Source organism: Miscanthus floridulus, chromosome 15 (genome assembly GCF_019320115.1).
Source record: "Miscanthus floridulus cultivar M001 chromosome 15, ASM1932011v1, whole genome shotgun sequence".
NCBI classification, from domain to species: domain Eukaryota; kingdom Viridiplantae; phylum Streptophyta; class Magnoliopsida; order Poales; family Poaceae; genus Miscanthus; species Miscanthus floridulus.
In genome coordinates this window covers 80190264-80253074 of record NC_089594.1, presented here as the reverse complement: position 1 = coordinate 80253074, position 62811 = coordinate 80190264, and the positions used below count along the sequence as shown (strand labels likewise).

The 62811-nt window shown below is 47.0% G+C and overlaps 4 protein-coding genes across 6 annotated transcripts; 1 reads left to right on the top strand and 3 right to left on the bottom strand.

Annotated features, from left to right (window-relative positions):
* Positions 1-8708: 8708 nt before the first annotated feature.
* On the bottom strand, positions 8709-14275 carry LOC136509196 (mediator of RNA polymerase II transcription subunit 19a-like). 3 transcript variants are annotated; one of them, XM_066504023.1, is made up of 7 exons: positions 13930-14275; positions 12387-12454; positions 10600-10886; positions 10283-10513; positions 10132-10188; positions 9906-10037; positions 8709-9280 (listed from the first exon to the last, which is right to left on the bottom strand). In XM_066504023.1, the coding sequence occupies exons 2-6, from the start codon at positions 12415-12417 to the stop codon at positions 9993-9995; spliced, it is 651 nt and encodes a 216-aa protein (XP_066360120.1). In that variant the 5' UTR covers positions 12418-12454; positions 13930-14275; the 3' UTR covers positions 8709-9280; positions 9906-9992. The 3 variants fall into 3 exon arrangements, with proteins under 3 accessions (XP_066360120.1, XP_066360119.1, XP_066360121.1); XM_066504022.1 differs by having other exon boundaries at positions 10132-10191; positions 13930-14257; XM_066504024.1 differs by lacking the exons at positions 12387-12454; positions 13930-14275 and adding an exon at positions 11830-12346 and having other exon boundaries at positions 10132-10191.
* Positions 14276-14559: 284 nt separating this feature from the next.
* On the bottom strand, positions 14560-18152 carry LOC136509195 (hydroxyproline O-galactosyltransferase GALT2-like). Its single transcript, XM_066504021.1, has 7 exons — positions 17219-18152; positions 16225-16457; positions 15826-16116; positions 15617-15745; positions 15348-15521; positions 15159-15266; positions 14560-15051 (listed from the first exon to the last, which is right to left on the bottom strand). The coding sequence occupies exons 1-7, from the start codon at positions 18033-18035 to the stop codon at positions 14845-14847; spliced, it is 1959 nt and encodes a 652-aa protein (XP_066360118.1). The 5' UTR covers positions 18036-18152; the 3' UTR covers positions 14560-14844.
* Positions 18153-28180: 10028 nt separating this feature from the next.
* On the top strand, positions 28181-34455 carry LOC136509568 (auxin response factor 25-like). The gene is made up of 14 exons (XM_066504329.1): positions 28181-29136; positions 29500-29612; positions 29981-30079; positions 30152-30208; positions 30320-30475; positions 30590-30674; positions 31007-31097; positions 31199-31363; positions 31439-31561; positions 31632-31707; positions 31891-32038; positions 32128-33272; positions 33532-33722; positions 33821-34455. Exons 1-14 carry the CDS (start codon positions 29088-29090, stop codon positions 34017-34019), a joined length of 2697 nt encoding a protein of 898 aa, XP_066360426.1. The 5' UTR covers positions 28181-29087; the 3' UTR covers positions 34020-34455.
* Positions 34456-35663: 1208 nt separating this feature from the next.
* Positions 35664-38952, bottom strand: LOC136509115 (uncharacterized). Its single transcript, XM_066503922.1, has 5 exons — positions 38640-38952; positions 37666-37825; positions 36661-37552; positions 36422-36503; positions 35664-36252 (listed from the first exon to the last, which is right to left on the bottom strand). The coding sequence occupies exons 1-5, from the start codon at positions 38667-38669 to the stop codon at positions 36046-36048; spliced, it is 1371 nt and encodes a 456-aa protein (XP_066360019.1). The 5' UTR covers positions 38670-38952; the 3' UTR covers positions 35664-36045.
* Positions 38953-62811: the final 23859 nt, after the last annotated feature.

Below are 62811 nucleotides of genomic sequence, written 5' to 3'. Positions count from 1 at the left end.
CTTTCTCATCAGGCTTGTCTTGGTCAAGTGAGAGTTTGTGCTTGTTACTCTTGGTGATCGCCATCACCTAGACGGCTTGGTGGTGATTGGGAGCTTGGTGATCATCCGACGGAGCTTGTGGATGACCCAAGTCATGTTGTGAGCGGTTGTGGGTGATTCACAGCGACGGAGTGTTAAAGAATCAGTCTGTAGAGAGCACTTGATCCTTGTGCGAATCAAGGGGGAGCTACACCCTTGCGCAGGTGCTCTAACGAGGACTAGTGGAGAGTGGCAACTCTTTGATACCTCAGAAAAACTTCACTGTGTTCCTTTCCCTCTCTTTACTTTGAGCATTTACATTTGAGCAATTTATTTCATGTCTTTACATTCCTAGAATTGCCATGCTAGAGTAGGATTAGAACCTAGTGAAGGATCAAGATACCCAAGAGGGGGGTGAATTGGGCTCATTCTAAATTTTTTTGCAATAATTAAATCCAACAGTTAGCCCAATTAACCCCTTGTGCCTAGAAAGTATTTCTAAAGTTCTACCACACAAAAAGCCTTGCAACCTAAGTTTCAATCCTACTCTAGCATGGTAATTCTATGAATGTAAAGACAAGTATTGAATTGCTCAAAGTAAAGAGAGAAGGAGGAACACAACGATGTTTTGCCGAGGTATCGGAGAGTCACCACTCTCCACTAGTCCTCGTTGGAGCACCCTGCTGTAGCTCCCCCTTGATCCGCGCAAGGATCAAGTGCTCTCTATGGGTTGATTCTTTGACACTCCATCGCGATGAATCACCCACAACCGCTCACAACTTGAGTTGGGTCATCCACAAGCTCCACCGGATGATCACCAAGCTCCCAATCACCACCAAGTCATCTAGGTGATGGTGATCACCAAGAGTAACAAGCACGAACTCTCACTTGACCACAACAAGCCTAATGAGAAGGGTGGATGCACACTTTGCTACTCTTGATCTCACTAATGAGGGCTCTCTTTGGGATTCTCAAATCTCAATCACCTCAATAGGACCTTGCTCTTCTTGACACTCTCAAAGGTGCTTCTCAGCTATTGAAATGAGCAAAAGTATTTATAACATGGGCTAAAAATGAACCGTTATGTGCCTCAGCGGGGTGACCGGACGCTCCGGTCATGTTGACCGAACATGCCGGTCAGTTCACCCTGAATTCCAGTGATCAAATGGTGACCAGACGCTGGACAGCGTGCGGTCATCACTGACCGGACGTGTCCGGTCATGATTTTCCCTCTCTGGAACCTTACTGGAATCGACCGGACGCTGGCCCTCAGCGTCCGGTCACTTCACCTCTCAGCGTCCGGTCACTTCCAGATGACTTCACCTTGATCAAATGAACTGACCGAACTCTACGCCAACGTTCGGTCACACTGAAGCCAACGTCCGTACAGTATTTGACCCTCCATTCACTTCCAACTTTCGAACGTACGTGAATGAAGTTTGCTCCAATGGATCTAAGGGCTTTTTAGGAGCTACCTAGTGCTAGGTTTAGCAAGTGTGCACCATACCTAACCCACTAGACTCACCTAGGTCAAGCTACTCATCCATGCCCCCCTTAATAGTATGGCCAAAGGAAAAACAAAGTCCTAAACTACTCTAAGTGTCTCTTCAACACCAAACGACACTTAGAACTAGTCCATCCTTAACCTTGTCGTCCATCCTTTGAAAACTAAAATGATTTCCATCATAGGGGCATGACCACCATGATAGCCCAATCGATCTCCATTACCATGACCTAACTTAATTGCCTCTGCAAAACACACGTTAGTCATAGTAATCACGTATTGTCATTAATCACCGAAACCCAACTAGGAGCCTAGATGCTTTCACCTAGGGTGCAAAACTTTTGTGCGGTAAAACAATAGAAATATTCTAGGCACAAGGGGTGAAGTGGGCTAAGTGTAGGATTTAATTATTGCATAAAATTTAGAATTAGCCCAATTCACCCCCCCCCCCTTCTTGGATATCTTGATCCTTTCAAAATGGCAAGTGAGAACATGTACCAAACTAGGGTACAGAGGTCCTGGACTAAACATAACATGCCTTAGGTAATTAAAGCGAACAACAAGCACGTAAAATGACATGTGAAAACATGTACCAAACAAGAGTATAGAGGTCCTTCGACTAAACCTAACATGCCTTAGGTAATTAAACCAAACAACAAACACATGGATGTGACTCGTGAATAAGATAGGTTCCTCCTAGTTGTGTGGCCACATAGCAAATTGTGTTGCACCTTGTCCATAGTATCCTTCCATTGTTGTTGGTGGTGGTGGTGACGGGGGTGGTGGCGAAGGCCCATTGTTCTTGTGATTAGGGCAGGTGCATATGGATCATTGTAGAGTGGCTCCTGTGAATCTGCACCATTGTTGTTATCGTCGTCTTTGTCGTCCTTGTAACCACTACTAACTTCCCTTTCTAGATTGAAGATATGGTCCTACAGGTAGTAGATGTACAGTTGATGCGGATAAATTAGTCGAGGATCGACCCACCTAGTGAACCCACTGTTTTCTTTGGACTCGGAAGACTGTAATAAGTATGTCCTATAAGTTGTAGTGCAATCGAGAAACATATTTAACAAACCAATAGTAATAGCAATTACCCATGCTCAATGTGTCGTTGCCGCTGACTCTCGGACAGAAACGCTCAATGTCTTGTACGGAGCATTTGAGGGTGTTTCCCTGTAATGAAGAAAACAACGGCAAGTTAGTAAGACACAAAATATGTGTGTTGGTATGCAACTGAAGTGAGAAAACTAAGGCAACTGACTTACCACTCTGTCCAAGATTGGTGCTACCTGCACCTGCGTTCCTACACGAGTAGCTTGGTCGTACGTCGTGTCTTCGTCGGAGGAGGACTCGATGTCAGCGTAGTCATCTTGTGTCCATTGTACTCTCAGCCTACAACATGTTGCGGCTTGGTACCAAGCTTGGTAGCGCCTGTACTAACGGTTCGTGTACGGCTCATCATTCTCATCCATGTTGGCTTCCAGGAGCTCCCACTGTTCAATGTATGACTGGTGGTGCTGAGCCCAGTTGAAAATCTTCCTATTCTTTTGATGATCGATCCTACAACTCACGTACGTCATCGTTAGTGAAGTTTTTATAGGAAGTAATGTAAATTTTGGCAGAGTATCCCCTGTTTTTTTAAGCAAACCAAACACAAATATGACATCAATATATGCAATCCATACATGTACAGATATACAAATATATTCCACATTCATCTCAAACCATATCCATGACCATATGAAAAGTGCACGCACATCATCGTTACTTCAGCTTATATAGGAATTAATGCAAATGGACTACAACAGGACAATTGAAATAGCAGGACACTTACTTATGTAAGTCAACTGAAGTCGAGAACGGTTGTACTAACCCGCCTGGTCCTAGTCAATGAGGCAGTGGATCCACATCCATGACACAATGTCCCCCGTTGTGGTGGGGAAGAGAACGCAAGCAAATAGGTGTAGGATCCACACCCTACAAATGTACTGAACTATCTTGTCGTCTGCCTCCTTAGGGCACTATGCAAACTCTTGTCGGAGCTAGGAGATTAGAACGCTAGAAGTGCGACCTCCTTGCTCACTGCCAGGAACCTCACGTCCAAGGAAGGCCTCTACTCGTGCTCTCCAATCTTCTGACCTACACGGCCCAGTCACTGCATTGCCATGAATCCTCAGACCTAGCATCTTCTGACTGTCCTAGAGCGTAACTGTCATCTCTCCGAAAGACAAGTGAAAGTTGTGAGTCTCCGGCCACCACCTACAATTTAGGCAAAGCAAGATTACATGCCAAAAAGGCAAGCACATGAACAAATCAGTACGAATAGAGGCAATGTTTGAGGATAATACATGTCAACTAGCGTAGTTAAGGCTGCTGAGTTGAACATGGGCAACCCCCGGTGAACTTGAAAAGAGATGACATCTAGGCCAGCTCTTTTTAGGAAAGGAGTGTACCTGTCATCGTACTGCATGTTTAGGAACCCATTGTGGGTTCTAGGACGAAGCATGGGAAGGTCCTGCATGGAATAAAACATGGTCCCCCGTTATATCACGAACACATATATGCATCTCATTATAATAATTTGAACAAGAAGTATAGATTATTACCTGCCCCCCTCCCGCTATGAGACGTCCTCGGTGGTGCTCGTCGTAGGCCGGGTCCAGCAAGTGGAATTGCGCCATCCTACACAAAAAAGAAAGTCAATGAAATGAAAATTCAATATACAATGAAACATAAACTAAGAAATATACAAGTAATTGACACAATTAGAAGCATAAATTGAGACATTCATAATTAATGGAAGCAATACGATAAATATGAAATAATAAAAACAACCAATAGTCGCACCTCACTAATCTACTAATGGCAAGTGCGTGAATTGTGGCCTAGTCTACCACACTTGCCACACTCGTACTGCTCGGGGTCAGTAAGAAATGGGGTTCCTCTCCCTTTTAGGTATCTGATCCATAACCATCTTGTGCCTCGTCCTCTTCCTAGATCCACGCTTGTTCCAATGGTAAGCTAGATCCGCAATGTACTTTGGCCCGTCGTATGGTGGCTACTCTCTAGGGTCTCAGAAAGGCACATAGCGGGGCTCCGTGTGTGCACGGGCGTGTCGACACTATACTCGTGAGGTATCTTGCTCTCGATATCATAGTTGCGATTCCTAGCTGCTGCCACCAAATGAGAATATAGAAAGTGGTATTGCCTTGGTTTACCATAAGTGCATGAGAAATCTTGGAGGACTACCACATGCATCCTCGACTCTCAGACCTCACCATTGGACATTGTACTGCCCCTATGCATGACCTAATAAGTCCCTGTGGCATGGTCAAAACATGTAACCTCATATGTGCCAGCCCTTTCATTTGCCTTCTCTAGGTGTTCCTTTGGTTTTGGAGCCCATATCTCTCCATCACTCTGCAACTTCATTGCATGGGCGTGCCTATCATTGAACCAGGCAACAAGCTTATAAAAGGTTAATTGCACGATAGCATTTACGGGCATACCACGTATCCCCACAACAACTTATTGAATGACTCGGCCATGTTGCTACACTGAAACTCGTACCTCCATCCACCGACGTCGTGAGCTCTTGTCCATTTCTCCAAATCTCTCATCAAACCTGCTCCAACTTTTTTCTGAAAGTACTTGTCCTCAAGCTATCGAGCAGCCTCCTAGAACATATCAAAGTTATCCTTCACACCATCCTTCCAGAGTAGATTCTTAGCAAGGTGCCGAGTACACCAACGATGGTGCAAAGGTGCATACCCCTCTATCTGCTCTCTCGCATGGCCTTAAGTATACCCTGGTGCCTATCAGATATGACGCCAATCTCCTTGCTAGGCCCAACCACATGTATCCGGACTAGCCTCAAGAACCATCCCCAACTATCATTGTTCTCCTTCTCAACCAAAGCAAATGCCAAATGAACCAACTTGTTTGCGTCATAGGATATGGCTATAAGAAGTGTGCCTTGGTACTTGCCAATCAAGAACGTACCATCAATGGAGAAGATGGGACAACAGTGCCTAAAGGCCTCGACACACTGAGGGAAGCACCAGAAAGCACGGAAGAATATCTGCCTCCCATCCTTCCATGCGTTTGGTTTTGGGATGTACTCATAATGCTTGTCTGGATTCACCGCTTTGATTGCATTAAAAAGTACTGACAGCTGCTCATACCCATCCTCCAAGTCCCCATATATCATCTTCCACGCACGCTGCTTAGCCCTCCAAGCTTTAACATACGTTATCATAAAACCTCCATACAATGCCTCAACGGTCCTTATAATTGTCCTAACCTTCATGTTGGGTTCTCCCTGCAATATTCCCATCAACCGCTTGGCAATGAGGGTAGATGTCAACTACCGATGCTTCAATGTGAGCACATGTTCAGCACAAGTGTATGGCCCAACAACTTTTGTGATCTTCCACTTTCTGGTGACCTTTTGCTTCCTTGCACAAACCCTCCATTGGCAGCGTTCCTTGTCACAAACAATTGTATAACACCGCTCCACATATGAATACAGGACCTTATAAGGTCTTTTGTGTATCACTGCAAACTGTTGTAACCACCTCTTCAATGCAGGGAGGTCCTTGAAAACCCTCCCCTTCTCAATTACCATGCTAGGGCCGGCCTCAGGAGCTTCTAGCAACTCATCATCCTGTCCTTCTACAAATGCCTGGTCGAAATGAGCAAGATCGCTGAACTCGTGAACTCTTGGATCACGGTGGCCGAGGAAGATACGCTTCAGCATCTCAACGTCACTCTCCGTCAGCTCTCCAACAGGACGATCATCATCAGAATCAACAGCCCTTGCGATCTCATATGGATCTGAATCATTCATAATTTCAACACTATTGGAGGCACAGAATTCATCTCCATTGTGCACTTGCGTAGCAACAGGAGGCACATCCACATTGTCGAGAATGTCTCCTGCAACATAAGCAGAAATACGAGGAACGAATGAGAAAAATGGATGAAAGGAAGAGGGTAAGCTCCAAAGGATGCGGATAAGACACTTACTCAAATGATTCTGTGTCAAAGGGATCCCCTGAGGAGGATCTGCTACAACATCATGAGTCCAACAATCATCTCCAACTGCCTCAGAAATATGGACCTCATTGAGGGCAGATTGGGCATCGGGAACCGTAGGCGCAACCTCCGCATCCATATCAGGTTTTGAGATGGGAGGGTCAAAGTGTGCCTACTGACTCATTGGCAGGGAAAACCCATGAGGGATGCGATCAAGTACCACCCGACGCACAACCACGTCCAAACTTTAGAATTGGTTCTTCATAGCCGATCTCACATAGTTTTTCCACTGATCCGCACACCCAATTCGGATCATCTTCCTTAGGATGTTGGGAGGGGAACCTAGGTGAAGTACACCCTCAACTGTGATGCCACCATCATCATCATCATCATCTCCATGGCAATGTAGCTCCTCCCGAGCCCTTGCAACCAACTCACTAAATGAAGGCTTCTCATTGAATAACACAGGCTCGCTTTGCATCTCAACAAACTCAACATATCCACAACGATCTCTTTCCACGGTGCCTTCATGATATATGCTCACTAGGTTGTCCATCTAGTTCATACACATAACGAAGCACATTTCCTTTAGTCCAATATGAATGAAACATACTAAGTACAAGGTCTCTAGTACGTAATAACTAACTAAATAGATACTATCAATTCACTACTAACTACTAAGTACTACTAATTATGTCAAGTAACTAACTAACTAACTATGTAACTAACTATATAACTATTTAACTAACTATGTAAAGCATCCATCAATCTACATATCTATCTAAATATCTTTCTACCTATCTAAATCACTACCATATTAACTAACTAACTATTGTCAAATAAGAAGAAAATTAACAAACTAATGTACCTTGCTTGATTGTAGGGGAGGCGCAGCCGGTGCACGGGATACGAGCCGGTCGACAGGAGGCAGAGGCGGCCGTGGGGAAGCTGTCGTGCGTCCCTGGTGCGCCAACGCGTCCTCCCGGCCGGCCACCACAGCGGCAAGGCGGGCGGGGGCGTGCGGCCATGGGAGGCAGGCACCAGGCCCCCGGCCACCTGGGCACGGCCCCCGCTGCCCCTTTGCCGACCGGCGTAGCAGGGGGGCAGCCGGCAAGGGAGGGCGGTGTGGCATGGGGCGGGCCAGCGCGGTCGCGGGCTAGGGTCGCCGGCGGGGAGGGCCGGCCGGGGTGGCGGGCGGCGCTGGGGACGCGGATGGCCGAGGGGAGACAGCGCGGTGGTGCGCGGGAGGCGCGGTGGCGGCGACGGAGTGAGGGAGAGAGAGGGAGTCAGGCCGAGTGGGTGAGGGAGAGGGAATGAATTGACAGAGATCGGGAGGGCCCAATAGTCAGCCGGCTAGGCGCGCCAAGATATGTGGCGCCAAGCTAGCTGTCAGGTCACCTCCACGTCTGCGTTGATGCCGACGTGGCCCCAAGACCTAGGTGTCAAAGACATTGGCGCCGAGATGTGTAAGCTCGGCGCCAAATGACTCTGGCGTCGAGGTGGGGGTCTAAATTTTGAAAGCATACCTCCAGGGGCATATTTATGAAAAACTTTCAAAAAAAAAGGGCCAAAGAATAAAAAAAATTCGGGCACCATGCTGAACTGGAAAAAAAAACTCATTGAGCTAGCTCGGTGGCTCGGTACAAAAGTACTATGATTGAATTTGTTTTTCTTTTAAAATAAAAATGACTTGATTTGGAATGACTTTTGACTTCGGCTCGGCTCGTTAAGCTTAGCATGAAGTTGGGTCTTAAATAACTCAGGAGACTGATAAATAAGATTATGCAAATTTTCAAAAAAAAAAAACTCGAAAAAACTGCAGTCGGCTCGATATCCAGCCTTACATGCTGGTGATGCCAAGCGGCTACCATGCCGGCGATGAGTTTGCTCCCAAACCAGATCAGGAGCCGGACACGCACGACAGGCCACTCGACGAGTCGGAGGCTCGGAGCTGGAAGAAATATCCCTTCCAGAGAGTCGGAGATGGAAGAGAGAATCCCATCCAGTCATCCAGAGAGAGAGAGAGAGAGAGAGAGAGAGAGAGCGCGCGAGCGAGCAAGGAAGCTTTTTTGCAACTTTCTGGCTATCTGGTGCAAGTTGACTTAGCAGCAAGTAGCTAAAATGATTAAACGTGTGGCACAAATCACGCAAAAGGTCGCATCACGAACCAATAACCATACTTTGTAATAACATTCATCATGGTTAAACAAGCAGTGTGCTAATTTGACCCCAATTCATTCCATGTCGATCAACTCCGGATATTGGCACAAGAAAGCAGTTACCATGGAAAATAAACTTGGAACTGACTACCAACATTTAATTTAGCTACTGGTTAAACAGCAAATCATCCTACTCTATGAATCAAGGTCGGTACGACGGGAACACGAAATTATTTCCAATTCCCTGCCCTCAACTACATCTCTAGACTACAAACTGTATAACCATCCACAGCTACTCATGCACGCTACATCAGGACTCAGGACTCAGGACTCAGGAGTTCAAAGCCGCCGCCTAGTATCAATAAGTGTGCTAGCTCTTCAATCGAAACAGTCTCATTGCATATCCTTTCAATCGCTCCTACAACCAATTCTTCAGGGAGGAACAGAAAGTTGGCACAGTTCGAAGGATTAGTCCTATGTTAACAAATTCAATTTTCCTCAAAATGGAGACTGCAAAAATACTGTCATGTTCTTATCAAGACCTCCAACTCATGGCACCCTGCACCATCCAAACAAACATAAAAATTAGCATATCGTTCAGAACACACTAGTTTATTGATTGTTTTGTAAAAGTGTCGATTATTAAGACTTGACTTTGACATGTTTCTCTGTGGTACATAAACAAGCACAGAGCACACAGGTATTTTCAGAAATATACTGTTATGCTCCATATCAATTGTTATGCGTTATGGTCTACATAAAGTCACACCATGCTATAAGACGGCTAACAAGTTCATCAACATTGCATCACTACAGACAACCATCAAAGGAACATATAACTATTATTACTACCATTTTAGGACGAGTACAAAGGAAAAATTGAACAGTTAAGTGTCCACATAGAATCTGAGTAGCTGTCGATGCCATTGCATATTCAGATATTCTAGAGATGGAGCTAAAAATCAGATGAGACTAATGTTAGGTCATAGCCTCATAGGGATGCCTCTTAAAATGGCTTAAGACATGTTGACAATGCACCTCTAACTGAAACATTTGCATCGATAAACAGAAACCGCCCAAATTAAGACACGTTATGCAAGCCAGATCACTGAACAACAGAATCTAAAAAAAAACGTTACATGAAAAACAAATTGAATCCAATAGGGAAGTAAAGAAGCACGTACCATTATTCTGCACAGGTTTTGATGGCAGAAACCATCAGTCTCCTTTTAACAGCAAATTACAAGCATTCAAGAAAGAACTAGGAAGTGTTAACTAAGTCCATTCCCCGTCTCATCAGTTTTGGAGCTCTTATGCTGCCATAAGTTGATCAGCCACGTTAACAACAAAGCGACAAATTCTCTCTATGAGAGTTATTGTATCAGCAAGGAAATAATAGCAGTGTGCTACCTTACTCTTCTTGTGCTTATGCACATCCGCTGAATCTTCTGTTTCCTCATGCTTCCTCTTCTGATACAAATGGTGGGCATTGCCCATCAAAAGGTATATGGTTTGAAATGAAGCTATTCAGAGTTTTTGAACATACAGAAAATGGACCAACCTTTTCATGATGTTTCTTTGAATCAGAATCATGATGACCACTTTTATCTTTTTTCTTATCCTTGTCTTTGTCTTTATCTTTGTCCTTACTCCGATCCTTATGCCGATGTTTGTGCCTCTTATGTTCCTTGTCTTTGTCCCTGTCTTTGTCTTTGTGCTTTTTATGCTTCTTCTCTTTGTCCTTGGACTCACTTTTTGGTTTACCCGAAATAGTCGGTATGCCCTTTTCAGTCTGTTGATATGGTATATGTTGTAAACAGTACAATGAGCAAATCTAATAATGCCATAAAAGAAGTGAGATGCTAGAAAGGATCTTACAGAGGGCAAATCCACAGGAGCTGTTTCTCGAAGTTGGAATGCTTGCCCCAGTGTTTCCATATCAAAGGGCTGAATATAAGCAGGTTTATCCCTCATATATGCATTCTGAACAAGTTGATCTAACTCCATTCCTTCTCCTTTGCGAATTTCAGTGTCTCCCACAACATTGTGAAGATAATGTGTATCTGATATTGCCAGTGGCAAAGGTTTCTTGCAAAAGAAATCATGGTGTGACAGCAGTTTGTAGTGGCTGATCAAATCAACAGCACCAGTGAGCTCCCTTGGCCCTGAAATACATAGAGAGATGATATATCAAACAACCACATAGCCGGCGAATAAGGTTCCAGAAAAGATAGATGCACTGATATATCTATGAAGCAAAATTTAATCTAGCTTACAATAGACATTAGATGCAGTATTGTCACAAAATACTAAATGTCCAACTAACACGTTGTGAACTATGAATAAGTCAAAGCAGGTGAATTTTTGCCCATTGTTAAAACAACAACAGCAGCAGCAAAGCCTTTTAGTCCCAAGCAAGTTGGGGTAGGCTAGAGTTGAAACCCAACATGAGCCTCTAGTCACGGTTCAGGCACGTCAATAGCTGTTTTCCAAGCACTCCTATCCAAACAAAGATCTCTAGGTATATCCCAACCCTTTAAATCTCTTTTTATTGCCTCCCCCCATGTCAGCTTCGGTCTTCCTCTACCTCTCCTCACATTGATATCTCGACTTAGAACTCCACGATGTGCCTCTGAAGGTCTCCTTTGGACATGGCCAAACCACCTCAACCGATGTTGGACAAGCTTTTCTTCAATTGGTGCTACCCCTAGACGGTCACGTATATCATCATTCCGAACTCGATCCATCCTTGTATGACCACAAATCCAACGCAACATACGCATTTCCGCGACACTCAGTTGTTGGACATGCCATCTTTTTGTTTGCCCATTGTTAAAAGAACTGCAGTAAACAGCTGGCTACAGGACATACTGGCCTAAGCTGGCAAAAGAATCAGCACCAAAAGTTTGTATTTAAAATTCTAAGCATATAATTATTACTAATTTCTTGCAAGCTAATGAGGATAACTCGTAATCAAGCAAGCTGTGATATTAATACCAGTCTGTTGCTTTGTGCCCACATGAATTAGAATTTAGCATTTCAGATTTGCATACTGAATAATTGTCATAAGGGGAAGTGGGAAACATAGGGATCACAAATAATGATTACCTGCTTCCATAAAACAAATTCATTTTTGTTCCTTTCCAGCACTAACCATTCTGGTTGATAATACCAGCCACACAATCAAAATTTCAGATAGTGCTACTTGGCTGGCATAATACTGGTAATGGTAACTTGGAGGCAACCTATGCTAGGTGAGGACTTATCACTTAGCATGTTGTTTATGCACCTGGAGATCAGGAATCAGGACCCCAACAAAAGCTAACCACCCATATTAACAATTTCATTTCTGAAAATTGCTTGTCCACCAAATGCATATTTAGGGTGAAATGAACCGTGCGTCCCTAAACTTTCCACATATTCCCATCTGGGTCCATGAACTCTCAAAGTAATCATCTAGGTCCTTTAACTTTTCAAGTGATTCATTCAAAGTGTAAATTCAAGTCCATGATTGGACCTAGAGTGAACATAAAATGGACCACTTGAAAAGTTGAAGGATCAGATGATCAATTTGAGAGTTCATGGGCTTAGATGAGAATGCAGAAATTGTTTAAGGACCCACGGTGCATTTCATTCTTTTAGGTGAGTTTTAACCCAAACCCTACCGTTTCCAAACTTCTTGTCATCAGAATCCATCAGATTGGAGCTTGAACTATGCAAAGAGCATCTTCACCTGAAATTCAATTAGGAAAGAATGTAACAACAAATGTGTACAGGTAAAGTGAACTGGTTCTGTAATGAACAAACATGATATACATTACTACATATCTACATACCACACAGACATGTTAAATCCCATGACCATGCAAACATCAATAGACAATGCATAACCACATATGGTGTCACCATCAAAAGTAATGAACAGGTTTCCCCTCTCTTATTTGAAATACTATGGAATTACATGTCAATTGTCATGTGTAAAGCACTGTGATTTTAGCAAACCAAACATTATTTTGAAAAAAAAAAACTCTAATCGGTTCCAAAGAGTAGTGAGGTAAGGACGATTCAGATGTTATAAATGGAGCATACCAAGTGAAGAATTCAGCCCATATTAGCATTTTCTATTTCTCTTTTGTGTTACATAGCATCTATATATATGTCAGCAGACAGAATCCTTGCGCGATATATAACAGCTAGCAGATCAAAGCTATGACCTAATCGGTGCAAAAGTTTGTCTTAGGCCCATCAGCAATAATAACTAATGTCATAACATGACCAGATATCAGCTTGATACTTGCTCAGTTAACAGAATACTGAGAATAGGATACCATTCTGCTCAGGTTTTTATTTTTCCTTTTGGAGGATAGGAGGATTACCCGAGGCATGTAAAGTACAGCAGTTACAATGAAAAAGGATTGAGAAAAAAATTCAAGCAGACAAATGCTAGCAACAGGTTTCCGTGTACACAAAGACATTACTATCCCAATCAGTCTAGAGGCACTTCAAAGAAAAATAGGCCAAGCACTAGACAAAAGACCGCCCAATCAGATAATCAATCAACCTCATGTACAGTTACTAGTGGTAAAGGTCCAAAAATAATCCACAATTGGCAAAACAAAGCACTAGAGAGAGCAGGCCAGCAGGCCACCATACTAATTCAATACAAGATGCTTCTGACAATATACATAGGATACCCTACATAAAGGATCTCTGGCCAGGCAGCAACGGGCCTATTCGAGACACCAAAACTGCACACACAGCAATCATAACTATTACTACAAAAACCCAGCATTGTAACCAATGGTGATAGCCAGGAAGCATGGCTACAGGCTCTCAGTTGCAGCACATGAACTCAATTGGTCCAGAAACAGCCCCTGAAACACCAGTGTATCCAGGACAGGTGCCCCCTGAAACACCCGTGTATCCAGGATGCAGTTAGGGCATGGGGATTGAGCCGGGCCACTGATTCTAGAAAACACCCATGCGGCCAGCCAGGGTGCTCTGCAGGCAGATAAATTGAGCCTGCGCGCTGGATACTGCAAGTCTAATCGAACTAAAGGGGCGGGTGGAGCACGCTAAGTTAGGCAGCAGCGCCACGAAGCGGGCGCGAATCCGCGCCTGAGTGACCGGTGGTTAGGGTTCAATTCAATTCCTCCTGCCGCAGCAGCGAGGAGGCACCGGACACAGGGGCAAGCTTGGGGAACTCACCGACATAGCACGGAACGATCTCGAGGCGGGGACCGGTCTCCGCGCCACCCCGCGCCAGTCCAGTGCCAATAGAGCGCGAGGGCCGGGGCGGGGGTGGGGGGCGGGGTCGGGGGCGACGCCTCCCCGGCGAGGGCGGCGAAGACGTTCGGGTGGGAGGCGGGCCTGGGTCCCTGCGGTGTGCGCCGTCCGTCGCTGGCGGCGAGAACGCCGGCGGTGAGGGCGGCGGCGGTTGGGTAGCGAGCGGGCGAGAGAGGGAAAGGAACGATCCGGATCCCTCGACGACCCCCGAAGTTTCGCTTTTTGCTCGCCTTCAGGCTTGTAACGGAAGGAGGTCTTGGCAAAACCACCGGACACCACACGGGTTTTCTTGCCGTGGAGACCCCACCCCGGTCCAGCAGCTGTGCGCGGTGCGCCGACTCCAACAAGGAGTTCCGTGATGTCAAATACGTCATCGACTCGTACAAGCAGGAGTATACTAGTAGAACACACAGATCTGCAAACATGACACATGGGGAGATGGATTTCCATTCCATTCAGAGTTTCAGACTGCCCACCAAATCAGTGGGTACAGATTTGCAGTTCTACAAATGGCCGGCGCCTGTACAAGCAGCCTATGTGAATTCCCACCCACTCCTCCTCTCCTCTCCTCTCCTCATGTCTGCATTCACCTCAGTGCAGTTGATCACACCCTTATCTGGTATATACCTTCAATGTATAAAGAACCAAAGAACACTGTGATGTCGAGATCGAGATGATGGTTTCTGGCGTTAGTTATCAAGCAGATGGTTGTGTGACACTGAAGCCAGGCGAACGGAACAGAGATCATGAACCTTGATCCAACCTCTCCCCTGTTCTACAGCATCCTGTGATGGGGGATATCACACCTAGGCCACCATTTCCCCCTGGAGCCTCATGTTATCTGTAGTTACAGCAGCTCGCACGCCGTGCTGACAGTTTCTCCCAGAGGCACAGCATCTGCCTGGGGGACTGGTAGTGCGCCGTGAAGTAGTTATCCACGCAGCCGAACTGGCAGAACCTCCAGCTGTGGACGTACTGCACGGGGGCGCTGGTGTTGTAGTCCTCCACCCACATGCCCATGCTCACATCCTCCATCTTGAACAGCTGCAAGCAGCATGGAAGATGGCCCGTCAGGAGGCGTTGGCGGAAGGCGCGGTGGGCAAAAGGTATACAGATGTATCGCGGTTAAGACTTAAGACAGTGAACCTCACCCGTAGGGAGTGATTTGTATGCCGGGATGCTATGTCTCTCGCGATGTCGGCCGAGATAACGTAGCCAGGTCCATTGGCATACGGGGGATACGCAGCTTCAGGCCATTCCTGCAGGCGCACGCTTCGAGTGAGAAAACATATGCATGTTAAAATTGCAGATCCATGGCGCTTGCGTCGGCGCTAAGGTACCTCGTAGGTGACGGCCCATTTGCCCCTTCTTTGAGGCCTGTGCAAGAGATTCAGGTTGCCCAGATACAGAGGTAAGGTTCTGTTGTAGGTAGTGATTTGTTGCAATACTATATCCAGACGCACAAAGGTGTCGTCGTCGCACTTCATGATGTAATCTGCAGTGACGTTTTGCACCTATACATAAGCAAATGGCTCTCACCAGTCAGCATTTGTCAATGTCGGATGATACATTGGAAATAGACATTTAACACGAATGTAGCATAACTAACCCCGTATTGACATATCGCAACTGTTTTCAGAACCACCAGCTCATACCGGTCGATAAATGGCAGAATTACTATGTCCCCAAAATATTCTGCTTCCTTCTTTAGTGCTGCGTTTATCTCCTTTCTGTGGCTCTACAGAAGGAAGCACGTCACAAACTCATAATGATACTGTTATGATTGAACCATTGTGAAATCATGAGAACAAATCATACCAGCGCGACAAAGAACCGGGCAACTGCATTCCCCAATTGGATAGCCGGAAACTGCATCCAAGTTTTCCTAATAGCCATGCGCTCAGCAAAATGGTTTGTAGCAGAGAGGATGCCGATGAAAAGATGAATTGGTTCCTCTGGGACAGGGCGAGCCTTCCACCTTTCAGACATTTCCAAGACTTGTAGGAGAGAAAAACTAGGATGGGCCTTTGGAAGCGCTGTTGCATATACAGAGTGAACATCTATGCCCCCTGTTATGGCTAAACCTGTTGCATCTTCGAGAGTGAATCCCTGACAAATATTGGCAATAAAAAAATAAGTACCCAGTGATTTCTTTGCCAGAACTTCGAAATATCTCTACAATGGAATGTATTCTTTGGCAAGGGAACTAAAATTTACCATCCTATGAGGAAATGAGGCAACATGGCGGCCTCCCACATTAATATGATATCCTTCAATGCCAGCTTGGATAGTGAGAACAAACATCTTCCCCTCTGAAAATGGAAATGGCCATGTCATTTCAGGTTTCTTTGCTCGCCCGATAAATCTGTTGAACCATGAGCTTGTCTTTGTTTCCTTCGACTCAACTATGTCCTGCCGCTCCCATTTCTCACATTTTTTGAATCCATCGACTGCAAAGTTAACAATCTGCAAGAATAAGTACGAAGGACTAAAGGTGGCAGCCATAAGGTAGCAACAGACACGAGCAGCAATGCAAGCAACACATTACAATACGACGCATATAGATTTAGCACCGATTTAGCACCTTTGTCAGTAATCCGTTTTTTGACCTTTCATCAGTGCTCATCCACCCAATACCTTATACTTCAACCAACCGCCGCAAACAATAATAGACGCACAAGAACAAATAAAATTACATAAGAGCGTCTCCAAGAGCCTTTCTAAATCCCACTCTCTAAATCATCTTTTGAAGAGTCATTTGCATAAAAATCGTTTTCTATATCTTTTCACTCTCCTAACAGTTTTTCTATATCTCGTGCGCACTCTAGAGAGCCATTCTCGTCTTCTATTTTTTGCTAGCGAAAAAACCCGGAACAGAAGAAGGCTATATTTGGATAACCATTTAGAGAAACTGTTGGAGGGTAGTTTTTCATCAAAATCTCTATTCCTAACATTTAGGAAGGATACAGAATCTCTTGGAGATGCTCTAAACCGGTGAAGAATTAACAAGGTTCTGGACAAAATTATTCAAAACATCAACGGATGCGTCATGAAAGCATATTGTTCCATACTGACTAGTGACTACTATGTGTTTCTTACCATTTCCCAAGAACAGGGAGCTTGCATTGTCCAATTAATAAGCATGCCAAGTTTGCTACTTGCATTTTAATTCAAATTTCGAAACAAACAATTGTTGAAGCGCGCCTCTTACCCAGGTCATCGTCTCTGGAAGGGGTGCCGTCGCAGCGCTGCGCCCTGCCCCACTGCATTCGGAAGCAGGTGTTCATCTCTAGCACGGGGCGACCGCTCCAGTCGCCACGGAGCCGCGGGTTGAGGTGGAGTATCCTCGGCGGCTCCTCGCCGTCGGCGGCGCGCAGGCCGCGCAGCTCCACCGCGAACTGCGCCACCAGCACCGTCCCGTTGCCCGCGCCGCTCCGCTCCAGCGCCTCGACGTACTCGGGCCGCGCCGCGCGCGCCGTCCCCACCACCGTCAACGCCGACCCGGCGGCCAGCCCGCACGGCAGGAACGCCGCGGTCTCCCCGGCGCCGAGCGCGAGCGAGCCGGGGCACTTGGCCGCAGCGCCCTCCCCGGCGACGTCGCGGGAGGCGATGGAGTCGCCGACGTCGCCGGCGAACGCGGAGGCCTCCTCCCACGCGGCGGCCCCGAGCGCCCACGCCTCGGCCGCCACGCGCTCCAGCTCCATGAAGTTCCCCAGCCGCCGGCCCCACCGCTCCGGCCGCGCCTCGACGGCCTCCCGCCGCCGGAGGATCTCGCCGGTGATGCGGCCGTACCCGGACACGCCCCCGCCGCCCCTCGCGCGAGCAGACGGCTCGCCCGCGCCGGCGGTGGCCAGGCGGCGGCCGACGGCAGCAGGCGCGGGCCCCGCGCCGCCGAGGCCAGCGAGCTTGATGGACACGAACAGTAGGTAGGCGAACGCCGCCACGGCGAGGAGCGGCGCACCCAGGCCCCGGCGCGCGCGCAGCCGGCTCACGCCGAGGAATCCCTCGGAGCTGCGCGCGCGCTTCATGGCTGCCGGCCGCCGGTGGCCGGGTTCGGGGACCCGCGACCGCGAGCGGGCCCGGATCCGAAATGGCAGTGGCCGGCCGGCGCTTGCCGGGTCTGGGAGTGGGTGAAATCCGGAGCGAGACGGGAAGGGAAAGTGATGGGTTGGGTTGGTGGTTTAGCGATAACGATCGCCAGCTGGGCGTTGCTGCTGACGTGGCGGTTACTGGAAACCGTGTCTCACATTCGCAGAGAAAAAAAAAGATTATAAGAGAAACGAATATGACCTTTATCTCTTGAACCGTCACATTTCTCAATTTCAAATCATAATATGTTTTGGCATCTTTAAATTGATTTTAAATTGATATTATGCATCTAGATATATCATGTATATTTATCTAGGTACGTAGCAAAAGTTATGATTTTAGAAAAGTCAAAACGTCTTATAATTTGAAACAAAGTGAGTAGCATTTGCTGCGTCCAATTTAAAATAGCCACAAAATATTTAGGATGATAATTTTCAGACGGCTAATTATTACAAATAGTGACAAGCCTACATGTATTTAACATACCTATTTTTCATCAATAGAGATCTAAACACAACAGCTCATCTTTTATAAGCTGTTTGGTTTCCCGTATTTGGTTGCCACGCCAAGCTGTGGCGCCGCTGAAGTTTGTCACAGAGAAATACTGCGTCTAAGGTTTGGCAAGAAAATGAACTGTACGTGATGTGGCTGCCGCAGCTTTGTAAAAAACCAAACAACACCTTCGATTTCCATGACCATCACCAGTTATGTACGTGGCATGTCGTGGCTTACAACCAAACATGCTTACACAAGCTAGAACGATGGTTCAAGGTTCGCGTCTTGTTTCTCACCTCACTATGGTTGTCTTTGTCACACAGGCCAAATATGCTTACGCAACCAAATGTGTTAGCCTCTCTTTTTTTGGTGCCTTTGTGTAGTTTTTCTTCACCACTAGTATTGTTTTGTTCTCCCTTTCTTATCACGACACACTACCCCGTCCACGTTTTTTTTTTTTTTACAACAAGCCCAATCCACGTTGGTTCGCGCCCCCTCCCCCTGCCGAAGATCGCTCGTCCTGCCCGCGCTAGCATTGAAAGCTTGTCTCACTTGCGCTCGTGTCCGCCGGAAGACCGCAAACTAGAGATTTGGCCACGCGCCTCTTCAAAAGCCGCATGACAACAGCCGGCTCAATGACCATTTAACCACTTGTAAACCAAAGACACAATCATTTTACGTGAGACTTATCATTGATACATCGCATGAATTAGCGTTGCACCATGAAGTTCGTATATTTTCATTTTTTTTAGAATTACGTGCAAGGATGAAGGGAACGTTCGATTGCATATTGAAAGCTTGAAAGGTTAATAAAGTTGTTTGGGGAACAAATCCAATTACTTCTATCGTCCTTCACCGGACCCTTACCTCAATTTTAGCCCAAGGAAACAAAGAGTCCAAATCCAATGTGTTTTAGTATTTTGGTTCGGACTACCGAACAGTTCAAACTTGTGATGGTTACCACGGCTTCGTACGGACTCCGATTTAAACGTTCTAGCACTTCATCGATAGCTTATCAAGTCTACTTTCCAATGGATCCGTAGTTGTATACTCATATCAATATCTCATCAGATTTGTGCGCAGTCATCGTTTAACGTCTTCATGTCGCCGAGGCACGTTCACGATTCACGGAGGATTCGTTTTATAAATAAATTTGGTTTTGCTGGTTTCTTTTCTTTCTTTCTTGCACAAGTTGCTGGTTTCTAAGGCTAGTCTCAATGGGGTTTAATCAGAGTTTCATGGGCAATAAATATGCTGATGTGGCACCGTATTGATGAAGATAGAGATGATGAAAATTCCATAGGAGCAGAGAGAGTTTCGTGGAGATAAAATTCTTAAGCACCGTTTTAAAAATATGGATGTATTACAAACTGGGCTACGAAAACCTTTATGGAGACCGGCCTAATTGTGTGTTGTTGGAGAGTTCAAAAGGGTTAGGACAAGGAACATCCCAATATACAATGATTCGTTTTAGTAAGGCCCCGTTTAGATCCGATTTTTTTGGGGTTTTTGGTACTGTAGCACTTTCGTTTGTATTTGGTAATTAGTATCTAATTATGGACTAATTAGGTTCGAAAGTTTCGTCTCGCGATTTCTCACCCAACTGTGCAATTAGTTTTTTTTCGTCTATATTTAGTACTTTATACATGTGCTGTAAGATTCGATGTGACGGGCCTAAGTGGCGCCGCCCTTCTTCTCTAGTCAAACGGAAGCTTAAACTAGGATGAGTACGGTGGGCCCCGGACGACCGCTGCCAGAAGATGGACGTGATGTCGTCGTCGCTGCCGATACGGCGCCATACCAAATAGCAGGTGGCCACGTGGCCCGGCCGTCAACACAGCCTACAGACGTACTACTACAGTAACGTGGGTGCTAGTAAGGCTGGATAACGAGCCAGCTCGGCTCGTTTGGGCTCGGCTCGTTTTGGCTCGTTAAGATAACGAGCTAGCTCGGCTCGGCTCGTTATCCTAACGAGCCAGAAAGCCAGCTCGGCTCGGCTCGTTAAAAGCTCGAGCTGGCTCGTTAAGCTCGCGAGCCAGGTATAAAAATACACAAAATATAATATTTGCATTTATTTAAAGTTTGAGAATAATAATAATACAAAAGAAATGAATCTAACAACCTTAAATCAAATAAAAAAATTAATATGCGCTAATATATATACAAGTATAATAAAATACTATAGTATTCATGCATCTAACTACCTTAAATGATACTTTTTTTCCTGGAAGCTTGGCTCGTTTAGCTCGCGAGCGGCTCGCGAGCTGGCTCGAGTTGGCTCGTTATAGCTAACGAGCTAAAATCTTGGCTCGGCTCGGCTCGTTATCTTAACGAGCCGAGCCGAGCCGAGTCGAGCTAGCCACGAGCCGAGCGAGCTAACGAGCTTCGAGTTTTTCGTCCAGCCTTAAAGGTGCTAGCGAACGTATTAGTAGTAGACGTATCGGGGCCGGCCCAGCCCAACATGAGGTCCTCTCAGTCCAGTCCAGTCGAGTCCACCAGGCAGAAGAAGCGAGAGGCGAGGAGACCCCACGTACCCCGCCCGCGCTCCTCCCCTGGCCGACAGACACGTCACCCGCGTCTTCCCGTCCTGCGCTCCTGTGTCAGGTCCAGTCACAGGCCGGCCGGGCCCCACCGGCAGCCGGCACGCGTGCGTGCCGACTGCTCAGCCACTCGGTACTGGTCTACTCGCTCAGTCGCACAGCAAGTGCACTTCTATGGTTCAATTTTTTTTCCAAAATAAACATACCTTTATACATGGAACAAACTAACTTTATTTATCTTTTTCTACTTTCTCTCTTGCCCAAAGTATAATGACTACAACTTTGTAGAGATATATATGTAATTTTTAACTAAGGTCTTGTTTAGATCACCTCCAAATTCTACCTAATATGCGAATCCGCTGCCCAACGAAAGCGCAAAGCATCCATGTACACTCTGCAGTTTCGAAAGATTCCTCCGCATGACGATGGTCCTGGCTGACCTCTCGAGCATCCATCTGTATTAACTTGAATCCATCCAGGAGGTGGAGGTTGCCATAGAATAGAGTGGATCACCGGAGCTTTGCGTGGTTTCCCTTTAAGCCCCAACGCCCGAAGTCTAAGCAGGTCAGTCTGCGAAAGTGTGCTTCGAGCCCAGTTGAGCTTTCCAAGTTCTCACGTGCGGATGGGAGGCGCGAATGCTATTTGCCAACTGGTGACCCTGCCCGAGCAGTTCAGAAAGTTCCTCTTCCGTCTTCTCACGAGCAGACAAAACTTGGGTCAACTTCTGGATAAACTTCACTTTGCTTTTCAATTCTCTCGTTGGAAGGACTCCAACTATATGACATGCAACTGCCACTGGACTAACATCGGAACCGAAGACCCAGGCAAGAATCTTCTCTGTAAGAGACCTTAAGAGGTTCTCTGTTCGCACATCCGTTTTCTTGCTCCTCGGCTAAGGTTGAATCAGATATAGAAGAAGCGGAAGCAGGAAGCTGAAGGATATCCCTAGCGTATAAGGGCTAGCGATATTCGTACGAAACATATATGACTACGAATTGATAGTTGCAGACGGCTGTAGATAAGGTTGTTGCTTCGGCTCCTCGGCTAAGAAAAATAATAGTTGTATTGGCAAGGCATGAAAGGGATTTTCTAATGCTATCCGAAGATGAATCGGAATACGGAACCGGAAGCCGTAGCCCAGAACCTTAAGCTTGAGCGGAAGGGGAGGAAACCGCCTATTCGAACTGGCGGGTGGATGGATACCCTAGTTCTTATTGCTTTGTCGGAGCAGGGGCGGAGAGGGATTCATTAGTTTGACAACACAAGGGTGTCATGTGGAGAAAGAGAATTGAACTATTCTCCGGGTACGGGTACCGCTTAAGCCCAAGCAAGTGAAGAAATCCTGTAAGATGGACTTGATTTACTTTCTTTTCACTCTCTCTCCATCACATCAATTTTTAGCCGCTTGCATGGAGCATTAAATGTAGGTAAAAAAAATAACTAATTGCACAGTTTAGTTGGAAATCACGAGATGAATCTTTTGAGCTTAGTTGATCCACCATTAGACAATATTTACCAAATAAGACGAAAGTGCTACTATTCATTAGTTTGAAATTTTTTGCAATCTAAACATGGCGATCTTTTCACCTGAATTTCTCTTATTTTTTGCAGTACTCGTACTGGGCAGTACACCGCCGCACGGCCTGCACCGCACGGCGGCCGGCGGCCACGGCCAGCGGCCCAGATGCCCCAGACGAGCCGTCCCGTCGCTCGCGGCCCCTCCGGCGCTGCGCTGCGTGCACGTCGGACTCACGTCCGAGCCTCCGAGGCCGCTGCAGCCCGCACTGCATGGTGCATGCTCCTGCTGGCGCACAGGAGCACAGCGCACTCGTAGTAGTAGTACACCGGCAGGCAGGCGTCAGGTCCCGTCGTGTCGGCACGGCACCGCCGACTAGACTAGTCCAGCAGCAGTGCACTGCAGCCCCGTCCCGTCCCGTCGCCGCCCCGGCTTTCCACACCACGCGAGTAGGCGACGCCCAACGGTGACCTGGTGGTGGGGCCGCCGAGGCAGTGGGCTGGCTGGGCCTTGGTGCTGCTGCTGAGCGGCCTCGCGGGGAACGGGCAGTAGCACCTGGTGGTCCCAGGCAGGCAGGTGGGTCCGGGAGGAACGCGTGCATGGGAGTTGGATTGGATAGAGCGCGGGCGCGCGGCCGCCGAGCACGGTAACTTCTCTACGGAAGCGGGCGTGCGTGTGTCCGGTCGGTGGCTGGGCTGGCCTCTGCCTGCCGGTAAAAGTAAAACCGTCAACGCAACGGCCCTGCCCCCGTGCACTGGAGTAGCTGGTGGCGCACTGCACTGTAGTGGGCTCCGGGCTCCCCTCGCCGTAGGCCCCCTGGGCCTAGGCCGTATCAGGCGGCCATCCACTCCCCCGCGACACGCCGGCCCGCTCCCGAGTTGTCACTGGAACGGCGAGCTCGCCCGTCCGTCTCGACTCGGACGGTCCGGATCGTCCGCACGCGGCGCACGGGACGGCTATTGGCTCAAGGGGACGACGGACGAATCCTCGTACTGCCAGCCGCGAGCCCACGAGAGGGGGGTGCCAAAAATGGCGGTGCTGCCCTTGCACGTGCTGGCCACCGTCAGCTTCGGTCAAGATCGTCGTCCCGGCTCTGATGCCGTTTGCACTCGGTACGAAGACTGGAAGGAGAGGGTTCCTCCTCGGTCCTCTCCTCCTTGTGGCAGGCTGATTGTGTTGCCCCGTGCAGTTTTAATTTGAGATGGGGTAAACTAGTGCGATTCAGGCAAGTTTCGAAATGGTCCGTGCAGGAGAAAGGACAATTTACTCTCTTTTTAATGCAAAGTACAAGTTACTCTTAACTAACCTTAACTTAATTTGTTCGGTGGAAAAAGCTTAACACTCAATAAACACGTACTTTTATATGTTTTTATAAGGTACTTTTATATGTTTGACAATGCCAAAACCGTATAGTAGGTGCCGTGATGGGACTGGGACTCAAACACGGTTGGAGGTCTTGTTGCAAAAGGACGATGCTATAGGTTGTGGTGTCGTATGGCAAGACTATATATGACGTCGATTTATTTGGCACCAAGCATCAACCAACACCATCGTTCACATTTCACTCGACTTCGCCAACGTGATGCGGTGCCACTATCTTGTCCATATATACCACATTCATATTAAAAAAAACATCACATCTATGCATCGGACAAAATGTTTTCATTGCTTGAATGCAAGATGGCAAATATGTCATTTATGTCGTATGTCCATTACAAATACTAACATCCATACTAATACCACAATACAAATAGTACTAAAAATCATCACTACTACTCTCGCATACAGCTATTCCTTTTTAGTTCCAAAAGAGAATACATGTACATATAAAAAAAGGTGACTAAAATTTGCAACAATGCTAAGAGGAATACATGTACATGCTTCCACATTGACTATATATAACAATAATTTCATCAAACATAATCAAATCTCAGTCTATAGCCCTTTTACTCGTATTAGGATTATATCGGTGCGAAAAGTGACCAACAAGTAAATATTTGTAGTTTTGCCGTGCGTTATGATCGGATGTGGCCTAGCACTCAATGACATAGGTTTTATACTGGTTCAAGGCAACGTGCCCGACGTCTAGTTTAAGTCGGTCGGTGACTTATTTCTGAGCCTAGGTGCTCGAAGTTTATTGTGGGGTTACAAATGAGTAGAAATGATAAGGGGTGTGTTAAAGGCCTGGTCGGACTCTGAACCGAATGAAAAAGAGTGACGGGTGCTCTAACGTGCGCTAAGTATTAGAGCGTATGCTCTGTGTAGCTTTCGAGTTCTAGAGCTATTGAGCTGTTCGAGTTCTCAGGTCCTCGAGTGCTCGAGTCCTCTAGCCTCCTCCCGTTGGAAGAGAGTGCATCCCCTTTTATAGTTGAAATGGATGGCTTTACAAGTCAGAGAGAAAGAAAGAGAGTAGTATACATGTCCTATCTAGTCTTGTTGTCCACGCTGTTGGGTACGAGACGATCGTCGGCGCCCACAATACTGTTTATGTATGGACACATTTGGCAGGCTCTACCGTGTTTGTCCTGGTACGGCAAACGTCGGCGCCTACAATACTGTTTGCGCTCTGACGCGTCTGGAAGGTTGTATAGTGCCCGTCTGGCAGTGGCCTGGTGGCACCATCCTGCAGGTGCGCAGGGCATGGTAGGGTACGGTCCTCGGTATTGCGATTGACTTGAGCGTCTTACCTTATCTGCTCCGCCTGATCCCCGGGCCCTCACCGAGCAGGCGTCCCCGGTCAGTCGGTCACAGTCGGTCCCAACCGTGTCGGTCGAGAAAGAACAGCGAGCGGAGGTTTGGCGTATCCTCGGTCGGAGTTGGACTGCGGTCCCACCTTAGCCAGGCCTTTCGGTCGGGGACCGGATCGTGGTCTCGGCCTATCATTATGTACCTGGGCCGGCCCATGCGTGAGTTGTCGTTGTACCGCCTGCTGGGCCGGGTTTTGCAGGGAAGCGGGTCCGTTGGGGACCCTAGGTTTATGAATCCGATATATTATATATGAATATAATGTTGGTAAAAAGAGGCAAAACTAATGGACAAAACCTGAGAGAAAGTAAAGGAAGGTCACCATGTATAATCGGATTCCACCTAGATTCCCTTTGATCTAGTCCCGATTTTTATGAATCTACATAGGGAAGGTCAAGAAGGAGATAGAATAGGGAGGAGAGATGCTGCTAAAGATATACAAAAGGGAGTAGTTGGCTAGGTGTGTGCAAGTGGTTAGAGCATCTCTAGCAGTTCCCCAATATCACCTCTCATCCCATAAAACTGTCATATTGGGAGAGATAGCACATTTTTCCTTCTCCAGCAGTCCCCCAATAGCCCTCCCTTTTTTTTTGGTGGCCATCAATATCTTGCCCATCTCCCCTCAAATGAAGGGGGGAGTTGCGTCTCCCCCAATAGTATGGGGCCCGCGAAAACCGCCACTCCTTCCACATAAGGACGCGCCACCCGTGGCGAAGATGGCAGAGTGTGCCGCCGCCATGGCCTTCTCCTGTGCCGCTGAGTGCACGCTCCCTCGGCTGCGCGTGGTGGGTGGCCCGCCGCCTCTCCCTCTCGGGCGCCGACGACAGAGCGTCGTGGCCCACGGCCTCGCCCGCCTCCTTCGGTCGTAGATCCAGTGAGGTCAGCCGGAGCCTCGCCAGGCGTGCTCACGATCGTGGCCATGGGCGGGCGAAGGGGCGCCATGGCTGGCTGCGCGAACGCGACAAGTGGTTCCGACTTGCGGTGGTGGGCGCTGAAGCCAAGGCCTGCGAGGCCTACGACGAGCGGAGCTAGCGCGGGCGCCTCTGACGCGACGCGATGCGATGCGATGAGAAGATGAACGGAAGAGAAAAGAAAAGGGAAAAAATAATTGTTACTGACAGGTGGATCCCACATTCTGGGGGGAGTTTTTGGTGATCTGCTGGAGCATCTCCCCCAATAATCTGAAAAAGTAGTATTGGTGACCACCGAATACCATCCTATTGGAGATGAAGTATTAGGGGACTGCTGAAGATGCTCTTAATAAGGTGTTTGGTGTGAGAAATTGGTTAGTCCATCTTTTCATTCCTTATTTCTTTATTTAATTTGTGGAATGCAATGGATTGATGCATCATCAACTCATTCATCTCATAAGCTAATAATTAATATTTATATGAAAACAAAGTCACTTCCACTAAATTTAAGGACCTAGAATTGTTTGATTCTTCGAACCAAACACATTCCACTAAATCATTCCACACGACGCCACAACCTTTAATGCCATCAGAACACAACACTGACAGGCACCATACTTTACATGCACGGTGCTAGTGCAGACGGTGTCATGCAGTCCCCGGTCACACGTAAGCATGGTGTCGTGCTAGTAATTGCCGTATTAACAAAGCACAACACCAAAAAGCATATGGTACCACCAACAATGCTAAATAATGCCAGTTTTTGAGCGCTCACACATTAATGGTAGCATCAACAATGTTAATAGTATAACATATGGTTTAATGATAACTATTGCTAAATCTTTTTTTTACCATTGCTTGCTTAACATTGTCGAATATTGTCAATTTTCAAGGGTCGCACAATAATGATAGATCAATAATATATCAACTATCGATGTCATGTATTCTATATTTACTTCTAGCCTCGGATACTAAAAGAATGTCTCATTAAACTATCTCAAAATTAACAAAAAATATATAAAATAATTATAAATATTTATATTATTAGATTTCTTATGAAATATTGATATTGGTTATAGTGTTTAAACTAAGTACTCATATAGTCGTACTTTGAACTTCCTCCGTACCTAAATAAATCAATTTATATAAATCATTTTTATATTTAACTAAATTTATATAAAAGAGTATAAATATATATGCTATCAAATAAACACATGGTGTATACATTTACACGAATTTGGTTTCATAAATCTTGATGCTATTTTTCATAGAAATTCTTCAAACTTAGAAAGATTTAATTTAAGATAACTTTAATAATCGATTTATAGTAGGATGAAGGGAGTATTAATTTTGAGACTACGCCCTATTCGCTTGAACTTATCAGTCCAGCTTATCAGCCATGATACAATATTTTTTTTCTTACAACAAAACAACATCAGTCGACTTATCAGTCGCAAAAACTACCGGCCGAATAGAAAAATGGTAATACTAAACTGTACTTCCATATTTTGGTCCTTTGTTCCTCATATGATGCATTGGTAAACTTATTTAAGGTTCGCACCATTATCGCGATGTAAAAAAAACCACATATAAAACTATGCGAAAGATGATCACGACGTGTACGCAAGGCGTATCAAAGCATCCACTTGCAACACTTTCTCCAAAATAATCCACATGGACCTTCTTGGTTTACTTCTTGGAGGAGTCAGTCAAAACTTCAAAACCTTCAAAGCCACAATACATTCAAATTTATCATTTTTTAATTAATAAAGAGGGTATAAAGGGGAAGAAATAAATCTACCCTTTTTGAGATATTTTTTTACTGTCTCCGAGAAGCTATTCTTTGCTATTCTTGGCTTCCCCATATAATCAAAAGAGAGAAAAAAGGGGAAAAGAAAGCAAGGACCACCGCACCACGCCACTCCACTCCGCTCCCCTCCCCTCGATCCAGCCATGGCGGCCTAGGCCCCCCTAGGGTTCCCCGTCAGCCCCCACCCAGGCGCCTCCTGCCGCTTCCGCCGCTCCCCACCCGCTGCCCGATTCGGCCGCCGGCGTCGAATGGGAGGCCACCCGGTGCTCGGAGCCCGACGTGACCGCGCGCTGCCGACGCGGCCGGAGGTTCCCTGAGCTCGGCGGCCGAGGGGGACTCTCGGCGGCGGCGCCGGCGCTGCCTGAGGCGAGGGGGTTTAGGGCGCGTGGCTGGTTCGGGGCGCGCCGCGCGTGCAATGGGGGATTTGAGGCGGTTCCTGTGAGTCACCGCGGCGGGTCTTGGTTCTGCGAACGCGTGGCCTGTGCTTGTGAAGGTGGGGTTGTCTAGCTGCTCCTTGATCGGATGAGCTCAGCTCCGGCGTCCCGCCTCGGTTTCTCCGCGCGTTTGTTCCGTCGGTTGCCCAAAACCCAGCTTCTTGGATCAGGCCGTGCTCATTTCAGCGCTTTTCTTCGGTTCTTTGGGGAAAGGCTGGAGCTTTGAGGTGTCGCCTGGCGAGGGTGCGCAGCCGAGGATTTCCGGGCGATGAGGTCGGCCATGGCGCGCGTTTGCCGCGACAGTCCGGGGTTCGGGTAGCCGGTTCTTGAAGCGGATTTGGCTGCTGCTGCGTGGGAAGGGGGAGGCGGCGGCGGCAGCAGCAGCAGCAGAGGAAGGGTTGCTCTGAAGCGGAAAGGGAAGCAGGCTGGCATTGCTGCCGGGAGCATGGTGAGGTGCTAAGGAGGAGCAGCTCCCGCAGTCGGTCATTTTCGCCGGCCGCACCTTGGTGTTCTTGTCCAAGGTCGTACTGGTGGTGGGAGATGAACCTCTCCCCGCCCAAGATGTCGGAGCCATCCCCTGAAAGTGACGGTATATCTCATATCACAATTTCGGCATTGATTCAGTTCAGAACTTCTCAACTTGTGTTACTCTCTGCATGATTTAGTGGATTATGCAATGCTGTCATTGTGCATTGATGTCTCCAAACAAATAAGCAAAAATGGCTTGCTCTTGTATATGCATGATTACATTCATTCAATCATATTCTTCACTTACTTGCACAAAAGAAAAGGTTCATGCATTGCTTGGCTTCACTCATGGTTCACATGTTGCAGTATTATTGGTATTCACTGAACCTCCTCTTGTCTGTAGCCAAGTCTGAATAGTAGCTTCACATGAACTCTGCTTTCTGGTGGCTTCCTGTTCCACTCATGTGTGTTTGGCATTTTGCAGGGGAACAAAGGTGTCTGAACTCAGAGCTATGGCATGCATGCGCAGGGCCCCTTGTGTCCCTGCCTGTGGTTGGGAGCCGGGTCGTCTACTTTCCTCAGGGCCATAGTGAGCAGGTCGGTCACTCAGCAGTATCTTTGAATAAACTAGATATGGCCGAGTTTGTTGACTAAGACTATCAGGTCTGCAAATGAGGAATAAAAAGAATCACTTGAGCTGCTAACTTTCTGGTTCTTTTGGTTGTATATGTCAAAAGAATCGAGTAGACGTAACACTTCTGAAGATTCAACTGAAAAATTACTTTGCCCAACTATACACATAAAGATATCTTGTATTCAAATAATCAAATTTGTTCAAAGACTGTTATTGCTTGAAGTCACTTTTTAAGTCAATCTAGTTTTGGACAGGTTTATTTGTAGAGAATCACTTGCTGTCGTGCCTTTGTGCTTAAGAGGTTCTTTCGTTTGATTTTATTTCCATGCAGGTTGCTGCATCAACTAATAAAGAAGTTGATGCTCAGATCCCAAACTACCCAAACCTACCTCCGCAATTAATCTGCCAGCTTCATAATGTCACAATGCATGTAAGTTTGAACATAGTGGATCACCATCTAGTCTTTTAAGAAAATTATGAAATAATTTCTTTGTTAATGCAGGCTGATGCGGAGACTGAAGAGGTTTATGCCCAGATGACACTGCAACCATTGAGCCCGGTATTTTACCAATCACCACTTAGCTCTATGCTTTTAACCTGGATTCTCATGAAAAATTCATTCAAAAGGTATTACAATGTCTATACACTCATCAATTGATTCCATGTACAGGAAGAGCAAAAGGGACCTTTTCTTCCAATTGAATTGGGTGCTGGTAGCAAGCAGCCAACTAATTACTTCTGCAAGACATTGACTGCAAGTGACACGAGTACCCATGGTGGATTCTCTGTTCCGCGCCGAGCAGCAGAGAAAGTCTTCCCCCCATTGGTTTGTTTTTTTTAAGATTTCAACTGAAAATTAAGTTTCGTTAAGCTCGATAGATTTATAAGAAATGGTTGTGCTTTTCTCTTGAAAAAAACTAATGCATTCGACCATGTGCAGGATTTTTCACAACAGCCTCCAGTGCAAGAGCTGGTTGCAAGAGATCTGCATGATAATGAATGGAAATTTCGCCACATTTTTCGTGGTATGTACTTAAATTATGGTAGCAAATGGAGAAATGATGCTGTTTGATTAGTGAACAAGTGGAATGGAACTTTAGCAATCAATAAGGAAGGGCGAAAAAATGTTACATGAGCGGCTTTCACTACTTACATATCTCAACTGTCTGTGAACAAGTGTGATTTTGCTTAGGTAGTTAAGTTAGTTTAGTTAGTCTGGAAAATGTTGTATTGATAATATTTCTTTACCTCTGGATGTCTAGTGAAGTTATTGATACACCAAATTATATTCTGGGCTGTCTTGGTTGTTCTTTTTGTATCTTAATGTGATGCTTTGGCCCTTGCATGTGTTGTGCAGGTCAGCCAAAAAGGCATCTACTGACGACTGGTTGGAGTGTTTTTGTAAGCGCGAAAAGACTAGTAGCAGGGGATTCTATCATATTTATCTGGTATTTTCTACTTTTAATTTGAAACTGAACTTTATTCTAGTTTTGTTAAAGCTTCTGAGGTTGCTGACATGGCAAATCCTTTTTGTTTTTCTTTTCACCAGGAATGATAATAACCAACTTCTCTTGGGAATTCGTCGTGCAAATCGTCCACAGACTGTAATGCCTTCTTCTGTGCTATCAAGCGATAGCATGCACATTGGTCTTCTTGCTGCAGCAGCTCATGCTGCAGCCACAAACAGTCGTTTCACTATTTTCTACAACCCCCGGTATGTATGCTATGATCATACCATATTATACTTACCTTGTTTGTGCACTTAAGTAACTTGGTCACCCTTTGTCAGGGCTAGCCCTTCTGAGTTTGTCATTCCACTGGCTAAGTATGTGAAAGCTGTTTACCACACGCGTGTGTCTGTTGGAATGCGGTTTCGGATGCTTTTTGAGACAGAGGAATCAAGTGTCAGACGGTGAGTTTAAACTTATGAAGTGTACACAGCATGGGAACTATGTGCGTCTTATGGTTGCCTCTTCTTTCAGATACATGGGTACAATAACAGGCATAAGTGATCTGGACTCAGAGCGCTGGCCAAATTCACACTGGCGTTCTGTGAAGGTGAATTCTTTAAAACTGTTATATGGTTACAATTTACAAAACAATTGTCAATATCTTGTCTAGTGAAATTTTAATTATTCAATTTTCAAAGCCATCTGTTGTTGCATGCTCTATGTACCCTATGTGAGAACATTTTTTGCGTCGTAATGATGGTTTCTTTCCCTTTGGGTTATTGATACTTAGGTTGGTTGGGATGAGTCTACAGCTGGTGATAAACAGCCAAGAGTTTCACTCTGGGAGATTGAGCCACTGACAACCTTTCCGATGTACCCAACTGCCTTTCCATTAAGGCTAAAGCGTCCGTGGGCTTCAGGACTACCTATGTTCAATGGTTGGCTAACTATTGACCAGAACACCCAGTATTCATGGTAACGGTTCATTTCAGTTTATACTCAAACCAATTTCTCTTTGTATATGTAGGTGGGAGGAGCGATGAGTTCGCTCGTTATTCTTCTCTCATGTGGCTTCGAGATGGAAACAGAGGGGCTCAGTCACTGAACTTCCAGGGACTTGGAGCATCACCATGGCTTCAGCCAAGAATAGATTATCCATTGTTGGGTCTGAAGCCAGATACTTACCAGCAGATGGCTGCTGCCGCACTGGAAGAAATTAGAGCTGGGGATCATTTGAAGCAGACATCTTCTCTCCTGCCAATCCAACAGACTCAAAATTTGAATGGTGGATTAGATCCTTTGTATGGAAATCCTGTTCTACAGCAGATGCAGTTCCAATCTCAGCAGTCACCCCTGCAAGCTGTGCAGCAAGGTTATGGTCAGAATGCAAGCGACTCTGGGTTCCTTCAAAATCAGCTGCAGCAGCTGCAGCTGCAAAAGCAGCAGGAGCCACCACCACCACAGCAGCAGCAGCAGCAGCAGACACAAGTTCTGCAGCAACAATCGCATCAGGAAATGCAACAGCACCTCTCAGCTAGTTGTCATGATATTGCTAATGTAGCTTCTGGTGTGTCCGAGTCTGGATCTGCTTGTCAATCACAATCTTCTTTGCTTTCTGGGTCATCGTTCTATCAACAGAACATCTTTGATGGAAACAATGGTCCAGATCTGCATCTGCACAACAGTTTCCACAACTTTTCAAGCCAAGAGTCCTCCAACCTTCTTAATCTCCCAAGAAGTGGCCAATTAATGGTATCAGAGGGATGGCCTTCAAAGAGGTTGGCCGTGGAATCTCTTGCTGGTCATGAGCTCCAACCTGTGCAGCCCAAGCTTGAGACAGTGAATCACCAGAGTAATGTACCTCACATTTCTGGCACCTTGCCGCCACTGTCAGCAAGAGACGGTTCTAGTGCCCAGGCTTGTGGTACAAATGTTCAGAGTCACCTGCTTTCATCATCATTTGCAATCCATGATGGCTTGTCAACTGTCAGGAGTGGTGGTGTTGGCAGTGGAACTGATGCGACAACCATAGCTTCGTTGAGATATGGTGACATGAATTTGCTACCTGAAAACTCCATAGCAACTTCCAGTTGTTTGGGTGAATCAGGAACCTTCAATTCTCTTGACAATGTTTGTGGTGTAAACCCATCACAAGGTGGAACCTTCGTGAAGGTATGTGTTCCTACTTGTGCTGTATATTTCTTCAAATCCATCAAAGGGCATGTGAAGTTGCCAAGTTAGTAACTGCAAGAGCACTTTGTTTTGTGGAGGTAAAAAGGTCCATTTTGGTGTGTTGTCGGGTTGATGGTTCACAAAGCAATCAATTAAATCTTCAAGTTCTACGCTTGTCGAGCGATCTTCAAGTTCTTCAAGTTCGTAACTGCATCACATCCTTTTGACGCCTTCTGTTCCCTTTTTGTTCCACCACTAGGTTTACAAATCAGGGTCCCTCGGGAGATCGCTCGACATCACCAGATTCAGCAGCTACTACGAGTTACGTAGCGAGCTCGAGCGGTTATTTGGTCTTGAAGGCCAACTGGAGGACCCTGTAAGATCAGGCTGGCAGCTTGTATTCGTCGACCGGGAAAATGATATTCTTCTCGTCGGCGACGACCCGTGGCAGTACGTGCATGCAGAACTATCTTCCTTTTGCGTATACATATTTATGTGGTCTGAATTTCACTCAGCGTGATCATCGTTGGACCCCATGTTTTTTCCAGGGAGTTTGTGAATAGCGTATGGTGCATAAAGATCCTCTCGCCACAAGATGTGCAGCAGATGGTCCGCGGCGGAGGCGACCTTCTGTCTACACCTGGAGCGAGGATGCTGCAGAGCAGTGTCTGCGATGACTATTCTGCAGGCCACGACATGCAGAACCTCACCAGCAGCATTGCACCTGTGGTGCCTCTGGACTACTGAGACTGAGATGAAGACCGGAATCTGAAGTTCTGAACCAAAACCAGCAATTCTGCACCGGAGGATTGCCATCTACAAGTTGTTTCAGTTCCTATGATCTTCTCTCAAGTCCTGTTGGTCAGAAATAACCTAATCGTTAATATAGCTAGATGATCCATTGTATCACTATGGTAATGGACATGTTGTACGATAGCTACTGTAGCTATGTGATAGCCATAGCCTAAGCTCTAAATGGCAGGCAATAATTGCTCTATGAAAGTATGAATGCAGGCACTCACTGTAGAGGTGACCTAGCCCTGTAGTTCTCTCTATTATCTTGGCATATCTAAAACAGATGGTTCCATGTGGCGCCTAAACTATTGAAACCAGTCACTGCTGCCTATGTTAATTTTTTTCAACTCAATTTGCGGTTGTTTGATCTTGCTGCATGCCAATGAAGTCAAATTTTTTGTCCTGTTTGTAATTCAGTAGTCTGTACCCTGTAGGCTTTGACCTGTTAATCCGCAACTTTCATGTCTACCAAACAATGATTTCTATGGAATCAGGGTATAGCATAGAAGAGGAACCCTTTTTAGGGTTCCTAAGCTCTCTCTTGGCCCCATGTGCCATTAAGAATGCTGGAATCATCTTAACACTTGAAGGGTCAATCTCTGAAATTTCTAGTAATCAGAGTAATTTATTAGATGGTTTTACTATGGCTTGGATTAAAAAAAAATAGTAACATGTGTTTGTAAATAGTGAGATTGCTCCAGAATTGACAGTGGCTTCTCCTGGTTCTACTAGAAATGTACACCAGTTAAAAACAGAACTTTACACATCTGCAGCATTTGGCTACAGCCCAGATTGCTTGCTAGAACTCAGTTTGAGTTCAGAATTGACAGTGTCTCCTCCTGGTTCTAGAAATGTACACCAGAACTTTTACACATCCGCATTTGGGTACATCCCAGTTCTGTCGATGAGAGCATTCCCTATTTCCCTATTTGGGTGACAATCTAGTTCGCAGATTGTACAGACAGGGCAAGCACCACATTTCTCAGTGGCCCGACGTGAATGCGCTCACGCTGCATTTTTTTTCTCTTCGAATAATCAAAAGTTTTACATATCATTGTATTAAGATCGAGAAGAGTGCGTGGTTACAACGACGCGCCACCGCAATGGAGCACTGGGGATGGTGAAAGGATTTAAGACGTGTTTGGGACTGTTTCGCTCCACGGTTTTCAGCTCCGCTCCACGTTTTTTAGCCAAACGGTTTCAGCTCCACGCACTTGCTCCAGGAAAAAGGGTGGAGTTGTGAGAGCACCTAAAGAGGTACTCCACAAACTCAACAGTTTTTTGTGGAGCTGCTCCACGGTGAAGTTTGTAGAGCAGAGTTTATGTAGAGCAGAGTTAGGGAGTCCCAAACACCCCCTTAATCACTGCCCTGCGCTCACGCTGCAGTCAGTCAAAGAGCTAGGCTGAAGCTGAAAAACTCCGGAGCTGATCGCAGGAACCAGGTCAAAGCATGCATGGAAGTAGGGAGAGTAGACATGCTTGCATGCAACCGGTCAAAGCCACAAGAATTCAGCTAGGAAGCATTGCCAGCTGATTTTGCAAATTGTTTGTTTAGATGTATGATTCTGCATTTTCTACCATCAATGGGCCCTGGAATCACTAATATTTACATAGGCAAGCAGTGGAGAATGGAGCCTGCTCCAACAGACTACCGGCTGTCCTGATCCTTGGCAACAACACTTGTTCCATTTAGTTTCTGAACATGTAGGGCGGTTTAAAGAGTAGATTATCTGAACATCAGCTGGCTGCAGGCCAAACTAGACAACCAGCTCAGGATTACACAAAGGCAGACACCAAACCACAGCGACGAGCAGCTAGCAGTGCCCTGGGACTGGGATAAACATGAACCAGGGATGAATTTTCATGTACTTACAAATTAAGCCCATGCCATTGCCCTGATATACTGCCATCAGCTATGGAATTGGAACAGAGAATCAGAGATGAATGTCAGCTCTTGTTCCAGAGCGTGGTAGCTACACTAGAGGAACCAGGCGCAGCACCGCCGGAGCCGGCACGGCTCACGGCCGGTCTTGCGGATGCGCTCCACCTGCCGCGCCAGCCGGGACGCCTGCCGGCTCCGCCGCGCCTCCACCCTCACCTGCTTCCCCTCCACCTTGTGGCTCAGTGCCGACAGCCTCCTGGCCAGGTCCTGCTTCGCCCGGGCTTTCATCTGCTCTGCCTGTGCCTGAACCATTCAGTCCAATATACTCATCAGAGTGAGAATTGCTGAATAGGAGTACTCCATCCATGAATTCGAACCAATGCAGCTAATAGAGAATGTTGTTCAGAGATTGATTGAAAGAAGGAAACTCGAAAAAGTTCAGAAATAGAAAAATTGAATGAATGGAACTCACCTCGGCCTGCCTCAGCTTGGCTTCGAATTTGGATTTCTGTAAGCTTTCCCACTCCTGTATCTTCACCTCCTTCCTCTGGTAACTGATCATGCACATGATAAGGAATTAGAAGTCACTCAATTAGTATATGATCAGAACAATTCCTGGAGATTTCTTTACCAAGTTAGCATCAGCAACAGAGATTCAAAGCGTTTTCAATGAAAATTCTTGTCAAGGGGAATTTTATTTTTTTTGCTCACCGTGACGCGAGTTTACACTTTTTGGACTCTTCCCACGCCGTGGCGCGAGCTTCGAACGCCTTCCTCTTGATCTCCTCGTCGATGTCACCGGCGCCCTTCTCCGGGGACGCGGCGGTGAGGAGGCTCTCCTCCTTGCTGGCCCACGACGCGATGTTCATCTTGCCGAGCTGCAGGCCGAGCGCGGCGATCTCGCGCCGCGTCCTGAGCCGGAGCTCCCGTTCCGACGCGGAGGCCGACGACGACGCCGACGCGCAGCCGCCGCCGCCCCTGGGGCTGGACGGCACCGAGCAGAGCGGGCTGAGCGACGGCGTGACGGCGCCGGCAGGGGTGCCGCTGCGCGACTGCTCCTGGCTCGCGATCGGCGTCATCTCCGTCCCGACGTCCCGCATCGACACCGACACGGACACCGACGGCGCGAAGCGGAGCTTCTTGTGCGGCGGCTTGCTCGCCGGCCCGCTCACTGACGACGACGGCGACGAGGACTTGGACGACAGCTCGGTCAGCGCACTCGCGGCCGCGCCGCTGGCCCTGGACGCCGTCGCGGACTCCGGCGCGACGCGGCCGCCGGGGCATGGCGGCGCCGCCGCGGCGGCGGGCTTCTTGGAGAAGATGGGGTTGGAGTGCACGACGTGGCGCCCCGCGATCCACTTCTCCGCGTCGTTCCACTTGGATGGCACCTGCTGCCGGAAGAACGGCGCGGACACCGCCACCGTCGTAGCCGGCACGGCCGCCCTCTCCTCCTTGCAGAACTCGAAGTTGCCGCCGGCGCCGGCTCCGTTCTCGATGCCGCTGTCGCTGCCACTCCCACCGCAGCTGCGGCTGCGCGCCGCCCTGCCGTGGCTGGCGTCGGAGCGCGACCGGGAAGAGTCGGACCGGTGGTCCTTGGGGTACTCTGCAGGGCGCAGGCGATCGAATCGCTCACTTCGCTCATCGAGCAACGTGCGGCTGCTTGCGAAAGACGGAATCTTTACGCGTGGCGTCAGAGTGTCAGAGGGAGCAACGCACCTTCGTCGAGCTCTTGCGGCAGGAGGCTGTTGTTGGGGTGGTCATCGTCGTCGTCGAGCCTCGACGGCGGCGACGCTCGCGGCGACTTGCGAGTAGACTCGTCCTTGTGGCCGGAGCCCAGCAGCTTCATCCTGAGCTTGGTTGGAGAGATGACCCCCATCTGCATCCAGAATTCATCCATCACACAAGAACAAGGATTTTAGTATCCATGGGAGTATACTAGTAAAAATCTCAGCACTACTCCAGCATTAGCAGGTTTTTAAAGCGGTCAAAGACGCAGTTACCGAGAGGCAATTGATGTGTGTGTTTCAGCCAGCCCAAACCATTTAGTCAACAGTGTTTTTCTTTCATAATAAATCAATATCAGTCAGCCCAAACTAGCCCAAAAACCAACCAGCAAACAGGCCGTTTGTGTGTGACAGGAAGGAAAGCTGTAAAATGTAGTGGTAGCAGTACTTTTAATGTCACTGTAAATGGCTGCTAGTAATCTGTGCCTTCTGCCTTGCCGCTGCAGATAACACATACTGTATGGGTCAACAGCCTGTTCGGCTGGTGTATACGATCGTGATTTATTATTTTTGGCTGGAATCGTTTACGGCCAAACGAAGGGGATGCAACTATCTGCTCCATACAGTACCAGAAATAAAGCTGTTCATTTGACCCAACCTAACCTCAGCAAAAAAATGACGGAGGGAGAGAATATGGCATCACAGGCCATCAGCAAAGCTTCAGCGAAGGCAGGGAAGAAGAAGACGAAGAACTGACGCAAGAACCGAAGATAAATGGACAAGTTGCAACCATACAGTACGTGCTACTGCTAGTCTGTAATCCATTTGCATCAGTCGCATTGCTACTCCACTCACTACTCTCCTTTTTTTTTTTTTGGAGAATACTCCACTCACTGCTCTAGTACCAAGAACGACAACAATCCGGAAGCGAAGCGATGCAGAGCATTGGAAAGCAATGGCCGTTACCTGAACTTTGTGTATCCTCTCGTACCCCATGGCCACTAAACCTCTCTTGTGCTCTCTCTCTCTCTCTAATCTCTGTAGTATGTGTGTGTGTGTGCTGCATAGCACAAGAAGAGAGGACGGAGGTTCGTTCGTCCGCGCCCAAATGTAGCGACCGCGCGCACAAGAGAGGGGAGTTTAGTTTTATATTGAGTGGAGGAAGGGAGGGGGCGACTAGCGAGGGAGGCGCGCAAGGCAAGCAAAGCAACAAGCACATGCACAGGAACAAGACGACGCCGGCAATGGCATTGGAGACGGAGCTGAGCGAGCGTGCGGGATCCAGTGCGGACCACCAGTCACCACGGGGCGGGTCCCCTCATTCTCGGCAGCTCGGACCGTGTGGCCGGCGCCCGGCGGGAGGAGGGACCGAGGGAGCACCACGTACTGCACCTTCCTCTCCGCTTCACCTTTCGTTTCCATGAATGGATTTTCTTCTTCTTTTCGACATAAGGTTTTCCATGGATAATACTACCAACTTACGAGGGTTTTTATTTACTCAACCAAAGCTGCAACAAATTTGGGTCGAAATCCAAACTATTTCTGGCGAGGAGACTGTCCCAAGAAAGTGTCTCAAATGATTTTCAAATTTTCTAACTCTCAACGTGTTACAATGTGAACACCTTCACCTTAGTCACCGAGTTAGCTTTTCAAAACCATTTCTTAAAACACTTTCACGTGCTTCCTCACCACGTTACTAGGTCCAATACATATGCAAAGTTAGTTCAAACCTAGTGGCACTGTATACTCAATCCGTCTTTACTTTAGAGTTCTGCTCTTAATAGTACGAATATCTATAATAAACCTGATCATATGCTCTATTGCATCTCAGACGACAAAATAATAGCCCCTAACATATACCTTTGCCTTCGCCTTTGGGCTTGGTTTCATTTTCTTCTTCTTCTCCAAGTTTGAGCCTTGGCTTGATATCGATCACCACCATATCATAGCATTGATCATCACATCATATGGACCCTAGCTCAATCACGACTAAATGAAAAGCATTAATCCACTAGTTGTCACTCACTTACCAAAATCAAACATAGGGCTTTCAACTAGCGTGGCTCGTCAGTCATCGTCACACCGGTGGTCTGAGGTTCGCCACACCCCCCCTCCCTCGATCGGAGGTCTGCCTCCTGTTCGAAGCTCCATCGCCGCCCCCTACTTGCAGTTCTACATAGGACGACGATGTTCGGACTTAAGGGGTCGACGGTGGGGGAAACTCCAATTGAAGCCCCGACACCGTATGGCTACAACAGTGGCAAGCTTGGCGCGAAGCTGGACTCCCACTCGACCTCCAGACGTGCGAAATTACAAGGATGGGGCCAGCTCTGCGGGTTCTGCCTTGGCGCGGCTCTGTCGGCGAGATGCCATTGAAGGCGATGTGACGGCGGGATGGCATGGCGCAATTTCTAATTGGAGAAGGACGGCAGCGTAGCGGTGAACGCTCCACGTGCGCGTACGAGTCCGGCACGACGACATGCGACTGCAGCGCCATGACCCGCAAGACGACGGCGGCACGGCACCGCGCACCAAGGTGGCTGGCGCCGGACAGGGAAGGCAACAGTGTGGTGTGGCAACGAGCGCGGACGTGATGGCAGAGTAAGGCGGGTAGGCCTACGCGCATGTAGCCACGAAGGGGTCAATGGCAACAGTGACCGGGTGAACGGCGTGTTGGAGCACAGCGCGACCGGGGCACAGCTCGACGCGACGCGGCAAGCGTGGCTCAGGCAGACGTGACGGCGGGCAGAGTAGCCAGGCTCGTTGGCGCAGTGCGCGTGTGAAAGGTCCTTGTTTAATTTTGGTAATTGAGTGACAACCTAGGTGGACTAATTGTGTTTATGTGAGATACACAGGTGATTAGTCCACAGGTACATGTGTGTGAGCCACATATGCCATGAAGGTGAAAATGGCTTGGAGATGTTGCAAAGCTCACACATGTGATGATGAAGGAGCTTAAATGCACATGAGACATGACATTGAGTCATGTGATCAAGATGGAGAAGATCAAGACAAGACTTGGCTTGATGGACCGGTTGCAAGCGTGAAGGGCAAGTCGAAGGCTTTGGAGTGATGGACCGCGTGGCGGTGAAGCTTGAGCAAGACTTGGCGCCGATGGACGATGGCAACGGTGAAGAGCAAGTAGAGTCAAGATCGATAAACCAATATGATCATGTGATGATATGAAGTGGATCATATCATTGTTGATCGTGTTGGTGCATGTGTTGCATCGACATTGAAGGAGATGGAATGGAATGCGCAAGGACAAATGTATAACCTAGGGCATTTCATTTCACCGGTCATAGGTGTGTAGAGAAAGTTTATGACTGGGTTTAGGATAGATAGCCGTACTATCAAGAGGAAGCAAACTTGTTTGCATATCGGTCATCTAGTGCCACTCGAGTGATCTAACTTTGCATCGTCGCTAGGATCGAGTGGCGTGGCAAGTTGAGTGGCTAACATCCTTTGGGAAATGATTGTGAAAAGCTAACACACATACACATGGTGGTGTACACTTGATGGTGTTGGCACATTTACAAAGGAGGTGGTGTTTGTAGTCTTTCGGGAAAATAGAATGCCTATTTTCTATTGCGCCGGATGTAAATTCTTGTGGTTAGCACATTGGAGCAAGGGTGAAGAAGTTAGAAGTGAAAACGAGTTGATTGCGAAGATGCTGGCGTCGGTCAACTGACCGGACGCTGGATCTGAATGCATCGGACGCTGGCAGGCTACGTCCGGTCAGGCTGACGTACAATGACACAGAAGCTGGAGTGTGACCGGACGCTGGCTGCGTCCGATCAAGTGTGACCGGACGCGTCCGGTCGAGGTCGGTACCTTACTGGAAACGACCAGACGCTGAGGGTTCAGCGTCCGGTCAGTTGAAGCTTGCTATGCATCCGGTCAAGTCAAGTGACCGTTGGAACCAGAACACGTGGTCGTCTACGGGTGACCGGACGCTGAGGTCCAGCGTCCTGGTCAACACGACCGGAGCGTCTGGTCGGCCCTGACCGTTGCCCAGTGAAGGGGTAATGGCTAGTTTAGCCCTTGGGGCTATAAATAGAAGTGGCCTTCGGCCATGGCTGGAGCTGAGCACCTTAGGGGGACTTTGTGTCCATGCTTGAGAGTGCTTGGGAGCCCTCCATCTCACACATACTTGATAGCGATCATTCGATTGTGTGAGTGAGCGATTCTAGTGCGATTGCATCGTGATGGTTGCATCGAGTGGACACTAGGTGATCGAGTTGCAAGCCGGTGGTGCTTGTTACTCTTGGAGGTTGCCACCTCCTAGACGGCTTGGTGGTGGTCTCCGTCGAAGCGCGTAAGAAGCTTGTGCGGCTGCTCTGGAGAAGTGCTTGTGAGGGGCATTGTGCTCGCCCCGCGGGAGCCTGCGAAGAAGCAACTCTAGTAAAGCATGTCACTTGAGCTACCCTCACTTCCTGGAGTAGGTTCTTGCGGCGCCCGACGTGCGGGCTTAGCGGGTGATGCTAATTAGCCACCGAACCACCAAGTGAGCGGTCGACACAACAGGGACTAGCGTGTTGGCAAACACGTGAACCTTAGGAGAAAAATCATCGTGTCAACCTTATTCTTCCCGTTGGTTTGCATCCCCAGTTACACAAGCTTGCAATTACTTTTATACATATTAAGCTTGTGTAGTTGCTCTTGTAATTAGATAGCTTGTGTAGCTTGCTAATTACCTTCTTGCTTGTGTAGCATAGAAGTAGCTCCCTTGTGTGGCTAATTTGGTTTTAGTAACCTTGTTAGTCACATTGCTTAGTTTGTGTAGCTAAGTATTTGCGCTCTTTAATTAGGCATTGGTTGCCTTATTATTGAGCATTGCTAGTGAGCTTAGTTAGCTTTGTGCTTTTGCTTACTAGCATGGGTAGAAGCTCCTTTGTTGCTTAAAGTACTAGTGGTATAGGTTTATGTAACCTTGCTCCTATAATTGTTTAGGAGAGCTCTAACTAGCCCGGCACCTTTGTTGCATAATTATTTTCTTTGCAAGGTGCTAGTGAACATATATAGTGGGGTATAGTCTTGGCTAGACCGATAGTTTTAATTCCGCACTTGTATCGGTTAGCCGATGCGATTAAGTTTTAGAAAAGACTATTCACCCCCCCTCTAGTCGCCATCTCGACCCTTCAGCGTGCGTGCGTGAGCGTGTGCCAGGGCGCGGCATCGGTGGTGTGGACCCACGCGGTGGTGCGCGTGTGCACGCTAGGGGTAGGCCAGTGCAGCGCCCAAGCCGAACCAAACCCGGTGACCACGGCCAGACGCTGACACTAATCAAACACGTGACTTACACGCTTTTTAAAGCTGCTTAAAAATCCAATCCGATGATCCAGTAGCTAAACCAGCTATTTTACGTTCAAGATGGTGTATCAAGCTACTAAAACCAACATGTTAGCCATGCTACTACTTAACCTGATTCCCCTATAAAAATTGTCGAACTTAGCTCCATCAAACCATTTTTCGACTTACGAAAATTGACTAAGTTTTTGTTCGGATTCAGCGTCAACTTCGATTTCCAAGCCACCAACTATGCTATCTAGCGAACCCCATTCTCGACCGCAAGTATTTCACCGCCACCTATGAAGTTTGTACTACAAACTTTATCAAAGTCTCGTCTATGCTGTTCTATAGCATTCTCGTTCAATAAAAATTTGTTTAGAACACTAAGTGATACAACGCGACATGAAATATAACATTCGTTTCGTGTTTCCGATTAACAGTTTCAAGTTACGTATATTGCTTTACACCCTATATTACATACATTTATACATAAGTATGATGCTCATGCAGTGTTTTAGCAAAAGACTGTACAGTGTAACACCGAGGGTGTTATAAATCTACCCCCCTAAAACAAAATCTCAACCTAAGATTTCATGTGCCTAGTGTGGGAAAGGAGATAGGAAAATACATTTCAACGTAGCAACTACCTATCAGAACCAGAGAGAAGGTGCTGGTAATGCTTCAATATGTAGCTCTCTTGTTCCACATGTGGCCTCATCCTCGGAGTGGTTTTGCCATTGCACCTTGTAGAACTTTACCACATTGTTCCTTGTCACTCTTTTCTTTTCATCCAATATCTTGATAGGGTGCTCAATGTAAGTCAAATCAGGCTGGAGTGGAAGTCCTTTAATTTCTACAGCTTCATCAGGAACCCGCAAGCATTTCTTCAATTGCGATACATGAAAATACATTGTGTACCAGTAGATAAAATATCGGGAAGCTGGAGACAGGTAAGCAACTGGGCCACACTTGCTTCAAAATTTGATAAGGACCAATGTATCGGGGAGCTAGCTTGTCATGGATACCAAACTGATGCACCTCTCTCATAGGAGACACCTTGAGGTACACATAATCCCCAACTACAAACTCCTAGGGCCTTCTCCGCTTGTCCGTATAGGCTTTCTAGTCAGGCTCTGAGCTGCCTTCAAATGACTCTGAATAATGACGACTTGCTCTCGAGCCTCTTTGATGAAATCAGGCCCAAAGTATCCACAGGTCTCCCCCTTCAACCTAGTTCAGTGGTGTCCTACATTTCTTCCCATATGGAGCTTCAAATGGTGCCATACGAATGCTCTCTTGGTAGCTATTATTGTAAGAAAATTCAGCTAACTTCAGGCATCCATCCCACTTCTCAAGGAAAAGAAATGGCACAAGCTCTCAACATATCCTTCGAGCACCTAGGTTCACCCTTTTGATTTGGCCATCATTCTAGGGGTGATAGGCTGAACTGCAGAGGAGACTAGTTCCAAGACACTCCTGGAGTTGCTCCTAGAAGCGAGAGACAAAAACTGACCCCCTATCAGAGATGATAGTAAGGGGAACTCCAGTGTAGGGTCACAATCTAGTCCAACTACAACTCGGCATACTATCTGGCTAGAATATTTAGAATTCACTAAGGAGGAAATGAGCTGACTTGGTAAGGCGATCCACAATGACCCTAGATAGAGTTATAGCCCTTGGATGTGCGGGGTAAACCCATAATGAAATCGATGGAAATATCCTTCCATTTCCAAATAGGAATGGGCTAGGGCTTGCAAATATCCTAGGGTACGCATATGATCTACCTTAACTCTACCACAAGTGTCGCACTCCCGGATGTACTGGGTGATGTCCTGCTTCTTGTTGGACCACCAGTACAAGTGGCGCAAATCATGATACATCTTGTTGCTGCCCAGATGAATAGATAGTTTTGAATGATGGGCTTCACCCAAAATCTTTCTTCTCAGCTCCTCATTGGATGGAACCACCAATCTATCCTTGTACCTCACTACATCTTGCTCATCAATACTAAAGTGAAGGCCACACCCTTCGACAATCAATTTCCTGATGTGAGGAATTCTGTCAGGGTCTTGCCTTTGCTCCAGAATAATCTGCTCAAGCAACTCTGAGGTCAAGGCAATGTGAGCCAACACCTCTACATGGTTGAGGGACAAAGGTGTTTCTTCAACCTGATGTGACTTTTGGCTCAAGGCATCAGCTACCACATTGGCCTTTCCTAGGCGATAATGCACCTCCAAATTATAATCCTTAATTAATTCCAACCATCTCCTTTGCCTCATATTCCACTCAGACTGAGTGAAAATATACTTGAGGCTCTTGTGATCTGTAAAAATATGTACTTTGTTGCCCAACAAGTAATGCCTCCAAATTTTTAGAGCATGGACCACAGCAGCCAGCTCTAAGTCATGGGTGGGGTAATTTACTTCGTGCTTTTTCAGTTGGCGCGAAGCATAAGCTATCACACGCCCATCCTGCATCAGCACACATCCCAACCCAGTCTTCGAGGCATCACAATATACATCAAAGGGTTTGTCAATATCTTATTGGGCCAACATAGGAGCAGTGGTCAGAAATGTCTTCAAAGTTTGGAAGGCTTCTTCATAGGCTGGGCTCCAATCAAACTTGGCTTCTTTTTGGAGCAGCTTGATCATCGGCTGAGCTATCTTGGAGAAATCTAGAATGAAACGCCGATAATACCTAGCTAGACCAAGAAACTAACGAATCTGATGGACAGACTTGGGAGACTTCCAATTCAGCACATCTTGCACCTTGCTAGGGTCAACTGAAATACCGTCAGGTGTCAAAACATGCCCCAAAAACTACTACTCGATCTAACCAGAATTCACACTTGCTTGAATTTAGCATACAACTTGTGTTCCCTCAATCGAGTCAGTACAATCCGAAGGTGTTGGGCATGCTCTTCATCGTTCTTGGAATATATCATGATATCATCAATGAACACCACAACAAACTTATCTAGCTCCGGCATAAAGACTAAATTCATCAGGTATATGAAGAATGTAGGAGCATTGGTGAGACCAAAAGACATTACTAGGTACTCATACAACCCATACCTAGTAGAAATATCTTTGGTATATCATGTGGTCTAACCTTAATCCAATGATAGCCTGAACGGAGGTCAATCTTGGAGAATACCTTGGCACCAGCTAACTGATCGAATAAAGTATCTATGCAAGGCAAATGATACTTGTTCTTAATGGTCACTGCATTAAGAGGGTGGTAATCCACACACATCTGAAGAGTGCCATCATTCTTCACAAAAATGGCTGGACAACCCCATGGTGAAGAGCTAGGACAGATGAAGCCTTTTTCCATCAATTCTTCCAGCTGCTTCTTCATTTCAGCCAACTCCTTCGGAGCCATGCGATATGGCCGTCGAGAGATAGGAGCAGTACTGGCTCTAACTCAATGGAGAATTCCACCTCTCTGTCTAGTGGCAACCCAAGTAGATCTTTAGAAAAACATCTAGGAACTCATATACTATCGGAATAGAGGCAAGATTAGGAGAGGCTTTAGCATGAGCAGCAACAGGTAAGACTGGATTTGAGGGTACCAGAAGAGACATCCTATCCTCAGAAGAAGGAAGCCGTAACTCCACAAATCTCTGTTTTAAATCCAAGACTACCCCATAAGCACGCAACCAGTTCATCCCAAGAATAGCATCAATGCCTTACCCAGGCAGCACCATGAACTGGAGATGGTAAGTATGAGTGGCTAATACCAAGCTCACTATGTCCGTCCGAGTATTGATGCACATCTACGCACCTAGAGTACTGATTCTATAGGCATACGGTATAGCCATAAGAGGTATATTGTGCCGGTCTACAAATCCCATGCTCATGAATGAATGTGATGCACCAGAATCAAATAACACATAAGCTGGATAGGAATCAATGGTGAACATACCAGCCATCATCGGTTCCTGCTGTAATATCTGCTCAGCATCCGTGAAATTCACCTATATAGATCGGCTGGCTGGCACTTTCTTCTTGATCACTGTCCGCCTAACTAGCCTGGAGTTAGCCGATGGTTGAGCAGGCTAGGATAGCTGGTTTTGAGGACACTCTCGGGCATAGTGGCCATCCTTGCCATATTTGAAACAAGCACCCAGCTTGTTTCCCTATCCTAGCCGAGGTGGGGCCTACTGTCCTTAGGGCTATTGATGTGGCACCTATTGAGTAGGTGCATGGTACTATATGGAAGAAGCCTAAGAAGTATGCTGGGGCTATCGAAACGAATGCCCACCTAATGATTGATAGGGCACCCATCGAACAACCTATACTTTCTGAGTATGGTGGTGGCTAGAAGACCCCGTAGCCACTCGCTTTCTCTTCCACTTTGCCTAGGAATCCTACTGCAAGCCCTCCATGGCGATGGCAGCATTCATCATTGCCCCAAAGGTCTGATAGTTCCCAGTATACAATTTCTCCTAAAGGCTGTAAGAGAGGCCGCGATAGAAGTGGTCCCTCTTCTTCTCGTCTGTGTCCACATGAGTTCTAGCATACTAGGACAAGTGATTGAACTTATTGACGTAGTCCATCACTGTCATACTTCCTTGCTGAAGGTCTAGGAACTTAGTCAGCTTCCTACTGAGGACACCAGCAGGAATATAAAATTCTCTGAATGATGCGGTGAGCTCCTACCAGGTCACCCGATGATCTGGCTACTGCATGGCATTGAAGGTATCCCACCATGCACTCACGGATCCCAACAACTATTGCGCTACAAAGCGCACTTTCTTCTCATCAGTCACGTTGAGCAATAGAAACTTCTGCTCCAGAATGCGAAGCCAATGCTCCAAATCCTAGGGCTCAACTGTTGGTGTGAACATGGGCGGGTGTGTCTTGAGGAAATCCTGATATGAGCAGGGTCCCTCAGGACGATGGGCACCACCCTCATTCCCACCATTGCCCTCGTGGCCTCCACGGGCGAAGCCAATGATAGCCTATGCTAGTAGCTCCATAGCACAGACTGACACGCAGCGAATAGCCATCATTTCTGCCATCATCTCTATGTGAGTCATCGACGGTGGCGGTGGCAGAGGAAGAGGAGCCAATAGTGGAGCCTCATGGCTCTCCCATTTACCGTGCTCCTTGGCTCGACCACTCCCACCTTGGCCCTCGCCAAGACCGTGGCCCGCTCCGGCACTAGTGCTCCTGCGTCCGGACCTTGTATTCATCTGTAAGAGATAGGAACCAACCACTTAGGACAACCTTCTAGATCAGAAGCAAGGAATTAGAGGAACGACGAGACATTTATTATAGCATCCTTTTAGTTGTCCTATCAATTTATTAATCCAATTATACATGTAGGGGGACTTTAGTTTAAGCAAGATTCTATTATCAATGATGCATGCATCGGCCTATATGTTCACTCAAGCCAGAATATAGAGGCATTCACAAAACTTCGGCACATCGCACTCACTTTCCGTATGCTAAGCGATTTTTTATGTGACATAAGTCAGTGTACCTACCGAAAATTGATTAGATAAAACAGTGCCGCTATCCTAGATAGACCATATTGCTAGGCTTATACTTACTTACATAACTTTAGCGCATCCTACCTTTCGCAAAACTTTTATTGGTCAAATTTTAAGTTTTTGGAAAAGAGTGATGAACTCGTAACCCATTATTGGCTCTGGTACCAACTATGGTAGAACCGCTAGGAATAACGTACTTATGGAGGCGCTCATCTTTCACCAGACACTAAGCACCCCATAAGCAAGCTACAGCGGGCGGTATCCGTCGGGCACACCCCAAGGGAGAGGCCGAAAGATCCATATTTTTCCCAAGGGTCCAATAATGAGAATGAGTTACAATACTCAGTCCATTTCATACATCCAAAGTTCTTAAAATTAGATTATTACATTACCAAATGTCAAAGTGCAGAATATTAAACAACAGAATTTAAAAGAAACATCTAGCGATAAAGAACAAGGATCCATCTGTGCCCACCAGAAGAATCCTTCACACAATGGTACTCTTCAATCATTACATGCAACAGGGGTAAATAAACCTTGAGTACACAATGTACTCGCAAGACTTATCCGACTAGTGGGAAGAATTTCCTGACTCCAAGGGATATGCAAAGCTTTATGGTTTGCTGGTTTTCTTTTTGCAGAAAGCAACTCTAATAGTGAGTCCTTATTTATGTTATTATTAATAGCCATATTAATTTATTATCTAGCCCTTCTATGTAAGCACATGTTCTACTTTCAAGCAAGAGTTGAGCAATCAGTTCCATTTCATCACCTTTCAGCTTTCAGTTCTTACTACGATGCTAGAGTTAAGACAAGTTGTACCGATTCAGCGACGATTCGTGAACCAATGTGCCCAACTGGGTATTCCAAAAACACATGCCCCACTTGTACCCTAGGCACAAGTAGGACCAACCCATCACCCTCCTATCAAGGCATCCAGGTCCCCGTCCAAACTTGGACTCCAAGCCCCCGCTTCTAAGTCCCAGACTTAGTGCGGTGCAAGGACCTCCATCATCGCCGTCTCCAATTAGCTGGTCCAAAAAGAGCCAGAACTCATGACTAGAGAGCAACAAGCCTTCCCTGCGCCCATACCCAAGTATGTGTTCGGGATAATAAATCTGTAACTTGCCTAGCATCTATTGCAATGGCCGGTCCTTAATCGACACAGATATGGAAAAAGTGTAACCAAGCTATGCCCTGTTGGCCACAAGACACAACCTCTTACTCCCACCAGTACCCAAACCATATCCCTGCCCGGTCACCACTTTTTCTTTTCATCATTTATCATGAGTGATCATAATTATCACCTATTGTGAGTAACAGTAGGTTACTCACGCTACCGAAATCCTGAGCATAGAAACTATTTGACCTATACTAGTAGGACTCATAGGTAGATATATTTATGCATATAGTTTCCATAAAATGTCTATAACGTAAATGCATATCATATATATATTCAGTGATCATAAAATATGGGTTATGCACCAGGGCTTGCCTTGTGTAGGCAGTGGGTCAACAAAGTTAGCACCAAAAGGCTCCGAGGCTCCCTCCTACGTGAGGATCTCATCCTCGTACTCCTCAATGACCCCTCGTAATCCTATTCGTCCACGAGCACGAACTCTACCAACTTGTGATCTACATGCATGAAATGATGATGCAATACTTAGTAATATGGCAATAGCAGCGCTTAAAATAAAATACATCTATCAAGTTACTAAGCTAGTCCTACTGACTAAGGTGCTAAGTTACCTACTATTACCACTAACAAGTATGAAACATGACATATATTATCTTAGCAACTAAACGTATTCTTACTCTAAATACCGATTTACACCTATATATGATAAAATAGGGAGTAATAGCTATTCTATTTATCAACCTGCTCTAGGGCTACAAAAATTACAGGAAGTACATAATAATCTAATGAAACTACTATAAAACTTTCATGGCTAAAGCTATCATCAATTTGCCACAAAAATTCCTACAAATATTAAGCAACATAATACTAAGCTTTCCAAATTGAATTTATGAACCTATCATGATCATAGCTAACTGTAAACTAACTACACTAACAGATAGATAGCGTTTTTGTGAACCTACCAAATTTTGTTTCACTGTTTTTGGATGCCTACAATATTTACTATTATTTTTCAAAGTTTAGCTTGAAACTAAATTGAATAAATCTTTAATAATTCACTGGAAAATGAAAACCAAATTCCTCCGCACGCGGCCCGCGAGCGAGCGGCGCGGCCCACTTTCGTGCATGCTCACCACCCCAGCGTGACCCACGCGCGTGGCCCACCGGCGCGATAGAGCCCTGACGCGGGGAGATCGACGCGCGCGTTGGCTCTTTTGCAAAAGAACCCCCATTCTCTATCCTATCCACAAAGCTTACTCAAACACTATTTGACTAAGTCATGTCCTTTGCATCTAGCACCCTTTACTTAATCTAATTCCTATTTTTCAAAGCCCCTAGCCGGAACTAAACAAGGCCACAGCATCGCCGGCCAAACATCGGCGAGCACGGACTCCTCGGCCTCAACCAACACCTCCCTAGCACTCTACGAGCGAAGCGCAACCGATTGAGGTATTACATGCCACAAATGGTGCAACACAAAGGCGTGGCCATGCGCCGCGGTGGGGTCTGGCCGCGACAACACTAGCGCCGACGAATTTACCTTGCCCAATGCCTCTACCGCTATCCTATATCCATCTACTGACTACGAGCAACAATATAGAAGTCCTATTTGAATCACTACTACACCCAATCGCGCTGGCCATGGGAACGACATCCACACCAGTTTGCCGGTGGCAGCGAACTCATCCCGGGCGACCTAGACCTCAACCGATTCAACCACCTACCCTAGGAGCAAGAGGGCCTCACTAGAGACATGTAGGACGGACTGGACGAAGTCGCGAGGCTCGGCAAGGGGGTTGGCTATGTGTGCGGGAGTACTCCGATTCACGCCGACGGTGGTAAAGGCGTTCCCGGCGACCTGCTGCTCCATCGACGAAACCACTGCACAGGCGAGGCAAACAAGTAAAGGAGACGCAAAAGCCCTACTCAATTGAGACAAAGGATCAAGGGGCGACATCCTGGCCGAGCACCCGCCTCGACGGCCATGGCGGACTGCCATGAGGAAAGCACCCCATATTACCTCACTGGAGTACGAAAGCTCATCAGGTCGACACCAATCGCAAGCTAACTACCAAGGCTAGTTGGGTGCACGGTTCATTGGATGGACGACGACGTTCGGACTTAAGGGGGTCAACGGTGGAGGAAAACTCCAATTGAAGCCTCGACACCGTACGGCTACAATAGTGGCAAGCTTGGCGCGAAGCTGGACTCCCACTCGACCTCCAGACGTGCACAATTACAATGATGGGGCCAGCTCTATGGGTTCTGCTTTGGTGTGGCTCGGCCGGCGCGACGCCATTGAAGGCGATATGACGGTAGGCTGGCGTGGCGCAATTTCTAATTGGAGAAGGACGACAGCACGACGGTGAAGGCTCCACGTGCGCATACGAGTTCGGTATGGTGACGTGCGATCACAGCGCCACGACTTGCAAGATGATGGTGGCACGGCACCGCGCGCTAAGGTGACTGGCGCCGGAGTGGGAAGGCAACAGTGTGGCATGGCAATGAGCGCGGACGTGATGGCGGAGTCAGGCGGGTAGGCCTACGCGCATGCAGCCACAAAGGTGTCAACGACAGCAGTGACTGAGTGAGTGACGTGTCGGAGCGCAGCGTGACTGGGGCACAGCTCGACGCGACAGCGGCAGCGTGGCTCAGGCGGACACGACGGCGGGCAGAACAGCCAGGCTCGCTGGTGCGGTGCGTGTGCTTGCATGAGCGTGTGCCAGGGCATAGCAACGGTGGTGTGGACCCATGTGGCGGTGCGTGCGTGTGTGCTAGGGGCAGGCCAGTGCGGTGCCCAAGCCACACCAAACCCGGTGACCACGGCCAGACGCTAGTACTGATCAAACACGTGACTTGCACGCTTTTTAAAGCTGCTTAAAAATCCAATCCGATGATCCAGTAGCTAAACCAACTATTTTACGTTCAAGATGGTGTATCAAGCTACTAAAACCAACCTTAAGACCATGCCACTGCTTAACCCGATTCCCCTATAAAAATTGTTGAAATTAGCTCTTTTGAACCATTTTTTGACTTGCGAAAATTGACTAAGTTTTTGTTCATATTCGCGTCAACTTCGATTTCCAAGCCACCAACTGTGCTATCTAGCGAACCCATTCTCAACCACAAGTATTTCACTACCACCTATGAAGTTTGTACTACAAACTTTATCAAAGTCTCGTCTATGTGTTCTCGTTCAATAAAAATTCGTTTAGAACACTAAGTGATACAACGTGACATGAAATATAACATTCGTTTCGTGTTTTCGATGAACGTTTCAAGTTATGTATATTGTTTTACACCCTATATTACACACATTTATACATAAGTATGATGCTCATACAATGTTTTAGCAAAAGACTATACAGTGTAACACCGAGGGTGTTACACAGGCTTAACCACCTATCGAGTGAGCATCAGGAGCTTACTGGGGACTTGGCCGAAGTGATAGTTGGAGTAGAGGATGGCGGAGGAGGGCTAGCCACGTACGACCGAGCCCTGTGGTGGCGCACCGTGATGGACACGGCCATGAAGATAGCACCATGTAGGGGTAGCAGTTTGGCCGAGGTGCGCAGGTCAAAGAGGGAATCGAGGTGAAGCTAATGGCGTAGCTAGGCTGGCCTCTAATGGCTTCAAGGGGAGTTGCCACCCACATCGGCCGAGCATGACCATAACAACCCGACGGCGAGGAAAATACCAAATTGGAGCTTGGCCGTGCTCCAATCATGGCCGAATGGGGTCGGGCGGTTTGGTGGCTTAAAGACAGTGGCAGAGACGTGACAAATCAGGTGATGGTGACGTCTCCCTTCTAGATTTAATGAATGGCGTCCCATCAGGTGGAAACGACAAGGAAGGGGAGGGAGGGGGTCAGCTTGCGCATTGGCGCGACGTGCTTAAAGACGATGACGGTTGGGAGTACGGCTATCGCGGTAGGCTAAGGTGCACGTGGGGATACCGCGGCTATGAGCATGACCACGTGATGGTGCAGCGAGTGCGCCATGTGCGCGTGCGACAGTGGTAGTGCCATCGGGCAGGGCCAGACAGCGGCGCAGAATTGTAGAGTGCAGACACGACGACGAGGGGACGACACCAGCAGCAGGGACAAGCCCACGCGTATGATGGCGAGAAGGACAGCAGCTGCACCACAGCGCGAGGTGGGAAGGGTGGCAGTGGTGGCAGCAGCGCGACAGCGAGGTTGGGCAGCACCGTGACTGCCAGCAACTAGAGGGCGAAGATAGCGGCCCACTAGGGCCAGCCACGGCCAATCCATGGCCAGATAGGCCGATCAGGCTTGGTATCGCGGCGCACGAGACGTGGCCAGCCGCGTGACGCCGAGTGGCCACGCGAGGTGACCGTGTGCATAGGCCAGGTGAAACAACCCCGATTTCTATGAAGAGAAATCCACAGAGTCGAAGTGTAATAAGACCGTGGTAGATCATATTACCCAAATTCTAGTCGAATATCACATCCATACAACGATATAATCAGAGTACAAATAGTGCGGAATTACATAAATTATTACATCGCCGCATTGGCGTAATCAAAAGTAGCATTCATTCAGAACAGCTTGAAGATAAGATCACCAAACTCGAGCGTAGGCATGAACCCCTCAACCGTCAAACTCCTCGGAGCTATACTCCTCAACAGAACCTGTGTGCCAAAATTTATCAGTACGATTTGTACTGGCCACTCCCAACCCTATGAGCATTTGCTTTGTGGAAATTGTATGCAAGTTGGATATACTCAAAGGAACCTATGAGGCTGGGGTTTCCTATACAGCAGCATATCAAGTATATATTTTTATAGTTGATCAAGTTTTAACACCATTCCCACACACATTCCACCACATTCCCTTTCCAGAGCCAGGTTTTGATCCTGGGATCGATATACCACCATCTCCACACCATCACCATACCATAACCATACCATCGCTCAGTCGATAGGCCAACTCTCTCTCAGCACTATCTTAAAGCCCGTAGCCCCTAGCTACGACCGACACTCTCTCACGGGAAAAGAAGAGAAGGACTCATCTCTCTATCTAGTTTAAGCGAAACCTAGGAAAGGTCCATAGCCGACAAGTCAGCACATGTATCAATCGATCAACCATACACTCTGCAGAGGTTTTACATAACCACAAGATCTGCCTTCCTCGCTGACCGTCGTAAACTGGGCTGATTCCGGCCGCTTGCTAGCCTAGGATAATGCCACTCTACCATTCAGCCCTAGTACACCCCAAGTCTAGTCTGGGGTGGCTGAAACTGTGAGTCATGAGCTGGGTCCACAAGGTCTCCATGAAGTCTTGGAAGGGTGTGGGGGAAAACCTCCGTGCCCCGTACCTCCTTACACTGTCCACTATCAACCTAGCAATAGTGGCAATATCCTACCAAGTAGTCCGACCGTCCCGCACCATATAGGGCGAGTGGTACGTAAGGCTTCCCGGTGAATCTGAGTACTAGTAAGTCCTGAGGGATGACCAAGCCAGAATATTTTCATCAGGGTTTCCATTTATCGTGCCACCACAGCACCTCCACCCCGGGCTCCTCCCATCACAGGTTCACACCCAGGACCACCTCATATACCATTTACCCATCACAGGTATCCACTCCAGGGGTGCCCATGTAGCACCACACGGCATGGCTTGCCCTAGGCTCGTCGTATATTCCAACTTGGTCAACACAACCTTCACCCTCCATACACCCAAGCCACACACGCAGCACTCTCCCCATAGTCCAGATAACACCAGTTTCTACCACGTATGTAGCACAAGTGTAGTAGAAGTATAAGTAATGAAATGTATAGCAGTAAGCGTGTGTCTAGCCTAACAGCAAGGTGAGCAGGGGTACGGTTGCGTCAAGGTAAAGGCCATCCAGAAAGCATACTACCATGCAAGTCCTATCATAGTATGATTGTAGCAGTAAAGTAAAGCAATAGCGGTTTTATATTAGCCATGCGTAATAGGTGCTACGAAACTGGGTGGGATGTGGCACCTTCAGTGTAGTCATCTCCGTACTCCTCACGATACTCATGATCCTCGTCCGTCCGATTCTCCTCCGAGTCTGCAAATGATCGCATTATAGTCGTGTTAGCGACGTCTTTAGAATAGCACAAAGAAGCAATGAAAATTCAAAAGAGCCAAATGCACTCAAACATAGGTTCATTGCGTAGAGCTTGATTTTAGATGAATTTTGGTTCTGGTTTCGTATTTTTCTGAGGTCATATGAATTAGTTATGAATTTTCGAAGTTTTAAATCATTTTTGAAAATGGAAAAAGGCTGAATTAATCCTAGGTTGACACGTGTCACGCTGTGACTGGTTCACAGCATGACGTCATCATGACGTCATCGTCTTGGTTCCGAGCTGACAGGTGGGGTCCAGCTGACGTCAGCAACGTCATCAGTTCTGACAGGTGGGTCCAGGGGCTCTTGGGTCACTGACATGTGGGTCCGGCCAAAGTCAACATCAGTCAACGGCGAGTCAACGGTCAACGGTCAGGGTCACTGACGTGTGGGGCCAGGGCTGCTGACGTCAGCAGCTGATGTCATCTTGACATCAGCATGATGTCACCTTGGCTGTGTTGGCTTCTGACGTGTGGGTCCCATGTGACGTCAGCATGACATCAGCATCTGACATGTGGGTCCAGAGTATCTGTGCCACTGACATGTGGGGCCAGGTCAATGGTCAACGATGACCAGTGAACGATCAACACGAGCTGGGTCTCAAACAGGCTCTGGTGGACTCGGGTTGGGCCGGTCTAGGCTGGGCTAGGCCAGACACGTGGCAAGCTGTGGTGCTGCCACGTCATAGTCGTGGGCCACCACTGGGCTATGGTCTACGGCTTGCGGTCCATGGTGGACCAAGAGGCGCTGGTCCATGGACCGTAGACAGGACTATGGTGGACCGAGTCCACCCTCCTTCTCTCAGGCGCGGTCCTTGTGCACCGGGTGCACGCGCGGGTGGCCGGCGAGGGGGGTGTTCCCCTATTTCTCCCGCGGCGGTGCTCCTGCCGGTGGCAAGCTCGCTGTGAGCCTCAGTGGTGGTGCTGGTGTCCAATTGGGGAGGGGAAAAGCTTCCCCAGGCCACGACAATCATGATTCTGGGGCCTAAGTGGTGGTTGAGGCCTTCCAGGGCGTTGGCCATGACGGCTGGCGGCTCAGCAGTGCTCGCCAGTGGTGAGGTCACGCACGCAGGCTCTCTAGTAGCTAAGCTGGGCAGATAAGGGCTTCTACGGTTCCGTGGGTGCACGGCGAAGGCGTCCAGGGCTCAAGGCGAGGCTTCGGGTTCCTAGGTGGCCGGTAGGGACGTCCCGATGGCCACAGCGATGTAGTGACGACGGCGAGGCACGCAGGTGAACCATAGGGCTCTAGCGGGGTGGTCACGACGTGGTCACTAACATGTGCGTGGGTGCGTGTGTTCCCAGCGACCGGAGACAGCCCTAGCCTACGCACTCATGGTGTGGAGCGCCCTGGCCGGAGTAGCAGAGTCCGACGGTGAGCGGGGAAGAACGGGGGGGGGGGGGCTCACCATTGGTGTCGAAGGCGTTGGGGTGGCGATGCAGTGGCGGTTTAAGGCCGTGCAGCTCTGGATGCCGTGCAGTGCCGACCCGCGACCATGAGGATGATGATGGCGTCGCCCTCGGCTCCGGCAGCTTCGGCAGCACTCGGGGGCTCTGATCCTCCTCTCACGATCTCCTTCTTTCTCCTCCCTCTCCCTTCCTTCTTCCTCGCCCCTTCTCTAGCTCGGGTGCGCGGTGGACAGCCACCAAGTGGCGGCTGGGTGATGAGAGAGCGCTAGGGCCTTGGGCCAGGGTTTTATAACCGAGCACCATGCTTCCCATGGCGGCTGCCATCGTGCGGTGGAGGCGGGTGCACCGCATCAGACGGTGGCGCGGGGTTGCATGAGCGCGACGCAAGGGGGGTAGGGTCATGCCCCGGGCGTGACCCCCTAGCCCACCCCTGCCACCGCTGTCGGCTCTTGGTCACGCGGTGGTTGAGCGCGGCGTGGGGAAGATGATACTGTGGCGGAGGAGCGGCTGACGTGCGGGGCCAAGTGGCAGCGACAGCGAGCGAGCAGAGAGGCGCGCGGGCGATGGGCGACGCGCGCTGGGCTGCTGCGCGCTGGCGGGCCGAGCGAGTTGGCCGGCCTGCAACTGCGCACGCGTGGGCCAGCAGGGGGAGAGAGGTGATGGGCTGGCTGGTCGGTGGCCTGGGCCGGTTGGGCCGCGAAGCTGAGCAGGCCTGGGCCGCGAGGCCTTCTCCTCATTTCCTTTTTCTTTTCTGTTTTTCTTTCTTCTCTATTGTTTAAATTCAAATTGATTCAAAATTGATGTATCTTATTCATTGAAGTTTAGATATGAGGCCCACCACATTCTTTTATATATTTTTATATATTAGGAATTTATTTAGCTAGTTTGTATATCAATCATAGGTGTAGTTTGATATCTATATAAATAGGATTAGTTTTCTCTTTTTACACAATTATCCTTTGTTTTTGAATAGTAATTACTTTATGGTGTGTTTCTTTAAAGGAGTTTTAGGCATTACATAAAGCAAATGAAAATCCAAATCACCATGTGAGTTAACAATATATGCTATGTTTCATTTGTTAGTATTTAAATAAACATGATTAACAATGGCATGCCATGCTTGTGTGATGACTTAGGTTGGGGTTAGACCTAATGCATCTCTTAGGTTGGGTTTCTATACATGACACTCATCATCACATAGGAGTTTTTGAGAAAAATTTTGTAGTTGGTATTTTTAGTGTATGGATTTTCGGGTTGTTACACCAGGCATATGGCGTGCACGAATTTTGAAGCGTGTCTAAAAACTGACATAACACAGTTGAAGCTAAACTTCCTCGACCCTGCTAAAGGGGGTACATCAGTCTACCATAAGGAGCAAAAACACAACATTGACCTTTAACTAGATTTGCTAGAATTAATTCACCAACATGGCATTGTCACACTGTTTTCAAACTTAAAATTATTCCAAGTCTTGAGCTGAAATTGACTTCAAGTTCCATTTCCAAGCCATTAGAAATACTAGCTAGTCACATTATTTTTATACAGCAAGAGTTGCATTGTCATCTATAAAGTTTGTATTTCAAACCTTATCTAGGTGTCACACACATGTTCTATAATACTTTCGCTCAATAAAAATTGGGTTTCCACACTACTTGACATAACATGAGTTATTGAATAAATTTCTATTTAATATTTTTTATTGGTCATTTTAGGCTACAAGAAATTTATCAACACCTTCTATCACATGCATTATTACATAAATATGATGCTCATAACATGATTTAGTAGTTTATTTAGAGCGTAACACCGAGGGTGTTACAACATGTAAGGCCGCTGACAACAGTGTCTATCGGTTTCAAAGTTTTTTCAACCAAGTCCCCGTTTGACAGGGCTTCACTTCACTAGTGAAGCCATTTTTTTTGGTTTTAGCTCCACGAACAGTTCCATCGGTGGAGCTGAAGCGGTTTTGGTAAACCGTTTGGCAAAATAGCTTCCCTGTGAGAGCATGTTTTTAGGGGCCTGGAGGAGGAGCCGGGAGAAGCCACTTTTTTTGGCTCCATCCCACCCCAAATCTCTGTGAGGACATGTTTTTAGGGGCTTCACAAGTGAAGCTATTTTACTTTACCCCGTTTGGTAGAAAACGACTCCAAACGGCTCCTGAAGCCGGTGGAGAAGTCCTGCCAAACGGGGCCTAAATGACTTTCATCTTTTTCATAGCCCTTAGCTTATGGTAGATTTTTCAGACGTACAATAGCTTTTCCACAACCCATTGCCCTCTTCACTTGGCTTGTAAGCCGTACTTTTTCAACCAACGAACAAAATTTTTCTCTCACAACAAATCAGCCAACAGTACTTTCAGCCATGACTTATCCGCCAAGCGAACATGGCACATGACTCAACCAAACACGCCGTTCCTCCGTTCATATAAGGATATAATTCTTACTTTTCGAGTCAAACAACTAGAAGTTTAATCAAAGTAATATAAAAAATAATAACATCTATGATATAAAATAACATTAAATTAATTATAAAATATATTTTGATAGTAAACGTAGTTGGATAAATAAATGTTAGTATTATTAACTATAAACTTAATCAAAGTTCAGTTAATTTAACTTGCAGAAATCCCGTAATTGTATCTTTTGGGACGGAGGGAGAATATTAGTCATATTATCCACGCAAAACCTTTGACCTTTTGAGTTTGACAGAGGTAGCAGGCGGGACTGCCAAATCCGTCCCAAATCACACGAACAAACAACGCTTGAATTTTCTAAACATTTTTTCAAACTTAAATTTTCCCTCCGCCCCCATGCTATCCATCCATGGCACCGGCACCGGACCCCAAGCACGGTCGCTTCGCACGCCCAGGAAAAGGCCACGAGGAAAGGGGAGGGAGAGAAGGCTCCAAAGCCCAGAACCCAAGGACGCCCTTCTTGCCCTGTTAAAAACTCACCCTGCTCCTGTTTAGAGGACACAACGCAACCTCGCCCACGTTTAGATTAGGGTTAGAAATCAGTATTCGGCATTGTAGCACTTTCGTTTTTATTTGATAATTATTGTCCAATCATGGCCTAACTAGGCTCAAAAGATTCGTCTCGTAATTTACAATCAAACTGTGTAATTAATTATTTTTTTTATCTACATTTAATACTCCATGCATATGTCCAAAGATTTAATGTGATGAAGAGAGAGTGAAAAAACTTGCAATCTAAACAAGGCCCTCATGTGCTTTTCTTCGTTTAGGGTTTGCCAAAGTTTTTGTATTTTCTACCGGAGCCAGCATCATCAGTCCACAAAACCCATTTCTGTCACTATCGCTACACATTTTTTTCTAGCTCGAGCGCGCGCGCTCTCTCTCTCTACAGTCTACACACACAATAATACAAACAATCAGCTTATTCGCTTGTTGGTTTCAGCTAGTCCAAATCAGCCAGTCAACAGTGTTTTTCTCTCACAATAAACCAGCACCAGCCAGTCCAAACCAGCCCAGAAACCAACCAGCGAACAAGCCGAATGACACAAACATCACCTCTTGTCTTCATGCTTCTAGTTAATTCAGCATTGCAATTGTGTGAGCATGTGTGCGTGTGTGTTTTAGGGCCTTATTTAGTTCCTTTTCTTAAAGTTTTGTCCCTGTCACATCAGATGTTTGGACATATGCATAGAGTATTAAATATAGACTAAAAAATAACTAATTATACAAATTGTGACTACTTTGTGAGATAAATTTTTTAAGCTTAATTAGTCCATGATTTAACAACGTGGAGGTACGGTGAACATGTGCTAATGATGGATTAATTAGGCTTAATAAATTCGTCTCGCGGATTTCAGAGGACTTCTGTAATTTATTTTATTATTATTATCTGAACACCACATGTAACATCTGACATGACACCCCTAAACTTTAGTCATGGAAACACCCCTTGGTTTTGGAGCTACTACGCCACACTGTCCACGGCTTGATGTCGTCACACCCTCATGCAAAATGTTGATGTGATCTGTTACTAAGGCCCCGTTTAGTTCCAGAAATTTTTTGGCTTTTGGTTATTGTAGCACTTTCGTTTTTATTTGGCAAACATTGTTCAATTATGGACTATTTAGGCTTAAAAGATTTGTCTCACGATTTCTCGGCTAACTGTGTAATTGGTTTTTTTTTCATCTATATTTAGTACTCTATGCATGTGCCACAAGATTTGATGTGACGAAGAATCTTGAAAATTTTTGGTTTTTGGCTTGGAACTAAATGGGGCCTAAGCATGCTGTGATTCCCTCTTGGGGTTGCTGATTTGCCAAGGGAATTCCACTTTTGTCGTCCTTGTACCCTGGGCGTGCTAGCCAGCTAATTGTTGGCGCCAACTGCACATTTCAAAAGACAGATAGGGTGCCACTGCCCACTAGAGTATGATAGCGCTTCTTCTCCTATGTACTACAATCATCTACTCCTAGTGTGCCACTAGTAGTAGTAGTAATCGTCTACATGTCCTAGATCTTAGGATGCTATTGCGATGCTTTTAAGGATGCTACCTAGTAGTATGATCATTCCAAAGCTGCCATGCCCTAATACATATAGGGCCATTTCAAAAAAAATTACGTAGTATCCGTCACATCGAATCTTGCGGCACATGTATAGAGTACTAAATATAGATGAAAAAAAAACTAATTATACAGTTGGGTGAGAAATCGCGAGACGAAACTTTTAAACCTAATTAGTGCATAATTAGACACTAATTACAAAATACAAACGAAAGTGCTACAGTAGCCAAAATCTAAAAAAAATTAGATCTAAACGGGGCCACACATGTACAAGAGGGCGAGCGAGTGCTTTCTATGCTAGGAATAATAACAAAATGGAACGGTGCTTGTAGATGTGAGATCATGACTTTTGGCGCAGCTAGCAGCAGCGACGCCACTGTTCTTCATCTTTGGCTTGCTTGCAATGCATCCATGCAAGAGGTCAGCAGGAAGACCTGCAAAAGTGTAGTACTCGTAGCAGCACCTCTTATTGCGGTACTGTACCACACATGTTGGAAACCCCACTGAATCTGGGTGCACTGGTAAAGCTGCTGGATTGCATTGCTAGCAGAGGGCAGCAAACATGCGCCCTGTTGTTTGGGTTAGCTTAGCTTAGGGCGTGGTTAGATCGGGTTTGGAGTACTTTAGCATTTTCGTTTTTATTTGGCAATTAGTGTCTAATTATAGACTAATTAGGTTTGAAAGTTTCGTCTCGCGATTTCTCACCTAACTGTGCAATTAGTTTTTTTTCGTCTACATTTAGTACTCCATGCATGTGCCGCAAGATTCGATGTGACGGGTACTGTGCAAAAATTTTTGGTATTTGGATGGAACTAAACGGGGCCTTATACTCCCTCTGTCCCATATTATTTGTCGTTTTTGATTTTCGTACCACAAGTTTGACTCGATTTGTAGAAAATACGTACAACATTTGTATCTCCAAATAAATTTATTAAAAAACTAGATTCAAAGATCTTTCCAATGATACTAATTATGTACTATAAATATTAATATTTTGTAATATATATTTTATTAAAGTTGTTTCTCGGAAAGCGAAAGCGATAGATATTTTAGGACGGAGGGAGTAAGTCATGACCGAAAGTACTGTTAGCTAGTTTGATGTGAGAAAAAATACTGTTCATTGGCTGGTAAGCCATGGCTTATAAGGCTGTAT

What these genes read in the sequence shown, in the direction of transcription:
- LOC136509196 (XM_066504022.1), bottom strand. Translation starts at nt 12,417, where the DNA reads ATGGATTCTGATGACAAGAAGTTTGGAAACG. An exon ending in TGACAAGAAGTTTGGAAACG is followed by an intron (nt 10,887 to 12,386) that starts GTAGGGTTTGGG and finishes TATGTATTTCAG; the next exon opens with GGCCAAGGGAGCTCACTGGT. An exon ending in ATAAGCACAAGAAGAGTAAG is followed by an intron (nt 10,038 to 10,131) that starts GTAGCACACTGC and finishes AACTTATGGCAG; the next exon opens with CATAAGAGCTCCAAAACTGA.
- LOC136509195 (XM_066504021.1), bottom strand. Translation starts at nt 18,035, where the DNA reads ATGAAGCGCGCGCGCAGCTCCGAGGGATTCCTCGGCGTGAGCCGGCTG. An exon ending in TTGCGATATGTCAATACGGG is followed by an intron (nt 15,522 to 15,616) that starts GTTAGTTATGCT and finishes GCTTATGTATAG; the next exon opens with GTGCAAAACGTCACTGCAGA. An exon ending in AATGGGCCGTCACCTACGAG is followed by an intron (nt 15,267 to 15,347) that starts GTACCTTAGCGC and finishes GTGCGCCTGCAG; the next exon opens with GAATGGCCTGAAGCTGCGTA.
- LOC136509568 (XM_066504329.1), top strand. Translation starts at nt 29,088, where the DNA reads ATGAACCTCTCCCCGCCCAAGATGTCGGAGCCATCCCCTGAAAGTGAC. An exon ending in CTCAGGGCCATAGTGAGCAG is followed by an intron (nt 29,613 to 29,980) that starts GTCGGTCACTCA and finishes ATTTCCATGCAG; the next exon opens with GTTGCTGCATCAACTAATAA. An exon ending in ACTATTTTCTACAACCCCCG is followed by an intron (nt 31,364 to 31,438) that starts GTATGTATGCTA and finishes ACCCTTTGTCAG; the next exon opens with GGCTAGCCCTTCTGAGTTTG.
- LOC136509115 (XM_066503922.1), bottom strand. Translation starts at nt 38,669, where the DNA reads ATGGGGTACGAGAGGATACACAAAGTTCAG. An exon ending in AGAGGATACACAAAGTTCAG is followed by an intron (nt 37,826 to 38,639) that starts GTAACGGCCATT and finishes TTCTGGATGCAG; the next exon opens with ATGGGGGTCATCTCTCCAAC. An exon ending in AAGTGTAAACTCGCGTCACG is followed by an intron (nt 36,504 to 36,660) that starts GTGAGCAAAAAA and finishes GTGCATGATCAG; the next exon opens with TTACCAGAGGAAGGAGGTGA.